Source organism: Phaseolus vulgaris, chromosome 11 (genome assembly GCF_000499845.2).
Source record: "Phaseolus vulgaris cultivar G19833 chromosome 11, P. vulgaris v2.0, whole genome shotgun sequence".
Classification (NCBI taxonomy): domain Eukaryota; kingdom Viridiplantae; phylum Streptophyta; class Magnoliopsida; order Fabales; family Fabaceae; genus Phaseolus; species Phaseolus vulgaris.
This window is the reverse complement of record NC_023749.2, coordinates 44756012-44828100: the sequence shown is the minus strand read 5'-3', so window position 1 is coordinate 44828100 and position 72089 is coordinate 44756012. Positions and strand designations below refer to the sequence as shown.

At 33.7% G+C, this 72089-nt stretch overlaps 2 protein-coding genes across 2 annotated transcripts; both read left to right on the top strand.

The window, feature by feature from the left end:
* Positions 1 to 28988: 28988 nt before the first annotated feature.
* LOC137808423 (uncharacterized) lies at positions 28989 to 29489 on the top strand. The gene has a single exon (XM_068609528.1). It carries the CDS (start codon positions 28989 to 28991, stop codon positions 29487 to 29489), a length of 501 nt encoding a protein of 166 aa, XP_068465629.1.
* Positions 29490 to 43599: 14110 nt separating this feature from the next.
* LOC137824634 (uncharacterized) lies at positions 43600 to 45822 on the top strand. Its single transcript, XM_068630303.1, has 5 exons — positions 43600 to 44372; positions 44483 to 44593; positions 44837 to 45000; positions 45079 to 45235; positions 45326 to 45822. The coding sequence occupies exons 1-5, from the start codon at positions 43827 to 43829 to the stop codon at positions 45512 to 45514; spliced, it is 1167 nt and encodes a 388-aa protein (XP_068486404.1). The 5' UTR covers positions 43600 to 43826; the 3' UTR covers positions 45515 to 45822.
* Positions 45823 to 72089: the final 26267 nt, after the last annotated feature.

Here is a 72089-nt window from a genome sequence, read left to right as displayed (position 1 = left end):
TAATAGAGGAAGAAAGGATATCCCTTTGGCTATAGTAGTAGAAAGTCTTTGTATTCCTGGGCAAACATTTGTTAGGAGAAGGATTGGCCATCCAAGAAATATATATAGATCAAGCATGAGAACATTAGCACAAGTTTAGGCAAGCTTAATGTTTGCCAACATCTCTCCTATGACTCATGTCTCACATATGACATTAGATAAGGCTAAACTAATTCATTACATCATTCAATAATTTATAGTGAATGCGGTTGAATTGATTTCAGAAGAAATTCACAAATCTGTGATATCGTAGATCACTACTAGAAGTACTGCAAAACCTTTAGGTTTTTCAAGTTTGATTTCTGAATTATGTAAAGAGTATGGAGTACAATTACTTAGTTACCCTATTTGCATGATCATACCTCCCATAAAGAAGTCCTACATTTCGACCCACTGTACCAATCCAAATGATCAACATCAAGTGCCATTTAGATTCACCAATAAGACCAAAATCTGCAACTGAGCAGATCACACTACAAACTATCCATCCTTAATCAAGATTTCAAGGGACATTGGAACACATATAGTAGCAATGGTTTGCAAATCATAGGTTAAATCATAGGGCTTATACCGTTATTTCTTATTCTCTCAGTATTAGCAACAACACCAAACGATGGTTCATTTCCCTTTAATGATATCATAATATATAATGATACATCTATAAATTAAAAATATGACATTATTATGAATTTATTATAAACTTAGAATACGTTAGGCAATCTCTAGTGATTTGTCAAATGTCATTTTCCCCTTGCTTTAGTTCTAGCTAACTTATATTTCTCATGTCGATTAGGAGCGGATGAAGGACAAAGAACTTATTCATCTGAAGATGATTCTTTTTGCCTCTTTAACTTCTCTTCCATTAGTTTTTTTCCCAACATGTCGTAGCCTCCTCGAGAAAATCTGTAGGGGGTAACATTCTTATGTTGGATGTCTTGAGCTTTGTTCTGTTTTTTCTTGTAAAAAAAATAAAGATAAATTGTGGATTTCATTATATGATTTAATAAATGTGATTTGAAATAGTAACAAACCTACCATGAGGAGTCTGTTGATTTTTCTCGGCAAATGTACCAAATCAACGGTAATATAGTACTCTTTAAAGTACGAATGTCGAACCCATAGGGAACAATTATAATTAAGATAATGTGTTATAAAACTCATTAAGTATAGAAAATAATGTTGAGAACTTGTTCATAAGCAAATTAAAGATTTCACAAGAAGTAACTCAAAGGTTTAGGGTTTGATTCAGGACGTAACAAAACTAAAATATCAAATATAGAGAAAGATACTTGGGACTGAATTGCGTCTATCTCAATCATCTATATTTTTTAATAATACAATATATAATACTCAAAACTACTTATTCCTGATGCTTAATTTAAAGTCATTCACCTTGATTCCTCACAAATGAAATTCATAAGATAATTTCTCACACACTGATTCCTCAAATATTTAACAAATCATCCAGCTTTAGGAACAAAATTATGATGCAATCAATAACCTGAAATCTATTCCTAGCATTACAAGTTATCAAGTATTTTCGTCTATTTCAGATCCTTAAAAGTACTTTCCAGTTAAATTTAAGTTTCAAAATCAAGACTCCATTGATAAGATAGAATCAAGCAATAAGCATGAAACGAAAATACCAAGAACAAGTAGAAAAGAAAATATTATATATATATATATATATATATATATATATATATCACCAAGAATACATTTGAACAAAGTAGATTACATTCAATCCCAAGTTGCATAAGAAGGGTTGATCTAAGCAATTTCTTCTCCTAGAATAGAGTTCTCCTCTTCTTCTCTCATTAATCTATCTCTATAAAAATCCAATCTTTTTCCACCGCCTCTTTTTTCACTTTGTTCCAAAATTTATATATTGAACTCTAGCTCAAGCAAGCCAATTTAGCTTAAGCTAGATCTTTCGATGCATTTTTATCTTGAGCTAGCAATTCTAGCCTACGCTAGATTAGTACTACACCTTTAATCAAATATGGACAGTTTTAGCATGAGCTAAATCCTCTAGCTTGAGCTAAATCTTCTAGCTTGAGCTAAATCTTCTTGTGATCCAATTAAGTTTTTGCTTTCTTTCTTTCAATGCTTCATATTCATCTGCAATTTACACAAAAATTGAGATTAAATTTCTTCATTTATTTCTTGATTCAAAATATATAATCAGGTTCAATAATTCTTAGATTAGGGTAATTTTCTTACATTAAGCAACAATTAAGTTCCAAAGTGTTCAATTTTCTCAATAATAAAAACTACACATTGGCACTTATCAGAGTCCTATTGAATGTGCAAATTGTTGTCATGTCTCTTCATCTATACCATATTTCTCACAAGGGACTTATCCTTGCATTTGTCATAGATTTACATCCTGTCAAATTTGTCTTGAATTGCCTCCATTTTGTAGCTACCGATGATAATATCTTGTTTCGAATAAAATCAGAAGTCTCAAACTCAAAGTTTATCTAAAAAATAAAATAAATTTAGTACATTATAATTCATTAAACATTCAACATTTTCAATACTAAAATTACTTAAACTTTAAATAAATAACTTACACAAATATCCTGCCAAATAAGATTTTTTTTCTGATTTTGTCACATGATCTCTGTCATGTACCAAAATAAACACCTTTAATTGAGTTAGGACACCCAAAAAACTAACATATTGAGCTTGATTAGTGCCTGATGACTTGCCAGTCCAATGGTCTATTTCAAATGGAACTATAACATTACCCAAATGCGTAATGACAAGATGTCGCAGCCATTTAACTTCTCTAGTCTTCTTCGATGACTCAGCCATGTCACTTGCAAAAAAGAAAAACACCTATAAGCTATATATTTAAATTACACAAAACCAATGTTAATATTAAAATGCAAAACTAATAAATAAACTATACTGGACTAGACTTCGGACATCGGCATTGACATCGACTTCAGACATTGGCACCTGTGAAGCAGGTCGGCTCGGTGGTCTGGTCAAGGTAGTGGGCCACGTAAGTGAGCCCCCAGAGATGCGTGTGTTGAAACCCGTATATATGAAAGGCCTAGTCAGCGAGAAAGTGCATGCATGTGGTGTGTATAGTACATTCGTGTCTAGCACAAGAAAATATCCCCTGAAGACGCCCAGGCCCAAGAGCACTAGGGTTTTTAGGGGAAAGCTGCATGCATGATACGTAAAGGACTAGGGCGCCTACAAAACTAATGGGCCTCGTAATGCTAGTACATGAGTCGGTACCCTGGCGGCCATGCTGTTAAGATTGTGCACTCCAAATAGGAAGATTATGTGCGGTTGTTGTGCTAAGATTGTGTAACAACGTAATAGAATGTCCTCCCAACAAACCTAATTTCGCTAGAGATAAGGCTCCGGTGAGAGAGGGGTTGTTACAATGAGATAACCTAAAAGTAGTGTATAAAAGGGAGTTGAGATCCCTGGTAAAGGTACACCGTTTCTAAGACTGAAACTGCTTATTTACTTATTGTTTCTATTAGCCCTGAACTGACTTGATCGTCAGAGTGCAATCAACAGGCAGGGCCCCCTCTGTTTCAACGAAGCCACCTTCCAACATCCAAGGGAAGCACATAATCCACCAGAAATAGGAGGAGCCACCGCTCGCCTTTGAAGTCAATCGACAACCAGGTCAATCGGCAAGAACATAAACATAACTTATTTCTATTAGAGAAATGTTAGAATGTTGTCCCATATTCCTTCATTGTGATCATTATGTGTAGTATGTACTCCATCAACATCATTTTCCTCATTCGTAGGAGGTATTTGTCTTGGAAATGAAGGATTGTCTATAAATTGATCTCTTGAGTCATCATGTTCAATTCTTCCCTGGAGGACAATTGACCACCTTTCATTAGAAGGATATTTCACATAAAAACCTTTTTTTCTTGGTAATCCATGGTGAATGATCTTCCTTATAAGCTACCTTTGTAAGATCAACCAAAGTAAAACTCAAGTCATCAACATGCACTCCCGTGTTACAATAAATCCATTTACACTTAAATACAAACACTCTAAATTTGATGTAGTCAACCTCCCAGATTTCTTCAATGACTCAAAAGTAACTTATAGTAGCCATCATAGGATTATTATCTTTTGAACTAGCAAAGTGCATAGACTCCGCCTCAAGGGTAAAACCACTATTTCGTATAGTACTTTTGACATCCAATCTTTGTATAAAAAGATAACATATTAATATCATATCCAGTCCATGTTTTGGCATCAAAGTTAGCTTCTTATGCTAACCATTTTAATTCCTCAACATCACAATCTTCTTGACCAATTTTATCTTTAAACCATTTCAAAAAGGTTTTGTTCTGCTCAGTTAACAACCATTTTTCATTTGCACGAGGATTAATTGACTTCAACAACATTTTGTGTGCATCTATCTGTAAGGAATAACATCACCAGTATTGTTCAATATATACAAATGTGCTTGGAGAACTTTATGTTGGTATTTTTAAACCACCTTTACGACTTGTGTGCCTTTTCCTTCATTCCTTTCTTCATACCGAGATGTTGGAACACCTACAACATTAACTTTTGACATATACATTGTGCAAGACTCAATTGCTTCCGCAAAAATGTATCTCTCAGTAATAAATGTTTCTAGAAAGTATGGATTCTTCACATACCCTTACAATATCTTCATGTATGGCTCAACTACATACATCCATCATAAAAACACATGACCACATATTCTAATTTCCCTCACTAAATGAGCTATTAGATGGACCATGATGTTAAAAAAGGAAGGAGAAAAATACATCTCTAGTTGACACAAGATAATGATAGCTTCATTTTCTAAGTCATCCAACTTATTAGATCAATTACTTTCCTACAAATAGCATGGAAGAATATACAAAAATGACAATGACTTGTCTTACATTTTTTGGTAAAATTCCATGAATAGCCACTAAAGAATGTCTTGTATGGGAACATGACAATCATGAGATTTTAAGCCCACAAGTTTCAAATCTTCCATTGACATAAGATTCTTAATTTTTAATGAGTATCCTTGTGGTACTTTAACTCCTTGCAACACCCATAAAAACTTATCTTTTCAAATTTTGACGAAGTATGACATGCTGGTGGCAAATATGTTCGTTTACCATAAGGTTGTTGTGTTGCAACTCTAAACGAACACCATATCAACCATATCTTTACAAGCATTTATACCATCATTCATTTTTCCTTTAATGTTTAGCAACGTGCTAATTATATTATCACAAATATTCTTTTCCACGTGTATTACATCTATGCAATGTCTAACATCTAACTTGGACCAATATGGAAGTTCAAAAAACATAAATTTCTTCTTCCATATGATTTTCACACTACTATTCTTCTATGTTTTCCCAAAATCACTTCAACATGACAGGCTCGATTGTACACTTGCTCACTAGTGAATGGTGGAGGTGTCATTTTTCCCTCCTAACATCCATTAAAAGCCTTTTTAACCTACGATAAGGACGATTATGCTTCAAAAATCTCTGATGCTCAATGTAAGATGTCTTTCTCGCATGTTTTAGTTGATGGTAACTTGTGTTTTCTTCACATATCGGGCAAGCGCTGCTTTAAAATTGTAACCACTCAAATTTCCATATGTCATAAAATCATTAATGGTGCAAAATAACAATGGACTTAGATAAATATCTATGTCATTTCTGGGTTGTCTTCGTTCTGATTATCATCATAGACAACATCATATATTTTCTCTTCATTCACAAACAGTACGACAAATTATAAATAATGACCAAAATGGATCATGCACTATGTTTGCTACTTAAGTTACCATAAGGATTCATTCCATCAATTGCAAGACCAAGTCTAAGATTTCTTGGATCATTCTCAAATCAAAATACAAATAATCAATTTTCTTCCATTGTTGTGAATCAACATGTCACAATAACCCATCACATTTTCTTCCATATGCAAGCCATGTAAGGTCCTTTGCATCATTAACATTGGAAAAAATGTTTAAATCGAGGTATAACTGGAAGATACCATAATATTTTTGCATGAGGACCCTTTCTCATGTAATCTTCATCATCATCATCATCTTTTACTTTGTATCGTCATATCCCGCATCTTCGACACTTGTTCAATGCTTTAAACTTTTTTTTGTATAATATACAATCATTGGGATATGCATGTATTTTTTGGTACTCCATTACCCATCAAACATAATATCTTTTTTTGCCTTATAGTGACGTGTCAACATTGTATTACCTTTTTGAAAGCATTTCATGCAACAACTTGAGTAATTCAATGAAACTTTTATCGAATCACCCATTTCTTGCCTTGATATTAATTAACCTTAATACTATTGACAGACGTATGAAACTTGTACAACCAAGATACAAAAATGTTTATGAATCTTTTTTCAATGAATCATACATGTGTGCATGTTGGAAACTATTTTCTCTAATATCACGAATCATATCTTTCATGCTATCATTTGATTCTATATTTGACTGTTGACATTGAGATATAGGTGGTAGGTCTACAAATTCACTATGCCAAGTCCAAGTTATATAGCTCTCAAGAAATCGTCACAAAGAACATATAGAAATCGTCACAAAGAACATATTCTCGTAGCAATTGAATTTCTAGACATCTCACATTCAAACAATTAACATAGAGAATAATATCTTCCATCCATACCTCTCCCATTTCGTTAAGCAGATTGTAGAGACTCTTCAACATCATTTTCATACATATAACTAATTCGACCTGTATTTATCCAACTTCGATCCATAACTACGTAATAAAAGAAACTAAGAATAATTTGAACAATATTTTCAAATTTTATATTGACTAAATCAACATAAGCACTTTATATAGGTAAAGAAATAAGTTAAATTGTCTGGAATGTGACTCTGCCTTGGTTTGTATTGCGTTTACTTCTATGACAAATGTTCCTTTGATGCTTCGTAATTGATGGAATACTTGTCTTAATTACTGTGCAAAAATCAGGTTTAGGGTTACTCAAATTTTTCGTGAAGGGAATGCGTGTGCTGATAAGTTGGCTAATTTAGGATTTATTCATAGAGAATCCTTTCATTGGTATAATAGGCTTCCATCTAGTTTATTCTTAAAAATATTTATTAATAGGTATAGTCTACCTATGTATCGTTTTGTTAACATATGAGTTTTGGTGTAGTCCCCCATATTTTTGTATTTTCTTTCTTTTCCTTTTTTTAATAATATTTTTTTTTCATGTGGTGACAAATGATTGTTGTTATTTGAGGTGTCAGTCTAATTGAGATGTCAAGTAGCATAATGATGCCTAACATTAAAACTTTTTATAAAAAAAAAAGAAATAAGTTAAATAAATGTTTAAAAGTAAAATTTAATCGGTATAAAATTGGTATTTTTTTCACGTGTTTTGTTTGTTTTGGACCTGCAATCAATTTTGGTGCACTTGTCACCTTGATATGGTTTTTATGAACAAGAACATTAAACTACTGAAAAAATAAGTGAAGTAGTGGAATATCTGTGACCAGCATTCAATCTTCGTCCACTTGTCACCTCCATATGGTTTGTAAGATATAAAAACACCAAAACAAAAAGTGAAATAAGCCAAACTTTTTTATTCGATAATATTCCTACATAAATATCTTATCTTCCATTGTAAAGTTTAATAATTAATATTGATTTTTTTTTGCCGTGAGTAAAAAAAATGTATGATTGGATCGTGAAGCATACGTATAAATTTAATCTCATTTAAAACATTAATTTTAATTTTAAGATTCAATTTTATATTTCCATTATAATTTTTCAATTAACATATGAAATGAAATTTAATTTTAAATTAATATGATAGTTTGTAGAAATGTACTAGGAAACTAACCTCTTGGTGCAAACAGAAGCACGGTCCAACAGGTTTGGGATTTTTATGTCAATACGACAATAACTAATTATGTATAGGCTTTTAGGGAAGGCAGTCTCATGAACATGGAAACTTTCTTACCGTTTTTGAAAAACCACAACTCTACATAAGTAAAAAATTTAAAAGAGGATTACAAATTATTAAGAAAAAAATTCAACAAACTAAATCTCATCCAAAATCTTACAAACTTGAATGGATTAAAAATGATGATCGCAAAGTACCTTAAAGAACAAGAAAGTGTACCCATTTTGATGTACAATTACGATGAAAATGTTTTATGTGATGTTATCCTTATAGAAACTAGACACATTATACTTGGAAGGGCATGACAATATGATCACAAATCTCTATACATGATGACTATACCAACAAAATATATTTCACTAATGAGAGGAATAAAATAATTTTGATACCTCTAATACCTCAACAAGTTAGAGATGATGAAATAAAAATGAAAAAAAAATTGAAGAAAAAAAAGAGTCCAAACAACCAAGAAAGGAAACTTCTAGAAAGGCATGCATGCTTCTGAACTCTTCTTTGGAAGGTAATAAATTATCTTTACAAAAATACCCAAAACAACAATTTGCCTAACTTGGACAATATGTAACACAAAATGAACAAAAATATTTTAAAAAAAGGCTTAACTTTTGCTCATAATTTTTTTTCTTTCAAACATACCGGGCTTTATTTTGATATTTTATTTAAATACCTTAGTATTTTTATATTGTTTGCTTATTTTAAGATGGATCTATGATTCTGGAGCAAATAATACAAAATTAACAAATAAAGGTGGTGGTTCTTGAGTATCATTCAGATTTGATGACAGATCCTTATCATGGGGAGAGTCTAATGGAGGGACATCAAACAGAGAACATATTGGACCCTTGACCGAGTTATGGCTAAAAGAATGGAAAAGGAAGAAGGACCTCAAATGACTCCTCTTTATGGAGTATAACTTCTTAATATTCCATTCTCATCTTCTTAATCTTGTAAAAAGGTAAATATTAGGAGTAGAAAAATGTATAAGATTAGGGTTTTCTACATGTAAACAAAGTATATGCATAGGAGAGGTTAATTTGGACCTAATAAGAGTTGACTTAGGAAGTTAAAGTCCAAGTAGAGGCTTCCAAGCATGTTTTGATGATAACAAATATATAAGCCTTGTTGAGCCCTGTGCGACCGCCTGCCGTGCCTTCCGATCGGGACCGCCGCTCCTTTTGAGGTTAGTGTATTTTTATTTATTATTAATTATCTATATTTTGAAAGTGTTTGTTTTTAGTTAGATATTGATTCTATATATTGAACGAACTGATTCCGAGTCCGAAGGTGTCTGACCTTCGACAGTTTTGATTTAATTTTCAATGATTATATAGTTTTTTGAGATATTGAACGCACTGGTTCTGAGTCCGGAGGTGTCCGACCTTCGACAAATTTGATTTATTTTTTAATGGTTATATATTGTTTTGACATATTGAACGCACTAGTTCTGAGTCCGGAGGTGTCCGACCTTCGACAATTTTGATTTATTTTTTAATGATTACACATTGAACGTATTGGTTCTGAGTTCACACTGATTCTTAGTTTGGCAGTTCTATGGATCAGAGTTGGATTAATACACCACGAATAAGTGATACTTACGAAAAAAGGGTGGAAGAATTCATACAATTCGCAGAACATAATGCCATTAGTTGTAAGAATGGAGTAAGGATAAGGTGTCCTTGTGTCAATTGTTTAAATGGAAGGATATTGAGTGTTTCCGAAATTAGAGAACATCTTTTATGTGATGGATTTTTGAAAAGTTATACAACATGGACGTGGCATGGTGAATTGTTAGACTTGCAAAGTGTGCCCGGAGCTTCGGAGGAAGTTCATTTCTCAATGGATGATAGATTAGAAGACATGATTCGTGATGTGGGAGCAGAATCTTTTGCTAATGCAGTTTTTGAAAATATGTCTAATGATGCAGAGACTCCTTTGTATCCTGGTTCAACTAACTTCACACGATTATCAATAGTGTTAAGGTTGATGAATTAGAAGGCAATGAATGGATGGACCGACAAAAGTTTTACAGAATTGCTTAAGGACATGCTTCCAGAAAGAAATACCTTGCCCAATCAAAATTATGAGGCAAAAAAAATACTTTGTCCAATGGGTATGGAGTATAGAAAAATACATTCATGTCCTAACGATTGTATTTTATACAGAAATGAGTATGAAGATTTAAGAAGATGTCCCAGGTGTGGTTTGTCACGTTATAAGGTTAAAGTAGGTCAGAATGATGAAATTAATGAATTGACAAAGGAAGGTCCTCCTGCTAAGGTTGTTTGGTATCTTCCTATAATTCCAAGGCTTAAGCGTTTGTTTGCAAATGCAGATGACGCTAAAAACCTTAGGTGGCATGCAGATAATAGAAAATATGATGGACTACTTCGTCATCCTGCTGATTCTTTGCAGTGGAAGAATATTGATAAAGAATTTCCTGAATTTGGAAAAGAATCAAGAAACTTAAGACTTGGATTGGCAACTGATGGAATGAATCCCTTTGGAAATTTAAGTAGTAATCATAGTTCATGGCCCGTTTTGTTAGTGATTTACAACTTACCTCCTGCTTTGTGTATGAAGCGCAAATACATGATGTTATCTATGATGATCTCTGGTCCAAAACAACCTGGAAATGACATAGATGTTTATCTTAATCCACTGATTGAAGATTTGAAGTTATTGTGGAATGAAGGGGTTGATGTGTTTGACGCGTTTAAGAATGAATCTTTCCGATTGCATGCGATGTTGTTTTGTACTATCAATGACTTCCCTGCATATGGCAACTTGTCAGGTTATAGTGTGAAAGGCCATAGAGCATGTCCAATATGTCAACACAAGACATCTTATGAACAGTTGAAACACGAAATAAAAATCGTGTATCTTGGGCATCGTAGATTTCTAAAGAAATATCATCCGTATCGTAGATTGAAAAAAGCTTTTAACGGATACCAAGAACATGACATTTTTCCCACTCCCTTAAGTGGTGTTGAAATTTATGAAAAAATAAAAAATGTTAATGTGACTTCTGGAAAAATGAAGAAGAAGCAAACTGTGAGTGAAATATGGAAGAAGAGATCAATATTTTTTGATCTTCCGTATTGGTGTAAGTTAGATGTCAGACACTGTCTAGATGTAATGCACGTAGAAAAGAATGTGTGTGACAGTCTAATAGGAACACTTCTGAACATTAAAGGCAAAACAAATGATGGTGTGAATGCACGTCTGGATTTGATTGAGATGAATATACGAGAGGAATTGGCATCGAGAGAAGTTGGTAAACGTACATACTTTCCTGCAGCGTGTTACACTTTGTCAAAGAAAGAGAAAACAAGTTTTTGTGAATGTCTTAAAGGTGTTAAGGTACCACAAGGCTATTCTTCAAATGTAAAGAGTCTTTCTTACATAATCAATCATCCTGTTAACTTTTCATGTATCATATTTTAACTACATTTGAATAGGGATTCAATCATATTTTCTTTTCTAACCTGTGTCTAATTCATCTCACTATTTAATATTTAAACACAAATTCTTTTTTCCACAATTCAAATTTAATATTCTAGTTCTTTTTTATTTGAAAAATAAATAAATAAATAAACTAGAAAACAAACAAATTAAAACTGAAATTTAGTCAAGAAAGATAATTCAAGACTTAAAATTACCAAACTAATAAGAAATTTATTCAAAATAAGCAATATAAACAAACTAAACAAATAAGAAAATAAACAAAACAAAATAACCGAAAAATAAAATAGATAAAATAAGACAAAATTCAAATAACTGAAAAGAAAAGAGAATTAGAAAGATAAAACCATATTTTTGCTCAATCCTCTCTTCTTAAGAAATCATCCAGCTTTTTGTTAAGATCTTTATCTACAGTCTTTGCTTCATTTGCTGGATCTGCCCCCTAAATAATAAAACCTGTCCCCAGGTCAAAATACATAACATAGGTTGGGTTTCCCTTGAAATTCTCCATGGTTTACCAGTTGGGCTTATTTGATAGAAGTGATTGGCTAGACAGAATTTCCTAGCACTTCATTATTAAAACCATATGTTCTCCCTCAACTGGTGATAGGTACCGTCATCATCATCTCTCAGTCTTTTCTAACTTCTCTCCTTGCTTCTTTTTTCTTTATTTTTAACTTCTATTCTTCTGGGTTGTCTTCTCAATTGTATAAAAACTTGTTTTCTTAATATCATAAGACAACTCAAGCAAAGATTAGTATAACAAGTAAATAGTTTTTTTTTTAAAAAAAATGAAATAAAGAAAAACAGAAAATTTAAAATAACAAGAGAAAGAGAAATAAATAGTAAATGAAAAACAGAAAAAAAACAAAAACTTACTTAAATAAAAACTAAAAAAATAAATAAAATAATAAAACTATAATTTTTAACAAAAAGAAAAATAAAATAAATAAAAACAAGAATAATATATTAAAACTAAAAATATACAAAATAAACAAAATTAAATAACTAACTAAGAAAACTAAAAAGGAATACATAGATAGAAAAACAACTTGCGTAAAATAAAAACTAAGAATGAAATCAAAGAAAATAATAAAACTAAAAATAAAAATAAAAATAAAATAAAATAAATAACTATTAAAAAAAATAAACAAAAATAAAACAGAAACTAATAGTAATAAATAATAAATAAATAAAAAACTACGTAAACTCTAAATAAACAACTTAAGCTAAACGTAAAAATAAAATATGATCAAACAAAATCCAAATCAAAATAAAATAAAAATATAATAAAAACAAAAATCAAAACAAAATAAAATAATTACAGTAAAAAAACTACGTAAACAATATAAAAACAAAAAAAATAAAGAATAAAATAAAATATAACAAAACAAAATACAAATAAAATAAATAAAGTAAACAAATAATAAAAAACTTAAAAGAAAAAATATTAACATAAAAATAACAGTTTTTAAAAAAAAAAAAACAAACATATTCACATTAAAAAAAAACTTTGTACGTATTCAAAACTAGAGAAAAAAAACAAAATCTTTACAAAATAATAAAAAAATCTAGAAAACAAAAAAAAACAAAATTATTCACATCTAAAAAGAAAAACAAAATATTTACAAAAATATTCAAATTAAAAAAAAATAAAAACTAAAAAAAAATTATTCACATAAAAAAAATAAAATAGTTAGTATATTCACAATATTTAAGAAATTATACTCAACAAATCAAACCTGTCCCCGGCAACGGCGCCAAAAACTTGATGACTTTTTACGGCAAGTGCACCGCGTTTGTCAGAAGTAATAATTGTCCCTAAGGACGGATATCGATTCCACAAAGAACAGTGAATCATCGAGTACAATATTTGCTAAATATAACAACAGAACAATAAAAAAGAGTGTGAAGTGATTATGTTGGCACTGATCAATAAGAAAACAAACAAAGAATTAGTTGCTTCAATTGGAAAAATTGGGATTAAGTTTCATCTCTCTCACTCTCATGTATTTTGATTAGCATGTTACTATTAAGTTCTTTAATTGAAATTGATGCCCGTATAAAAATCATTTATATCGATTCCTCGCATATAAAATCCTTAAGAATGTCCCCTAACTATCGATCCCTCGCATAATTATAAGAACAACTTAGAACGAAGCTCAGACGTTTAATAGCAATTAACATTTCAAGTCTATTCCTAGCACTCAAATATGTTAAGTATTGTTGTTTAGGTCCGAACCCTAAAAATACCTCCCGGTCAGATTTAAGATTCTTAATTTGTCACGGAGAATTAAAAGTAAAACAACAATACCAATAATCAATCAAGAACTAAATATTAATATATAAAATATCACCTCAATACATAAGAGTTTGAGCAGATTACTCCCAATCCCAAAGGGTAGAATTAGCCACGCATACTTCTATCACCTTCCATTCTCCCAATTGGGTTACAATTCACTCTATGGTGTTTTCCTCTCAATCTGGCACCCTAAGGTTGAGCCTCTAGCCCTCTATTTATCTTAGTTTTCTAGGGTTAGGTTGTTTCCTATGTCGCGCTAATGGGCTAAATGATAAAACATAAAAAAAGGCCCAATCTTTCTTTGCATCTTTTCCATTCTGGGACCTTCTATCTTTATCTTTTTAGCTCAAATCATTCATCTTTAATCCAAATCTCCAATCTTCCTTAGAAATCTGCAATTAACACCAAATTTGGGAATAAAATACTCTTATTCAAATAAAGATCATAAAAAATGTAAAAAGGTATAAATTCATAAATTAGGGATTATTTTATATGTAAATTAGCACTAAATCCTCATAAGTGCCTATATTTTAATATGAAATATTACTGAAATTAGACACTTATCAGTACCACAAGGCTACTCTTCAAATGTAAAGAGTCTTGTATCTATGAATGATTTGAAACTAATTGGCTTAAAGTCACATGATTGTCACGTTCTACTGCAACAATTACTACTGGTGGCTATTCGTGGAATCTTGCCAAAAAATGTTAGGCATACAATCACTCGACCTATGCTCATTTTTCAATTCCATATGTAGTAAAGAGATTGACTCTCAGAAGTTGGATGAACTTGAAGAAGAAATAATTGTTATCTTGTGTCAACTCGAGATGTTTTTTCCTCCATCTTTTTTTTATATTATGGTACACTTGGTTGTTCATCTTGTAAGAGAAATCAGATTGTGTGGGCCAGTTTATATGCGATGGATGTATCCAGTTGAACGATACATGAAGATTTTGAAGGGATATGTGAAGAATCAATGTCGTCCGGAAGCTTCCATTATTGAAAGATACATTTAAGAAGAATCTATTGAGTTTTGTTCTGAGTACATGTCAAAAGCCAAATGTATAGGAGTTCCTGAAAAAGGTTGGCACTCTCGTAGATTCATAAGTAGATCTTCAAAAGGTGTACATGTCATAAGCAAATCTAGAGAAGAGTTTCTGCAAGCACACTTGTATATCTTGAATAACACCGATGAGGTGTTACCATACTTAGATACACACAAAGACATTGTCAAATATAAAAATCCAAGACAATCAGAAAAATGGGTGTTAATGGAGCATAACAAAACTTTCATGTCATGGTTTAAGCAACAAATAATGAATGATCCATCAGCATCTGAAACATTAACATGGCTTGCAAATGGTCTCAAATTTGATGTTTTATGTCGTTCTGGCTATGAAGTAAATGGTTGTTTGTTTTACACAAAGTCTCGAGATGATAGGAGTACAATGCAAAATAGTGGAGTCACCTTAGAGGCAGAGTCTATGCAGTTTTCAATTGCAAAGGATCAAAATCCTGTTGTGGGATCAATGCCTTATTATGGTGTCATAGTAGAGATTTGGGAAGTTAATTATACCAAGTTTATTGTACCTATTTTCAAATGCAAGTGGGTTGACAATAAGACTGGTGTCAAAGTTGATGAATCAGGAATGACTTTGGGTGACTTTCGAAAGATAGGTTATCATGACGAACCATTCATAATGGCACATCAAGCTTCCCAAGTTTTCTATATCCAAGATCCTACGTCTGACCACTGGTTTGTTGTGCTACATGGAAAAAAACAACATAATGACCCAAAAGATACAAACAACGACATTTGTGAGATTGAATCACTTACAAGAACGACCATCAATAAAGAGTACGAGGATGTTGCTGATGTTGTACATGCAACTCGAAATGATCATGACGAAGGAATATATATTTGTATGTGCATGTGATTCATGTTTAGTTTTACAATATATAATTTTAATTATATTTCATATTCTTGATGCTTATCATATTCTTGATAACAGGAACATGGCAGATGATAAAGTTTCTCGTTCAAAAACTGGTAGAGGACCTACCAGATTAAATAATATGTTTAAAAAGATAAATAAAGATGACAAAATACCTTTGTCTATTGATATCCACACTGGTGTGGCCACTGGGCAACATGCAAAGAAATATAGGAGTTATCTCGGAGTACTGTCTCGTGAAAGGATCTCTATCTTAACTGAGTCCTGGGATCACGTGACTGACCACGAGAAAAACATGATTTGGCAAGATATTCTGATATGTAATTGTTTTTACTTCGTTCAATCTAAAGTTCTTTTATATTTTGTTCTTGTTTATGAACTAATTCTTTCAAATAATGTAGACTCATTACAAGATCCCGAATGTGGAAACCTTGAAAGCGAAGTTTCTTTCTGATGTGGGTGTCAAATTTCGTCAGTTCAAATCAAAATTGACAACAGATTATATATATAGTAAAAGGAATGAAGAAAATCCTTGTACAAAATATGCATCCCTTGATGAAGAAACTTGGCAGCAGTTTGTGAAGATTCGACAAACTGAAAAATGGCAGGTTAATATCACTTTTATATTTGAATATAGTTTATATTAACGTATTATTAAATTTTGAATGTTATGATAGGAGGTTCGGAACAAAGCAAAAGTCAGTCAGGCACATAATGATACCCCACACTTATTGTCCCGTGGTGGTTATAAGTTGTTAGAGCAAAAGATGCTTGAAGAAAAGATTAAAGCACGTTCTACTTCCATTGAGGAAATGAATATTGTAGATTCTTTGAGGCCTCCATCCCCACCACCCCGACATGAGATGTGGAAAGGTGCCCGTATAAACCCATTAGGGACATGGAGTTCTAAGTCTACAGAAGAAACATTTGAACGAATTGTAAGAAATATGTTTTTTATGTGTTATTTTAAATTCAATGTGTTGAAGTTTGACAATTTCTTTTCATTTGTTTTAGGATTCTCTTGCTGAGCAATCAACACAGGGGACTTTTAATCCATGTGGTCGCAATGATATTCTTAATGTTGCTCTTGGACGACCTGAGCACCCTGGACGTGTTCGTGTAGCTGGATATGGGGTTGGGATTCACTCATACTTTGGACCTTCATCACATAGCAAGGAACAACCGTTCAATCAACCTAGCCAAGAGTATTTACTAAAACTACGTGAGCAGTTAAAGGTTGAGGTAACTCAAGAGCTTAAAGAAAGCTTCAAGGAGGAGTTTAGTGCGCGAATGGAAATGGAGTTCAAAAAGCGGTGGGAGGGTTTAGGACTCTCACAACAACCACCTACTATGGTAGAAGATGAACCACCTCCACCTCCTATTAAGAAAGTCAGCACTAAAGGGAGTTGTTCAGCAGTTGATCTATCAGGGGATGACTTTGGCTCAACTAGCCAATGCGAATTATATGTTGAGTGTAATTCTTTGACCCGACTCGTTGCCTTGGGTAAGTGTTATGAAGGGGTCACAATGTTACACAATGTGCCTCTTCCTTCTAATTTCATGAAGGTCACGGTGGAGAAGGTCCTTTATGGTGATCTTGCAGTTCCTGTGCCGACATCAGAGGTCATAATTGTAGCAGAGGCATTACATACTTCCGTTGCCTGACCTACACATCTCGTCAGACGTATAAAGTCTATGGTATATCTTTGCACTAATACTAATAGAATTATATATCAGATATATTACATTCTAACTAATTTAAGTATTTGTTTGTTTTGATGAGTAGCAGGAACCTAAGACAAATCTGCCTCTAGGAAAGAAGAAAATAGTCTCCATTGATGATCCTCTGGCGGCATTGGTGGAAGTTGCTACAGCTTTAGATACAATCGTCTTAGAGGTTCCATGGGATGCCAATGTTTTTGGAAGGCATAGTAATCTACCGTTGTACGTTCACATGTCTGATTTGTTGGACCTTGCATCCGGAGATCAAGAGATTAACATAACAGTTCTGCAATTATGGATGATGTAAGTTCAAATTTTAAAATCTTTATATTTTTTATTTATTAAATATATTAGTACTAACTTATTGAAATTTAGGTATCTTTCTGGATTATGCTTTGATGAGGGGAAACATATATATGGGTTTTTAGACCCTCAAATCACTCAATCAATTGGAAACAAGAAGTCGGAAACACAAACATACATCACCACTGCCTTAAAGAATGGTGGAAAACACATTTATTTTGCTCCGTACATCCATGAGTAAGTTCTTATTTATTAAATAAGTTTTAATAAATTATTGAAATAAGAGAAACTAATTAACTGATTTGTTATACAGGCGTCATTGGCAACTATTGATCATATCTGTTCAAGATCATACCACTACATGGTTTTGCTCCTTGCATAAAAAACCTCCTACCTATTTTAAAAACATTATAGATAGGTACGACAATTTCATTTAACATTTATTATTACTGATATATTATATAATGTTATGTATTCTAACATGAAATCTTATTATTTTAGTGCTTACTCTGGATATAATATGTTGTGTGGGAGGAGAACTTCAAACGCACAAAAAATCACTTGGATGTACCTTAAGGTATTTAAAGTATATTTGTTCACTTAATTTAATGTGTTTCACTCATTCATTTAATACATTTATTTTCACATGCAGTCCAACAGGCAACCTGAAAATTATGAGTGCGGTTATTATGTTATGCAGTGGATGTTGACTATTTTGCAAGCTGAAATTAAGAAAGGTTGGGATAAGGTAATACCTCAATACAATAAACACTTTAAAATTTGAGATTTATTATTCATGCACTAATTCAAAAAATTTCAAATGTCACAGTTCTTCAACAACCAACACCCACTAGATTTAGAAGCATTGGAGTATGTGAGAACAACATGGTCAAAGTATTTTGTAACCATGTATAACACTCTAGTATAGATAAATCATTACAATGACAAATTTTTTCATATATTAGCAAAACTTTTTTGTATAATGTTATAATTTGTTGTATGTAATTTTTATATTTAAATTATGATTTGAAATGTTTTTATTTTCTGGTATTGAAAATTGTATACAGGTTTGAGATTTCTTAAAAAACAAATAATTTTTTTTAAGCACTACATATAACGTCGGTTCCACTTGGAACCGTCTTTAAAAGGCATATTTACAACGATGGTTCCTCTGGGAACCGTCTTTAAAAGCCCCTATAATTTAAAAAAAAATAAAAAATAACAAGTCGCCTTTAACGACGGTTGTGGAAACCGTCGTTATAAGTATGAGTTTTAACGACGGTTCCAAAACCGTCGTGAAAAACCCACACCTTTTAACGACGCCCGCAATAACGATGGTCCTGGAATCGTCTTTAAATGTTGATTTTAACCGTCGTTAATCTACCTTTTTGTACTGGTGTGACAAAACTCAATGGACCAAGCGTCATACTATTGATAAATGAAAGTTGACACATACATGCTCAAAGTTAAATGCGTCAGACTATGTTGTTGGATATGCTGGATGATACTATGAGATATCATATAAAGCATAACCATTACACACACTAGACAATGATCAAATGAATGTGGCACACGATGATCATGCGCTAAATGAATAAGTGTCAGGGAAGTTTCCAAACTTAATCATTTCATTTTATATATGCTTAAATATTTATCAAATGTTTTCTAAACTCGTTTTAATTAAGATAAATTATACAAATCCTCTTTGCATCAAAACACAGTGTCTTAATTAAGATTTAAAATGTTTTCAAATGAACTTTAAAAAATATATCATGTAACTAAATTGTCCAAATATTGAAAACATTCACTGAAACGCAGTGAGAAAAACAGATGTCTTAAATGTTTAATGAAAGACATTTTTGTACAAACATAGTTGTACTTAATTAGATATTAAATATTGAAATTTGGGTTTGAAAAGGATTTCGGAAAAATAGAGCACGTTTATGTCCTATTCATTTAAAGATTTTTCAAAATAGAATATATTCAAGAAAATATTTTATTATATTTATTTTGATTAAACTTGAATATATTAATTTAATTAAATATCCGATAATGGAAAAATATTGATAATTCATATGATATTCTAAGATATTAAGAGATTATTGTTCAATGATATGTTTGCCCTAACATATTGAAAATATTAATATCATTGGTAATCACAAAGGTTTCTAAATGTGATCTTAGGAACCATCAACACACAAAGGAAAACATGCACAAATTTTCTTATTGAGCATCCAACAAGTATAATGAAGTTATTACAGAGCGAAATTCATGGAAATTCGTTGAGAACATCCAAAATTGCTGCAAATAACAAAGAGAAAGAGAATTTAAGAGAAATACATTTAAGAAGAATTCAATTGAGAAAAAGCATTAAAGGCGCAAGCCAAACTTTTCATAATCGGCGTCAAATGCAACAAAGCTCGAGTGGAGAACGAGATTCAAGAAAATCCAAGATTACGGTCAACATTTAAATCCACAACAAAGTTAGAAAGAAATTCAGTGAGCATTTAAGCAAATTATAGATGACAAAGACACACAGTTAATGACAAAGAAATTATTTCCATAATCAGCATCCAAGAAATTTACAGTAAAGCAATCGTGATAGAGATATGATTGAAGAATCAATCATATACATTAAAGGGTTAACGTTAACATCATAAATCATAAAGGAAACAATTCAAAGTGATTCATATGCCTAAAGATGCACAAAATACAATTGAAGCAAAGTTGTCATATTCAACATCTGATGTGGAGAAGATGGTGAACAAGTGCACAAGAATGAAGGATACCCAAATATTACAAAATTAATGAATCAATATTCACATTAGGATTGAAAGAAGAAATAATTCAAATGCAATTGAAGTCCAAGACGCAAAAGAATCAATCAAGAGCAAAGATTTCTATATCCAGCGGCTAACAACTATGTGAACAAAACAAGAATAAAAACTTCAACGGTGACAATCTGAAGACTATATAAAAACCTTGAAGATGAAGAAGCTACACACAAGAATACAAGCATACAAGATTACTGCAAGCGATTAAGCATTTATTGATTTAATGTGTATAGTCTTTATGAGAGAATATTTCATATCTGTTGTTTAGAGCACTCATAGTTTGGGGAGTGAACCTTATTGTAAATTCGTCACTGTGTGAAGATTAACCTGTGAGGTTTCACTATTTGCTCTCTGTTCAAGAGTGTTTTTCTCACTTGTTGAGAGGTCTTGGTCTTAGGGGGAGATTAAGACTATTTTTTCGGAGAGGTGTTTAATATTTGTTACCTGGAGAGGTGGAGAATACTTGTTACTTGGAGAGGTGAAGAATACTTAATGTACTTGGAGAGGTAGAGAATACTTAGGCTGATAAAGGCAATTAAGTGGGTTTCCTAAGAGGATTAGACGTAGCCCAAGTTGTGGATAAACCAGTATAATTTATGTGCATACATTTTTCTCTTCAACCCACCCTTCTAGAGCCAACTATACCTTCAGTTGGTATTAGAGCTAACCTTAGGGGTTAGTTCTTAACAGAATGTGAGGAAACGATCCTAAAAAGAAGTCAATGGAATTCAAAGTTCAAGCCATCAATAGGGAATCCTTGTTCAAGGGAGAAAAGTATGATCTATGGAACCTGAAAATGACATCCTTTTTTTAGTACAACAATGTTGATCTTCTGACTATCGTAAAGAAAGGTATATATTATCTACTCGATTCCTCTAGAAAATTCATTGATCATGATTCATGGAATGAGGAAGATAAAACTTTGTATCAATTTAATGCAAAGCTAGGCATATCCTCTTATCTCTCTATCTGAAGAAGAAACCTGCAAAGTCCATGTCATGTACAACATAAAGGACATATGGGAAAAAATTACTCTATTTCATGAGGGATCCAAGGAGGTAAGAAGAAACATGCTTACCCTCTTAAAAACTCAATATGAAATGTTTAGGATGGAGGAGAACGAATCCATTCAATTAATGATAGCCAGACTACAAACCATAATAAACAATTTCAAATCTTTGGGAACAATCATAAGTCAGTATGACATAAATGAAAAAGTTCCAAGGACTCTCCCAACGAAATGGAGAATACAAGAAAGTGCTATTAGAGCCTCAAAGGATTTAAAAGTTGTGTCCTTGGAAGAACTGGTAGGAATTTTGATAATTCATGAACAAGTTCTTTAAGGTGTCGATAAAAAGACTAAGGGCAAGAACCTTTCCCTCAAAATATCCCATAAAGCCAAGAAGACATGACCCTTAAAAGTCTTCGAAGCAAATGAGGATACATCAGACAATTTAGAATTTGATGATGAGGATCTTGCATTCATCACCCATAAATTTAAAAAGATGTATAAAAGGAAAAGAATCTCTGCAAAGGACAGAAAACATAATAGAGAAACCAAAGGAAAGTCAATATGTTTTGGCTGCAACAAGTCTGGACACACTAAGTCTGAATGTCTAGAACAAGTAGTAGAAAATCTAAGAGAAAATTTGCCAAAAAGAAAAGTTTAATGTCAAACTAAGAAGATCTAGATCTATCAGACTCTGAATCCGAATAAGAATCACATATTGGCCTCATGGCAGTTGCAAAGTACATATCAAAAGATGAAGATTTTGACAAAGAAGTAGAGCTTTCTGACATTTACTCTGTTAGAGAAGCATACTTACAATTACCATCTTACACTAAATATATCATAACTGAATTTAAGGCCATAAATCATAGAGACAAGAACATTAGCTCTGACCTAGATAGTTTAACCAAGAGAAATCTAGAATTCTCTAAGTCCAATGATAAGCTAGAAGAAAATAAAAAATTGAGCCAAGCACTAAAAGATAAAAATGTTAAGGTAAAAGAGATTAAAAAGATTTCGTATTGTTAAAAGAAAAAATAGGAAAAAGGAATACAGAAGACATATAACAATGTTGTAGAAAGTATAGAAAAAAAAAACTCTACTCTAAGAAAAATAATTTTACAATCATACTGATGTGAAAATTCCCTAAATATCATCATAGGAAGCTCTAGGGCCCCACATGATAAAAACGTAAGTGATTTAAAGAAAAAAGAAAACCAAAGAAAATTATTAAGAAACACTCTGATAGAATTTTTGGATATAAGGACAATCCTACATTTCAGAAAACTACTCACAAAGGGTTCTTAAGGGAACCACGAAAAACTAACAAGAAAAGACCTAAGGCAATATGGGTACCTAAAAACAAAATAATACCTTTTGCAGATATTCTCAATGCAAAAAAAGACACCCTATCATGTTACCTGGACAATGACTGCTCACGTCATATGACCAAGTGATTGGTGATGGTCAAGTAAGTATGAAACCTTATTTGTGTATTAGCATCGTTCTACTAGTAAAAGATTTAGAACACAATTTACTTAGCATAAGTCAATTGTGTGACAATGGAAATAGTGTTATATTTGACAAGGACAGATGTACAGTCTATCAAAGTGATGAAACCAAAATGTTTGTTGCTAGTACATGCAACAATATTTATAAAATTGATATGGATGAGTTATCAAGTCAAAATGTGTCATGTCTCATGTTTGAATAATTTGAGATTAATCTCTAAGCTAGTAAATAATGATCTTGAACGAGGTTTGCCAAAAATTTCATTCAACGACATTCTTCTTTGTGAGACATGTGTCAAAGGAAAACAAGTTAAGAGCTTATTTAAAATTAAAAACGAAATTTCTACTCAAAGACCTCTTGAATTGATACAAACCTTTTTGGACCAATTAGAACTGAGTCTATTAGCGGGAAAAGATATGGTCTTGTCATTATGGATGACTTTACGAGATGGACATGGGTCAAGTTTCTATGACACAAGGACAATTCTTTTAAGGTTTTATGTAATTTTTTAAACAAATTCAAAATGAAAAGGGTTTGTCTATTGGCAAGTTTGACTCCAGAAGTGATGAAGGGATCTTAATAGGATATTTTGAAGCTTTTAAAGCTTATCAAGTATATAACTCTAGGACAGAAGTGGTAGAAGAAGCAATTCATGTAAGATCCAATGACTACATGCCTGATAAGAAAACATCAGAGTAATAAGATTCTTTCGCTTTCAATTTACAAGAACTAAAAGAGAGCATACCAAACAAAGAAGTCAAAAAGCTAGATGATTTCACTGTCCCCTTAGATGATCAAAAGGAAGAACCAGAAATGTCTGCAAACAATAAAACTGAAGAAATCATAGAACCAACAAGGAGACATTAAACCTTGATACAAAGCCATCCTATGAATGTCATCATTTAGAGACCCAAACAAAGGCGTATCAACTAGATCGAAGGAAAAGGAATCTGCAATGATCCTTACAACTAGAACCTAATAATGTCAAGGAAGCTCTAGAAGATGAACATTAGGTAAAATCTATGAAAGAAGAATTAGAGCAATTCCAAAAGAACAACGTTTGGATGCTAGTTGAACTTCCCTATCAGATTAAGACAGTTTTCCTGGAGAGGTGTTTAACTCAGTGGGAAGAGAAAATTCAGAAAGGTAGGGAAGACGATCGCCAACATCTGGCAGAGATGGAAGAACAACAGAATCAGAGGCTTGATAACCTTGCTACCTCTTTTTCTACCCAAATCCTAAATTCTCTTTTTAAAAGCCTAAACCAGTTGAGACAACCACCTTCTTAATAGCCACCTCAATACCCCTTTGCAACAATCATGATTTTTTTTTTTGTGAAATCTCTTTGATGATGTCTGATGACTATTTTACGACAAGTGTACCATGTCAGAAGTAATAATTTGTTCATAAGGACGAATATCGTACCCAAAAGGAACAGTTGAATTTCAAGTATAAGATTCACTAAATAAAAAACAAAAAGCAAAAGTTTATTGGCTGTTTCTTGTGTATGAGATTGCAAGAATGTCAATAAAACAAAGTAAAGAGTTATTAATTCAATTGCGAAAATTGGGATTGGGATTCATCCTTCTCACTCTTTTGTATTTTGAAAAGCATGATAATATTCTATCTTTGATTGATATTGATGTCCATATAAAATTCATTTATATTGATTCCTCGCATATTTATAAAAACTCCTTATCGTTACAAGCAGATGTTGATAGCAATTAACATTTCAAATTTATTCATAACATTCAAATATGTTAAGTACTTTTCAGTCAAATCTAAGGATCAAAATCATGATAAAACAAGTGTTAAGAATAAAATGACAATATCAATCATCAATCAAGAATAAAATATTATATTTAAATATCACCTCAATACATAAGAGTTTGAACAGATTACTCTTAATCCCAAGGGGTAGAATTAGCCACTCATGTTGGCCATTACAAACATGTAAAGAAAGAAAAGAAAATCCTGGATGTTTCTTCTTGATGGCTACCTCCTTTAGGGTTTAGGGTTATGTCTCACGCCTCATATTCAACCTAGTTGGGCTTGGGATAAATGCCTTTTCGCCTAAACATGATTGAGCTCGCTTGGGCGAGTTGAATGAGAAAAAGCCCAACTTTTCTGGAATGGTCTCGCCTGAGCGAGATTGGGCTCGCTTGAGTGAATTCCTCTGGAGTGATTCTAGCTTAGGCGAGCTTTTGGGCGACTTTTAAGCGTTCCAACCTTCCCTTTTCATCTTGTCTATTGTCTTTTAGCCCTTTCATCTCCATTTTTCCCTAAAATCCTGAAATTAACACAAATTTGAGAATAAATTGTTCTTATTCATATTATAATCACAAAATATGTAAAAAGGTTTAAATTTATAAATTAAAGGTTAAATTATAGTTATTTTATCAATAAATATCCATAAGTGTTTGTAATTATGACACTTATCAATGTAAAAAAATAAGGGTAAAATAGAAAATAGAAATCAAGAAGAAATAAGAGAAAATAATTTTTTGTTCTAATTCTTTGTTTATTACAATTTTTGTTTTCTTTGAATTCTTTGTATGAGCTTACTTATACAAATTCACATTAACATCAATACAAAGTGCTTATTTTTCCATTGTTGTGTAAAATATCCCCGTTATGCATGTTAATGCTTTTATGGTGTTATTAAAACTTATAGTTTTTATCATCATAAAAAAAAGGGAGATTGTTAAGACACTAAAGAGGTTAGTTTCCTTTAAAAGGTCCAATAATCCACTAGACGGTCTTTGGAGGATAAGTAAGTTTATGAGATTTTGATAATAAAAAAAACTGTAAGACGAGTAAAGGTTTCTAACAACGTTTATTTTCATTTTCAGTGTTAAGTTGAACATGTTAGATTGCCTATAATATTAACATGTTAGATGTTCTTATAATGTTAAACATGTTAGATGGTCTCACTATGCTAAACGCGTTAGAGGGTCTCACAAGTGTTAAATATGTTACACTATCTTACTATGTTAAACTTGTCAGACGGTCTCACAGTGTTTTAAGCATTAAGCACTCTTTCCTTTCTTCCCCTCTAGACGGTCTAATTTTTCTGATATTTCTTAACTTAATTATTTTTTCTGCAAAAATATTTATAATCTCTTAAATGGTTATTAATAATTAACAAAATTCGTAATAATCATAATTAATGATTTAAATCAAAGATATGATTCAACGATTTAAAGTTATACAAGTATTGAAAGTTTTTGAAAACATAAGGTTTTCAAATTCATGATTAAGAATTAATCAATTTTAATATGCCTTTATTACAGTATGTTTCAAATATTTTGATTTTTTCTATAAGCACATAAATGTTCAAGATGCATATAGAATTCATTAGAGCAAAAGTTTCCTTTCTGAGTGTCTACTGCTAAACCGATAAAGATATGCAAATCGAAACCTGTGCAACATCAAGTATTGTTGTTTCGAGCTTCAAATGGTCATCCTTGAAAAAGTTATATAAAGGTTTGCAAGATGTAGACGAAGATAAGAACAACTAGAGTAACTTTGTACATAAAGATTAACATACACGAGATTTCATATAAGCTTTTCTAAGCGTCCAGTTTATCGGGTTGTGCACTAAACTTTGTAAATTCTTCACATTGTGAAGTATAACCAATGAGATATGATTGTATTATCTCTGAGAGTGTTTTATTGTATCTTAAGAGGTCGTAGTCTCAGGGGGAGATTAAGACTGGTATAACTTATAGAGGTTTATGTACACTTTATAACCTAAAGAAGTTTGTGTACTCGTTATATCCTGGATAGACTTGTGCACTCACTGTAACCTGGAAAGGGTGATGTGCTTGTTGTAATGAGTTATTTATTAGTGGAACCTCTTAAGCAGTTTGCTTGAGAGAAAACTAGACATAGCCCAAGGTTTGGGGTGAACTAGTATAAAAATATTCTTCTTTATGGTCAATTGTTTGGCCTAAGGTTGGAAGGTGTTTGAGTATGAGAAGACGAGGGTAGCAAGAGTGCTTTGAGTGGTTCAAATGATGCATTGGAAGCTTATTGGATACTCAACAACTACAACATATTTTGGTGCATTTAGCATTTTCTTTGTTTTTGCCCATCATACTCATTAAAAATAGTTTGCACCATGTCAAGAGTTATAAATTAAATGTTGGGAACGACAATTATTGGATGTTGAAGATAGAGCATGGTCACTCAAAGATTGCTTTGAAGTTTGAAAGGACTCATAAGAGTTGACCTCTATTTCTATTAGAGTTTTAACTTTTACATTTGCACGAGCTTTAGCTTTCTCTTGCATGTTACATTCATTTTTTCTTTAACTTTGGTTTCAAATTTAGTTTGAAAGTGAGTATACATTTTTTTGCTCTATGTTTATGTCGCCCTATGTTTGTTTAATTTTGGAATACTAGAATGAACTTCAATTCCCCCATCATACTCATTTCAAACTGTATTTAATTGATTTTAACAAACTCCTCACACAGAGGTCTACTAATAATACAAAAATATAATATCATAAACCTATATTTGAACTATTAGGAAGTCAGACTTGAAATCCCTATTAGGAAGTCAGACTTGAAATCCCTGCAAAAAATATTAGTATCATCATTTGCTCTTGTGAAACCACTTTTCAAAAGAAGTGAATTGAGCTTCTCATGCCACGCTTTATTTTAAATTGTGGAGAGTTTTGTTCAATTTGAAAACATGACAAGGATAAAAGGTTTATGCCTTAACGATTACTAATTTTGACGCATTCTTTTTTTCAACTTTTAATTTGGCTTCTTCTTAAAATTCGCCTTCAACTCTTTCAAAGCCTTGATTCTTTTTTCTTAGTCTAGGTTTTGTTCTAAAGTGTGAATCCTTCTTAACTTGGTTTTTGTACTGGTATGGACCGATCGGACATTACCACAACTCGGTCTCCCTAACTGAGCTGATCGAGACCTGCACGGGCGTGTAGGTCGACCGACATACTTAAATCCATTTAATGCTCAAACCAAGGTCAGTGAAGCTAAACTACCATTAAGAATTAGGTAATATGCCCTTAAGTGTGATTCACTCCACTAATCTGGCCCAATAAAGTAAGTCCATTAAAATAATCTAAATAGCACATACTCCAAGAACAAAGGTACGTCATTACCACTGTACACCCCTAAGTGTCGAATTTCCTTTTCTTTCTGACTTGAGCGTCAGAGTGCCTTTTGCAGGTACCCCCCCTCCCATTTGGAATCCACCTAAGACTGAGAGACTGAAGCCTGAAGAAGTAGCATCGAGTCGAGAAGGATCACAATGAAGCTCTAGCAACCTACCCGAAGGAAGGAAGAAAACGAAGTCATTCAATACTTCTCTAGGTCCCATCTCTCTAGTAGGAACAAATGGCGCCCACCGTGGGGCCAAGAGAAACTAGTTGAAGAGGGAAGGTAGATGGTCTCAACCAGAAGCTTGGAAATGATGACTGAAGTCGATCAGGCAATGTTGTTGTTGTCTCTTCAGAGAGAGATGACTGAGATGAAGTGGAAGACATAAGAAGTTTCCCAGAAGAACGAGCAAGAGATGCAGGATCTCCGAAGGGAGAATGAAGAGATGAAGAAGAAAATGATGGAGGGAGGACCGTCTGCTGGGCTGACCAATGATGTCGGCAAGTCCTACACCTCTCCTCTCGATCCGAGACCGGTGGAGGAGACAAGGGACAAGGTCCCCACACACGAGATGGATGGTGAATCCTGTCTCAACAAGTCGGCCAGGATGACTGCCACGACGTATTCGGCCCGTCGACACCCCTTCACCAATGCTATCATTGAAGTTCCATTGCCGGACAAATGGAAAGGTTTCCACAGTGACTGATACGATAGATCTGCTGACCTGGACAAGCATATGGACGCCTACACTACCCACATGAGTCTCTACACCTCGGACGATGCATTGTTATGCCGAGTATTCCCTACATATCTAAAGGGAGCAACCCTTAGTTGGTTTACAATGCTTCCACCCAATTCCATTAACAGTTTCGCCACACTTGTGGTGAAGTTTGAGACTCAATTTTCCACTAGTGGGTCGCATCACTTAACCTCCATCGCCCTGGTAGGCATCCGCCAGGAGAAGGGAGAGTCACTCAAAGCTTTCGTTGACAGATTCAACAAGGTAGCCATGACCATCCGAAATCTCATCCCGGACGTGGCTATGCATCATATGCTGACAACCCTGCAACCCGAACCATTTGCTGATAATTTGTGTATGCAGCCAGCCACCAGCTTGGATGAACTTAGGAAGAGAGTTGCTAAGTTCATGCAGCTGGAGGAACTTAGGGAGTTTCGCAATCAGGTCCGAGCCGAGGCTAGTGGGGAGAAAAGCAAGGATGAAAAAAGACCGCCAAGGTCGAACTGGCCAACGTGGTGATAGACGCAGAGATAACCAGGGAGACTGAGGAAGCCGGTTCTCGAGATATACCCCCCTAACTGCAAAGAGGGGGAGAATCCTAGGCGAGGCACTCAATGCCGAGTTGATTCCTCCTCCTAGGAAGGTGGCAAACCCCAACAACGTCGACCGAAGGAAGCAGTGCTGGTACCACCAAACAACGGACATTCCACTGAGGAATGTCAGGCTTTGAAAGAGAAAATTGAAGAGCTCATTCAAGCCGGACACCTTCGTCGGTTCTTCAGGGACGACCAAGATTCGAGACGCTCCCCTCGTAGGGACGAGCCCGCCAAAAGAAGACGGTCACCCCCACGAACCATAAACGACCGAGACCGCAAGTCTCGAAGAGATGATCCTCATCGGGACGTCGAAAGAAGGGGCAACCGAGAGGTCATTAATACCATAGCTGGCGGCTTCATTGGTGGAGGGAGTACAAACAGCGCCCGAAAGAAGCACCTTCGGGCGATGCACCAAGTGAATGCGGTGACATTCTAATAATAGGGGGATATTTTCAAGGTCCACGTCGACCATAAGGAGGCAAGAGAATGCTATGTCGAAAGCCTCATAGTAGAACCACTGAGGAACGACCTCTCCCCCAAGAGAAAATCCTCTCAGAAGGATCATTCATCCAGGGAGACCAGGCCGATGTCGGTGGAACCAACCAGAGTGTTGGTGGATCTCGACCCTCGGGCGACCGAAGATAGGCTAGAGGCTAGAGAAGAGCTGAGGCGAGTATCCCTCCTGGACGAGGAACACAATACCGCTGTTGGAACAGCCATGGTAGCAGCCGAAGCCGAGATAATGCATGCCACGTTAAAGAAGAATGTGGATTTGTTTGCATGGACACCGTCTGATATGCCAGGTGTAAGCCTGGATATCATCACACACAGGTTGTCAGTGTTCAAAGAAGCACGGTCGATCACCCAAAAGAAGAGGGATTACGATGATAAGAAGTGCCTAGCAGCAAAAGTAGAATCCGAGAAGCTTCTATCGGCCGAGTTTATACGGGAAGCTCAGTATACGACCTGACTTGCTAATGTCGTTATGGAGACTAAACCGAACGGCAGCTGGAGAATGTGTGTCAATTATAGGAACCTCAACAGCGCCTGCCCGAAAGAATCCTACCCCTTACTGAATATCGATCGGTTAGTGGATGGGGCGGCCGACCATAAGATCCTAAGCTTCCTGGACGCTTATTCAGACTATAACTAGATAAGTATGCACTCCAAGGACAAGGACAAGACGACCTTCATGATGACCAATGCCAACGACTAGTATGAGGTCATGTCGTTCGGCCTCAAAAACGTCAGGACGACCTATCAACGCCTTATGGACAAAATCTTTCAAGGCTTGATCGATCGGTGTGTGGAGTTGTACATGGATGACATCGTCGTGAAATCCAACTCTTTCTACCAACATGTAGAGAACCTCGAGGAGGTATTCAAAGCCCTCAAGGGGGGCTAATATGAAGCTCAACCCCGAAAAGTGTACATTCGGGGTTGAGGGAGGGAAATTCCTAGGTTTTATGTTGACCCATAGGGGATAGAGGCCAACCCCGTCAAATGTCGAGTCATCACCGACATGAGGAGTTCGAAGAACATCAAGGAGGTGCAACAACTCCTAAGGTACCTGACAACCCTCTCCAGGTTCGTCCCTCGACTAGTCGAGTGAACAAAACCGATGGTGCAACTACTTCAGAAAGCATCCAAGTTCAGCTGGGATGACAGATGCGAGGAAATCTTCAAGCAACTGAAGGATTTTCTAATATCTCCATCGATCATACAAAAGCCGAGACCCGACCACTCCATCCTGGTATATTTGGCGATCTCGGAAGAGGCAATCAGTGTTGCGTTGGTGTAGGAGGTCGAAGACAAGGAACGACCGATATACTTTGTTAGCCGGATGCTTCATGCGGCAAAGACGAAGTACCAGATGATTGAAAAGGTAGCGCTCGCCCTAGTCCTCAAGGCGAGACAAATGCACCCTTATTTCCAAAACCATTCAATCACGGTAAGAACCGACTACCCCATCTTTAAAATATTATCTAAACCCGACCTTGCAGGACGAATGATAGGATGGTCGGTCGAGCTCTTCGAATTCGACATCCAGTATCAACCAAAAGGGGCTATCAAGTCCCAGTGCTTGGCCAACTTCTCGGCTGAGATCACACCGCTACCACTTATGTCGGCCGGATGGACACTCTATGTGGATGGCTCGTCCAACAAGATAGCCTGTGGAGCAGGAGTCGTCCTAGAAGGATCGACGACCTCCTCCTAGAGCAAGCGCTCCAATTTGGATTCAAGGCAACCAACAATCAAGCCGAGTACGAGGCCTTACTCGATGGGTTAAACTTAGCCTACGACATTGATATGAACTCAAGAACATGATATGAACATGTTATGAATTCAATATGAGTTGGAACATGAATAGGCATCTTTAGAATTGGATCAAGATTCTTTACCCATTCAAGAACTTAATCAAGAACACAAGAACCAAGCCAAAATCACATAGAAATCCATTTTTCAACATGTGAACCGAATGAAATAAGGAAAGAAAACTAATGCATCGATTAAAACTTCAACAAACACATTTAGAACCACAAGAACAGCAAACCCATGCAAACTATCGAACATAATCACAAACTAAACAAGTTCTACTGATTGAAATAACAAGAAACAACAAAGACATGTTTTAGAATTTGATTTGGAATGGGTATGGAAGAAGAAGATGAAAAGCACAAGGAAACTTATGTGGTTGGAGCTCTTGGAATTGTGCATGCCACTTGAAGGATGGTTGGCTTCAAGATGAGTGTTGTTGCCGCCACTTGAGAATTCAAGAGATCTCCCAAGATAAGACTAAACGAGGAGAAGACATAAGCCTTTCACACTCACTCACCAATTTGGTAGAGATTCCTTTCTAAAAAGTCAATTTCAAACTTGTTATTTCAAAGACCCAAGCACCCCTTTTATAATAGAGAGGGTCGGTCACAAATGTACAAAAGAGAAGGAGCTTGAAAGGTTACTTTCTAGTTCCTTCTAAACTAGTGCCTAAGCCATAAAGGAATAGAAAGAATCATTTCTTCTATCCTTTTCCTAAACTAGCGCCTAAGGTGTTATACAAATGGAGGTGTCTTTTTGGTTTCCATCTTAGCACATCCTAAAACTATTTCTATATTATTTAAAAATTTATACAAAAGAAATTACAAAGAGAGATATTAATTGGAGCCCATTCTTGAATGCTTGTAGTCTTCTTGTTATTTTTGGGCTTGGTCCTCTCTTTATTTAATTCTTCTTTATTTTTTAGAAGACTAGAAGGAAGAACTTTAAATGCTTGGGTGGATGGCCTCTTCCTCCATTAGTGAAATCCTCTTCTACTTGATCTCCATCATGCTCCCCGAGTTGGAGAGAATTCGTCCACAAATTCAGATCCCTGCATATAACAAAGTCAGTTTACTATCAAAACTAACAGTTGAATAAGAGAAAGGCAAACATGACTTAGAATTTGTAAGCAGTGGGAGTTCAAAAAGGAGGTCCTATAGACAGACCAAGTTGGAAAGCATTGTTTGGGAATGATGATATTTTTTGGAAAAAATCCTCTTAAAAGGTGAAAACCATTAGGAGGTATGTAAAAATCATCCCTAACATTTTGTAACCAAGTTGGTGTTGAAATAGGAACCTTGGGTAACGAAAAAGATAAAGAAGGGGAGGTCGTGTGCAAAAGCGACTCCCAGGTTATGGTCGGCCAGATCAAGGGAGAGTTCGAAGTGAAGGAACCCCTACTGCAGCGCTACTACAATGCTACCCTAAACAACATCGCTCGGTTCCACAAGGAACCTGTGGAGCACATATCGAGGCAAGAAAACAAAAAGGCTTACGCCTTGTCTAGGCTATCAGTCACAAAGAAGAAAAGCCACCAACGATCAGTCATACAAATATGTCTAAGCCACCGCAGTGTGTCAGAAACCGAATGCCTTGAAATAGCCAAGACCAAAAATGATAACTGGATGACCCCCATCATCCAGTACCTCGAGCACGGCACATGCAGGCCAGAAGAAGAAAAAATGATGAAAGAACAGTGTGCTCAGTACACAATGATAAATGAAGATCTATACTAAATAGGTTACTCGCCCCCTACTAAAGTGCATCACGGACGAGCAGGTCGAGTATGTACTTACCGAGACACACGAAGGGGTTTGCGGCAATCATTCGAGGGCACGAATGATGGACGCTAAAGTGCTAAGAGCCAGTTATTATAGGCCGAGCGTGCAAGGGGATTGCATCGAATACGTGAAGAAATGCGCCAAGTGCCAAGAATTCGACCCCTTCCACCATGTTAAACCAAAAATGTTGCACAACCTCATGTCACCTTGGCCATTCGCCATCTGAGGAATGGATATTATTGGCCCCTTCGCACCAGGAAAGGGGCAAACCAAGTTTCTCCTTGTTGGAGTGGACTACTTTACCAAATCGATTAAGGCCAGACCACTCGCATCCATCTCGGCAAAAAATGTTCAAAATTTCGTGTGGAGAAGCATCGTGTGTCGGTTTGGCATACCGAACACGATAATAATCGACAACGGTCGGCAGTTCATCGACCAGGGGTTGTAGTCCTTCTATGTCGACCTCGACATTGAATCAATCACAACCTCGGTCGAGCACCCACAAACCAACGGTCAAGCCGAGGCCGCGAATAAAGTCATTCTAAACGAATTGAAGAAGCGCCTCGACAAGGCGAAGTGTCGATGGTAGAGGAGCTAATAGAAGTCTTATGGGCATACAGATGCACCCCCGAGATAACTGCACCCGAAACACCATACAACATAACGTATGGGACCGAGGCAATGATCCCAGTCGAGGTGGGCGAGCCCACTATTCGAAAGCAAATGTTCGACCTTACCTTAAATGAGGAAAGCCTAGCGGTGAACCTCGATTTGGTAAGCAAGCTTCGTGACAAAAGCAAGATCAGGGAGACCGCGTGCAAGCTTCAGGCGTCAAGGCGCTACAACACGTAAGTCCGGTCGAGGAGCTTCCAGAAGGGAGAAACTGTACCAAGGACGTGGAATGTCACGCACCTTAAGTTTTATTACAGCTGAAAGAAATAAAATCACACACTCTTTCCTCGCCCTCTCGGGAAGGTTTTAACGAGGCGTTTTTCTCAAGTATTAACACCGCTCACCTTCAAACACTCGATTCAGTCTGGATGAAGCCTTTACCGGCATACCCTGCCGACATCGATCAACTCGGTTTGGTCTGGACATAACCTTAACTGGCATACCCTGCCAACACCTCCCACTCGGTTCGGTCTGGATGAAGCCTTAACTAGCATACCCTGCGGACACTGCTCAACTTAGTTTGGTCTGGACATAGCCTTAATCGGCATACCCTACCAACACTTCCCACTCGGTTCGGTCTGGATGAAGCCTTAACCGGCATACCCTGCCAACACCGCTCAACTTAGTTTGGTCTAGAAGTAGCCTTAATCGGCATACCCTGCCAACTTCTCACTCGGTTCGGTCTAGATATAGCCTTAACCGGCATATCCTGCCGAAACCAAGAAACCCCTAACGATGTTCATTACATAAACAAACCTAAAGGATTGCATATAAGAAGTCGATTGCCCATTCAACTTGTTCAGTTAGAAGATTCGCATTAATGACCGACATTTTAACTTGTGAAAAAAAAATCATTTAAATGCGTTTAAACCGAATATACAAAGTAATAAAAGAAAAGATTGGTATATTAATTAAAAGCATAAAGGGGGAGGCCACACCCCAGCCTCGGGGGGAGAGAAATTTAAAGCAAAAAGGCCACAACCCGGCCGAAGAGAAAGAATTAGCAAAACTAATTTTGATGGTCTTTGTCTTCCTTCCCTTCGGTCGGCCCAGACTGCTGCCTCGCCAAGGCCTTCATCTCAGTAATCGGCATGATCCGACCCTGGTACACCTTGTTCTTGAGGTCGAAGGTACCAGATGTCGGCGGCCCCCATAAAGAACACGGGCCTGGTGGAATGCTTGAAGGAAGCTCTCTTTGAACAACTCTTCGGTCTGGTCATAGTTGCGGTCCAGCTCCGCCTCGACCTCGTCCCTAGCAGCTAGCAAACGGGCCAGCTCGGTCGCCATGGACGAGAGCTTCTCATCTCTCTCCTCCACCATCCCTTTAGTCGGGTGCTTTCAGCCATCACCCTTGCCACCTCGGCCTCCATCTCCACCAAGCGGTGCTCAACTCAGCAACTCCTTGTTGAGCTATCTCCTTCTCGACCACCTCCCGAGCCAATCTCTCCGAGAACTCGAAGGTAGCAACTAAAGACAGCTTCAGATGGCCAGACGCCTCAGCCAGTTCATGCTCCAGCTAGGATATCTTCTCGGCATGACGGTCTCAGTCTTAAGATCCCAGCTGGATCATGACCACCGACCGACAGAACATTTCCAGGCCTTCCTTTAGCAAATTCGATGAGGGGACGACCCAAATAACCTCTCGAGTGGCTTCAAGGAGTGCAAGGCGCAACCCCCGAGAGAACTGCATGTCACCCCCCAGAATGGCCAAGGGTGACATTGAAACCGTCGTCGATCGCCCGGCCTCTGGAGGGGCGATCGCCTTCTCAGCTTGCTTGGGCGAGAGCGAGTCCACCTCAATCGCTTCCCGAAGAGGTGGAGGTGGCGGTAGCGACCCAGGGGAGCGGGTCGTGGTGGCAATGTTACCCCCCTCCCTTGACTGCTTATTCGACTTGCTGGAAGGGCCGGTCGAGCCCTTGCCAGAACGGGCACCCGGGCTCCTCACAGTGTCCAGTGCATTAATACTCGGGCGCCCCTTTCTCTCGGCATCCCGTTTTATGAAGCCCTCCAACACAGTAGCACCAGTCGGGCACTCTTGATCCATAATTTCTGCAAAAAAGAACAAGTGTTAGAAAGCGATTACAAATCCGACTGATAGCAAAAGTAAATTCTCATACCCTTAACGGTCGCCCAGCGCGCCGATTCGATATAGGCTCCGATCAACTTTCTTATGGGAAGCTTCCTCGGGAGCGCATCGAAGAGTGAGAGAATATCCAACTCATCGGCACTCCCGGTCGGCCTCGGCCACTCCTTAAAATCACGAGGTTGGTTAGTCTAGTAGAGGGGAAACCTCGACTGTCCGGTCTCATCAAAGAAATAGGTTGTCGCCTTCGGTCGAACTTAAACCTTAACAAACCTCTCTTTAAATCTTTTATAAGAGATGGCGAAAGAATTGAAAAGAACACTCCCTGACCGACCGATCAGTGAGTGCCAGGAAACAGGGTGGGCTGGATGGGTGAAGGAGATGGACGTCACATATTAGGCGAAAGGCTTGAATGGACGCCCAGGTGTTTGGATGAACCTAGGCGGGAGCCACATTAAGCGCCCAAAGGACGCCCATTGTAAACTTATCAAAAGGGAGAGAAACATGTAAGTCCAAGAAAAGAAAGGAATACATGTAGAAGAAGGGGGGACCGGTACTTGGTCTCCCCAAACAAACACTCTCGGTTGACAAGCACGACTCAATGCTAAAGAAGCTAGAACGCCCGCCCTCCTTCAAAACCGGGCACTTATCCAAAAATTTGGAAACAAAAGCCTCGGTCGAAAAGGTAGACGAGATCCCAACAACCTTACGATTGACCCATCTAAGATCTATCAGAGGGATGCTCTGCAAAGGAGAGCCCGACCGGTCAACAGCGTTGGCCGGGTCATCTCCCCTAACAACCTCTACCTGGAGTGGCACGTTGGCCACCTCGACCGACAAAGAATAGGTTGTAGAGGACTCAGAAGAGAGGACGGAGAAGAGGGACGAGCAAGAGGAGGAGAAGGGGGAGAAGAAGAAAAAGAGGTAGGCCGAGACAAGGTAGACATAACTAACCTTATACAAAGCTGAAGACCGGGAGACAGCAAGAGTACGAGAAAACACTCGGTTATCAGAGTAGGAAGACGAGGAAACACTCGATTATCAGAACACTCAGCAGAGAGGTAGCTCAGTACCTCGACACTATTGGGACCACTATTTATAAGCGCCAAGGACCTCAGAAGATGAAGCGTCACAACGATCTCAACCATTAGATCTCCCAAATCCAATGGTTCACGTCCGAAAAAACCCTCATTAATGCGGATCACTTTACGCCGCCTGAGGTCATGTCATACCTCGGGAAGCCCAATAGTCACTCACCTAATGAGAACCGACCGACACCTATCATTAAAGACTCATCAGATACATTCATCCTTGAGCCTGGGGGCAAGTGTACTATTATGGACCGACTGGACATTACCACGACTCGGTCTCCCTGACCGAGCTGACCAAGACCTGCACAGACCTGCAGGCCGACCGACACACTTAAATCCATTTAATGCTCAAATCAAGGTCAGTGAAGCTAAACTACCATTAAGAATTAGGTACTACGCCCTTAAGTGTGATCCACTCTACTAATCCGCCCCAATAAGGTAAGCCCATTAAACTAATATAAATAGCACACACTCCAAGAACAAAGGTGCGTTATTATCACTGTACACCCCGAGTGTCGAATACCTTTTTTGCTGACTTGAGTGTTGGAGTGCCTTCTGCAGGTACCCCCCATTCGGCATTTACCTAAGACTGAGAGACCGAGGCCAGAAGAAGTAGCATCGAGTCGAGAAGGATCACAACAAAGTCCTAGAAACCTGCCTGAAGGAGAAGAAGTCATTCAATAGTTCTCTATGTCTCATCTCCCTAATAGAAACAATTTTTATTTATCCATAATAACACCAATATACTTATGTTTTCTATTATTGTAATGGTTTAAATTTATTTATTTTTGTAAAACATTGAAAATCAATACTATTTTCAAAAAGACCAAATATATTTTTTAATAAAAGACTATGTTACAAGCATCACTTTGAGTTCTAGCATCCTATTTAGACTGACATTCTAGAATTCATCTATGTGTCATCTGATGAACAAATCCAATATATAAAAAAAAAAGCAAGATAGAAGTTCATGCAGAGGGGCAAAACAAAACCTGTATAGAAAAAAAAAAAAACTAACACCTTAACTACAAAATCCTATACATAAGAATTGAAACTTATTATAACAAAATGAAATTAAAATCACTCAAACTAATAATGAATTGTCATTATTTTATTCATATAAATTTAAAAGGAAATTATTTTGTAGTGGCTAATAATTATGCTAAATTTATTAATTATATTAATTTTAAATTAATAGAAAATCTTCTTTAACTTATTTAAAACCAAATGACTTGAATAAATAAATAAAACTAAAAATAAGATATATTACTGAATTTAATTTTGATGTTTTATAATTAAAATAAAATCATAAAATAAATAACTATTTACTCAAAAGAAACAGTCCTTAAGGTTGAAGAAATATTTATTAGAATTCAAAATGTTAAGAACTACGAATTTCTTTTCTGGATACAACCAATAGATTACATTCCGTTAATACACCAAATAATATATCTTATTAAATACTTAATTGAAAGCAAATAAGTTGACATATGATGTAAAATATTAAATATACTTTCAGGGTTTTTTTTCTATAATTAAGAAAGGAAATTACCTTAAAATAATATTTTTTTAGTAACTTAGTTTATTAAAATATTATTAGTCTCTCTGCTAATTTCTACAAATAATTATTAGTTATTCTTTAAAAATATTATTTATTAAAAAAATAGTATTTTACTAATATCTAGGAATAATCAATCAATATATATAAATTATTTTAATACTAATATTATTAAATTTAGGATGAAGAATTTTTTTTTATAACTTTTTAATCATGGATTTATACACAAGAAACAGTAGTTTATTCATGTTCTTTATTTCAGGAATTACTAAAAATTGAAACCCATTTAGCCGTTTAAGGAACATAAGTTGTTTACAATTCTGTAAAAAATGTTGGTGAAATATTTTTTAATAATGTAAGTAATGCAATTTTAGATTTATTTACTCTGTGTCATACACACACTTTACATTACTTTTAAAACAAACATTAATTTTTTTACAATCTTTATTTCGTATTCAATATAATAAGAAAATAAATTCAATTAACAAAGGTCAAATCAAAAGAAGGTTGCATAGCACATTCTAGAAATAACACAATTTATTAAATACTTGTTATGAGTACACAAAAATAATTTCTGCCCATTATTAAATGGATAATTTAGTGATAAATAATTTTAAATATTCCTTCTAATTCTTCTATACTTATTAAATGAATAAAATATTCAATGTTTTTTTAATATTCAAACCATTAAATATTTTCAAAAAATTAAATGTATTTATCTTTTCATTTAATACTTTTGCTATTAGTAATTAAAGTATTAAATAAATTATAAAGTAATTAAAAATACTTAATGTTACTATTTAATAGTTTTATAGTTTCTTGCATTAATTGAATTTATCTTTTCATTTAATATTTTATTTATAATGTATTAAAAATATTTTGAGAAAAAACAAAATTACTCTTTAATTATATATTAATTTCATGCGTTCTTGATTCAAAATATTTATTATTTTAAAATATAGAGAAAATGCTATTTATTTCTTCAGCTATATTAGGATTTGACTCTCTTTTTTTTATTAAATGTACTTTTATATAAAAATCTTATTTGCGATAGTAATATATCCAATTAATATTTTTTTAAGAGTAATATATTATCGTTAAACATTAATAAACTAAATGAGAAACTAGACATGTATTAAAAAATTGTTTTTGAAATATAGTATTAATTTATTGTAACCATACCAATATATATAAATGCGATTTTCTCCTTTATGTAGACGTCTTATATTTTTATTTTACCTTCAATTATTTTTTGAAATTAAAGAAAAAGATAAAAAACAGAAATTATCAAAATATTAAAGTTAAATGCATGGATATTTACTAACACATAGGGATGGTAAAGCGAGGCGGGCCGTGCGGGCTGGCCCGCGGCCCGCTGGTAAAAAACGCAGGGCGGGATGACCTTTTCAACCCGCTAACCCACATTAGCCCGCCCCGCATTAGCCCGCAATTCGCAACCCGCGCGGGCCAGTAGCGGGGCGGGGCGGGCTGGCCCGCTAACCCGCAAGAAAAAAAATTGGCACTTAGTAGCAGCATGGCCACGTACAAAAAAATCTACCACTAAAAAAACCCGTACAAACCTGTAAAAACTCAAAACAAACCCAATACAAACTCACTGCAACCATAACAAGGGGTAAAAAGAACAACAACTCTTATCCACCAACCCAACATCCCACAAAAACCAACAACCATCGAAATAGAGATACCTATCACCCTAAACTGGGTCATGTTAATTAAATCGATTTCAAACAGGATAAAGGAGCAAGACACCAGTGAGAAAAGGAGAAGCAATTTTAGAAGTTACCCATGACCAAGCCTTCAATTGAGTCAAAAGTTATCTTATTTTTATTGTATTATTTTTATGAAAAATGAATTAATTAATTGTCATTGTTTTAATATATGCAGATGATGGGGAAGATTATAATTATGAAAGAATGGATGAAAGTTATTCTAAGGTGGCATCCAATGTTATTGAAATGGAAGAATGTCAATAATGTTTATGTTTAATGTTTTTGAATTAATGTTTATGTTTAATGTTTTGGAATTAGGTATTTTTAATGTTTTGGAAGTGGAAGAATAGTGATATTTGATATTTATCTTAATGCTTAATGTTTTGATGTTTGACTATATTTGAAAAGGAAGAAAAAAAAATTAGGTTGGATAATAACAAATATATAGGATTAATTTGACAATTTTTTAATAACAAAATGTAAAAAAAATAAATATTTAATTATAAAAAAAAAGAATGCGGGTTGGCCCGCAAATCCGCGGGCCAGCTCTTATGCGGGACGGGTTGGGAATTCTAGCCCGCAATAACTTTGCGGGGCGGGCCAACCCGTCCCGCATCTTTGCGGGCCAAGCGGGGGGCGGGCTAGCCCGCTTTGCCATCCCTACTAACACATCATAACACATTACAAATCGCCTACAATTTTGTGTGTGTAATTATCCATTATTCTTTATATAACCAACACTATTAATGTTTTTTTTTAAAAATATATAGAGTTAAAAAATAACTCTTTTTTACTAACTTTTTATAAAATGAAGGGTTAATTATGTTTTTCCGTCCCAAGATTATAATATATTATAATTGTTTTTCATTTCTGGTCCAAACTTTATACCATGCAAGTGTTTATAGATGAAAATAATTAGAATAAGTTCTTCTACATGTGGAATTGATTTAATTTGAATTTTCACCTCATCAACTTATTGGAAATAATTATAGTGGACATATTCTGCAATAAAAACAACAACAAATATTGAAAAAACTAACAATCATTTCACATACAGAAAGACTTATTCTAATCATTTTCATACTAAATGTATTATCTGGATGGTTTAAAGTTTGAACTAGAGATGAATATCAATTTGGTATTATAATACATGCACAAAAAACATATTTAACCCTAAAATGAAATAATTATAGTGGACATAGTGTGCAATCAAAACAACAACAAATCTTAAAAAAAAACTAACAAGCATTTCACATACAGAATGACTCATTCTAATCATTTTCATCATATAGGTATTACCTGGATGGTCAAAAGTTTGAACTAGAGATGAAAATCAATATCGTATTATAATACATAAAAAAAACATATTTAACCTTAAAATGAGTTAATTTCTTTCATATTATTTATTAGGAATGAATAAATATTTTAAATTATCTTAAAAAAATATTATTTTATTGTGTTCGATATAAAATTATTTTATATTATTCTTTTATTTATTTTCATTACTAAACGAAGATTAGAAAACCATTTTTAATATATATATATACACAAATAAATAAAAGTGCTCTTGACTGTTAGAAAGTGTTTTTTATTTAAATATTCCTTATAAAATACATAAAAATAGTTTCACATTTTGAAAATACTGAGTATGAGGAAAGAAATACAAAAAAACAATGAAATTATTCAATCATCATTTTAAATAAAATAATATTAAGTATTGTCTTGGGCATTATGAAGAAAAAAAATAAAAATATATTTATTTTAATGAAAACATAAAATAACGTTTAACATAAATTATTAAAACAATTAAAAGTATTTAATATATTAAATATTTCTTATTTAGTAATGTGTTTAAAATATTCATTAACAAATAACCTTCAAATAGTTTAAATATTTACTATAATATATTGAATGCGCTTATGACCATGAGAAAATATATTAAATATTCTGTAATTAGTATTTTTCTAAACATTTCTTAATACGTTTGTCACTTTTTAGAATAAGAATAAATAAAATAAAGTGCTGTTATATTAAAAAAAAATAGGGACTGTTTAATTTTATCCTATTAAATAATTCACATATACAATTAATAAAAGAAATAAACAGTCATGAAAAATTCTTAAATTTTTGCTCTAACAATATTTTTTATTGACTTTTTTACTTTTATTAATGACACTCATTACTACTATCCATAAATACTCCTTACTGCACAATTGTCCATTTCCTTTGCTTCTTCCATGAGTTACTATGAAGGCTCTTTGGTGGGTAGTAAAAACCATAAGTGGGACTCACACATTTGAGACAAGAAAGTTATAAAAGACAACAAAGGTATTGTGGTCCTCCCATGATATATATGAAACAAACAACAACCTAAGATGACACTCTCTTCCCAAAGTGGCTCCTAGATAGTTTTAGAGTTCATAATGATTTAGAGAGAAAGAAAAAAAGAAAAATTACTGATACAGGTATATCTATCTGAACCATATGATTGAGTGAGGTGTGAATCTATGATCTTTCTTTCAGTGTAATTTAGACAAACACATTTAATAAAAAGGGTGTGTGATTTTTCTGGTATATGCAAATTATAGTAGAGATCACTGAAATCTTTTGAATCAGATTTTAAACCACTGAGGAGTGTGTTGTTGGCGAATATAATATTTAGTTGCCATACATTTGCTTGGTTTTTGTTTTGAATATGCATTCCATTTTTCTTGTTTAGGCTATTTTGAGTTTCGATTTTTGTATCTATATAAGATATGATGATGATGCATGTCTATGTCAAACAAATCTAGATTTTAGAAAAATCCGAAATCTTTCAGATACTTTATGTCTTTACCACCCTATTGACTCTACTTTTTCTCTCTTTTTCTTCTACATTTGCTCACAGGACCATTCAAGGTTTGCATAAAACCACTGGGGTGGTGGTGACACTGACACCTTGTTTTATTCTGAACTTGGTTTTATTTGCCTTGGAGTTACTTGGACCATTGCTATAGTGCGTGTGTGGTGCTTGAAATATAGCAGCAATGGGTGAAGATGATGAAAGCTCTAAGAGTAAGAACGATGGTGCTGGTGCTGGTGGCAGTAGAAAAGGTGCTGGTAGACCTTGCAAAAAGCCAAAGCCAAAGAAGGTGCCACAGAGGGGACTTGGTGTGGCACAACTTGAAAAAATTAGACTTGAAGAAGAGGAAAAGGAGAAAGCAGCAGCAGCCGCAGCAACAAGTGCAATTGGATCATCAAACAATTCCCCCTGTGATCTGCGTCTTCAATTTGCAAACTTTCCCCACACCAATCATCCATCTTCTCCAAATTCATTGCCTTCAAGCACTGTTTCATTAGCAAACAGTGGTGGCTCTGAGGCTTGTTTGCATGGTGTTCCACCTCAAGGGCGTGTGGGTGGGCCCCACCTGTGGACCCCCCATAATTTTGAAAATGAGAACAAGAACTTAAGGATGGACCCTAAATTGACTCTTGCATCAACTTTGCCTTCTGAGTCCAACCCTATTAGCCCATCATTCAATTGGGTGCAAAGAACCCAACAACAACAACATCATCATCCTTCTTCATCAATGGTAAGATGTTTTAAAGTTTAATCTCTCTCTCTTCAATTTTCATAATGGTTTCCATCTTTTACACCATTCTCTTCCTGTGGAATAACACAGATTTGGTTTTGATTTTTCAGGTGAGTGCCTCCTCAGGGACTTCATCAACAAATGTGCCTAATCCTCTAATAGAGATCCCTTCAAACCAAAACTACAGTGGATGCTATGTTTCTAAGAGGCAGGAGGAGAGGGTATTCACAATTTCAACTCTTCCAACCATTGAATTTTTTCAAGATAGTGTTTCACATGAATTTTGTTCATGTATCTGAACACATCTTTTCATTTAATTGTTCATATATATCCTTTCTTTTAATTTTTATATTGATATTTTTGATGAATTCAATGTTTGTGATCGGATTATTTTCCTTGGATTTTGTTTATAAAATTTGGAATAGATGACATTGTAGAATCTTAATACAGTGATGTTGGTGCAGATGACAGGGATTAAAAGACCAAGCTCCTTCTCTCTTGAAAACCCACCTTTATCGTCTTCCAATTTTAAATCTTTATCTTTTCCTTCTCCTATGAAAGTAAGTGAAACAATTTCATGTCGTCGTGGAAGAGAATTCAATTTGGATTTTAGCAATTCAACTATAAGGTTGGTTCAACTTTTGATCTTTTGAGTTAATAATTTCTTTGTAGTTACAAATTGTGCTTAATCAATTTTCATTTGCAGGGAAATTCCTTCCCTTGAACCATCCAACTCAGACCTGAACTCAAAGAAAAAGAAGAAAGAGAATAATAATTTTGGTGGAGATTTTCTGAGACTAGCTCCTCCTATTCCATGCTCAAATTTCAAGTCTACTTCAGCTTTCCAACCATTTCACAACCTGGTATATATATGTTTGTCAGATTTGGTAAAACTCAGTAACCATTTTCTAATTTTATTGTTCGTTCTTAACTTCCATTGTTTTTAATCAAAGGGAATCATAAAGAATCAAGTTCCTCCCCCATCAGGGTACAAACAATTTAATCAACAACAACAACATTGGTATAATTTCATCCCTCCATCATCAAATGCAGCACTAATTGGACATCAGCAATCAGATAGGTTTCAAAATTGTAATATGGTGGGAAGAAGTGCTAATCTGGATCTCAGTTTGAAGCTTTGAACATCTTCTGCACATTTCTTGTGGCGTCACTCTTAGAGCCGTGGGACTTGTTTGGTCATCTTGAATTTAGTTTTGAGTTGGTATGTAGTGCTTCAAAGGGACTAGAAATCACTAGCCTTGAGAAGCAAGAGTGGAAAACAAAACATAGGTGCTGATTAATTTCTTTCTTTAATGACTATGTTGTTATTAGGCTTAATCTTGGTGGCAGTGCTGCCTTTGGAGATTTTTGTTAACATTTGTTATGTTTGTTATTTTTTTCCTTTGTTAACATTTGTTGTGTTTGGATTTATGTATGAGCCAGTTTAGACCATAAACTTTTCATAGTGTGTTTAATTACTCTTAAAAATATGTTGGTACATTTATATTTTCTTTGAAATCAAGTTTTCATGAAAGTAAGACTTGAATTTCTTTTGCAAAGACAATTTTTAAAATGAAAACTACTCCAAAATTACTCTACCAAACATGTTGCTGATTCAACTAACATGTATGCTTCCTTTTACATTAGAAGAAGGTGAATTTTGGACATTGAATAAAATAAAATCGCATGCTTAGTTGTTTTATGTTATTCATACTTTTGCACAAATTGTGCTTAGTCTTCTCACTTCTCACTGCAGTAAAAAAACAATTACTTTACAACTTTTTTTTTTTAATAAAATATTATATTATAATAAAATAATAATTTTTTAGGTATCAAGTGGAACTTATGTCAAGTATCATTACTTAACTTGGTTCTAAACTGTGAATCCTTCTTAACTTGGTTTTTATTTATCCACAATAACACCAATATACTTATGTTTTCTATTATTGTAATGGTTTAATTTTTTATTTTTTTTTAAACATTGAAATTCAAAACTTTTTTCAAAAAAGCCAAATTATTTTTTTAATAGAAGACTATGTTATAAGCATCACTGAACAAATCCAATATAGAAAAAAACAAGATAGAAGATCATGAGGAGGGGGCAAAACAAAACCTATATAGAAAAAAACACTAACACCTTAACTACAAAATCCTATACATAAGAATTGAAACCATAACAAAATGAAATTAAAATCACTCAAACTAATAATGAATTGTTAGTAAAATTGTCAATATTTTATTCATACATTTATAAAATTTAAAAGGAAATTATTTTGTAGTGGCAAATAATTATGCTAAATTTATTAATTATATTAATTTTAAATTAATAGAAAATGTTCTTTAACTTATTTAAAACAAAATGACTTGAATAAATAAATAAAACTAAAAATAAGATAAATTACTGAATTTAATTTTGTTGTTTTAAATTAAAATAAAATCATAAAATAAATAATTATTTACCCAAAAGAAACAGTCCTTAAGGTTGAAGAAATATTTATTAGAATTCAAAATGTTAACAACTACGAATTTCTTTTCTGGATACAACCAATAGATTACATTCCGTTAATACACCAAATAATATATCTTATTAAGTAGTTAATTGAAAGCAAATAAGTTGACATATAATGTAAAATATTAAATATACTTTCAGGGTTTTTTTCTATAATTAATAAAGGAAATTACCTTAAAATAATATTTTTTTTACTAACTTAGTTTATTAAAATATTATTAGTCTCTGTGCTAATTTCTACAAATAATTATTAGTTATTCTTAAAAAATAGTATTTTACTAATATCTAGAATAATCAATCAATATATATAAATTATTTTAATACTAAAATTATTAAATTTTGGATGAAGGAATTTTTTTTATGAATTTTTAATCATGGATTTATACACAAGAAACAGTAGTTTATACCTTGAGAAACTTTGACTATATGTACAAGTATTCATATTCTTTATTTCAGGAATTACTAAAAATTGAAACCCATTTAGCCGTTTAAGGAACATAAGTTGTTTACAATTCTTTCAAAAATGTTGGTGAAATATTTTTTAATAATGTAAGTAATGCAATTTTAGATTTATTTACTGTGTGTCATACACACACTTTACATTACTTTTAAAACAAACATTAATTTTTTTTACAATATTTATTTCGTATTCAATATAATAAGAAAATAAATTCAATTAACAAAGGTCAAATTAAAAGAAGGTTGCATAGCACATTCTAGAAGTAACACAATTTATTAAATACTTGTTATTAGTACACAAAAATAAATTCAGCTCATTATTAAATGGATAATTTAGTGATAAATAATTTTAAATATTCCTTCTAATTCTTCTATACTTATTAAATGAAGAAAATATTCAATATTTTTTTAATATTCAAACAATTAAATATTTTCAAAAAATTAAATGTATTTATCTTTTCATTTAATACTTTTGCTATTAGTAATTAAAGTATTAAATAAATTATAAAGTAATTAAAAATACTTAATGTTACTATTTAATAGTTTTATAGTTTCTTGCATTAATTGAATTTATCTTTTCATTTAATATTTTATTTATAATGTATTAAAAATATTTTGAGAAAAAACAACATTACTCTTTAATTATATATTAATTTCATGCGTTCTTGATTCAAAATATTTATTATTTTAAAATATAGAGAAAATGCTATTTATTTCTTCAGCTATATTAGGATTTGACTCTTTTTTTTATTAAATGTACTTTTATATAAAAATCTTATTTGTGATGGTAATATATCCAATTAATATTTTTTAAGAGTAATATATTATCGTTAAACATTAATAAACTAAATGAGAAACTAGACATGTATTAAAAACTTGAAATTTTTTTTGAAATATAGTATTAATTTATTGTATCTATAAAATATATATATATATAAATGGGATTTTCTCCTTTATGTAGACATCTTATATTTTTATTTTACCTTCAATTATTTTTTGAAATTATCAAAAAGATAAAAAACAGAAATTATCAAAATATTAAAGTTAAATGCATGGATATTTACTAACATCATAACACATTACAAATCACCTACATTTTTTTTTGTGTGTAATTATCCATTATTCTTTATATAATCAACACTATTAATGTTATTTTTTTAAAAAATATATAGAGTTAAAAAATAACTTTTTTTTACTAACTTTTTATAAAATGATAGATTAATTATGTTTTTCCGTATCTGGACTATAATATGAAATTGTTTTTCATTTCTGGTCCAAACTTTATACCTTTCAGGTGTTTATAAATAAAAATAATTAATTAGAATAAGTTCTTCTACATCCTAAAATGAAATAGTTATAGTGAACATAGTGTGCAATCAAAACAACAACAAATCTTAAAAAAAATTAACAATCATTTCACATACAGAATGACTCATTCTAATCATTTTCATCCTATAGGTATTACTCGGATGGTCTAAAGTTTAAACTAGAGATGAAAATCAATATCATATTATAATACATAAAAAAAACATACTTAACCTTAAAATGTGTTAATGTCTTTCATATTATTTATTAGGAATGAATAAATATTTTAAATTATCTTAAAAAAATATTATTTTATTGTGTTCAATATAAAATTATTTGACATTTTTTTTTATTATTTTCATTACTAAGAAAACATTTTTAATATATATATATGTATATATATATATATGTGCTCTTGACTGTTACAAAAAACTGCTAAAGAGGAGTTCAAAGTGTTTTTTTTTAAATATTCGTTATAAAATACATAAAAATAGTTTCACATTTTGAAAATACTTAGTATGATTAGTATGAGTAAAGAAATACAAAAAAAAAAAGAAATTATTCAATCATCATTTTAAATAAAATAATATTAGGTATATTGTCTTGTATTATGAAGAAACAAAATAAAAAATATATTTATTTTAATGGAAACATAAAATAACGTTTAACTCAAATTATTAAAACAATTAAAAGTATTTAATATATTAAATATTTTTTATTTAATAATGTGTTTAAAATATTCATTAACAAATAACCTTCAAATAATTAAAACATTTACTAAAATATATTGAATGCGCTTATGACCATGAGAAAATATATTAAATATTCTGTAAGTATTTTCCTAGACATTTCTTAATACGTTTGTCACTTTTTAGAATAAGAATAAATAAAATAAAGTGCTGTTATATTAAAAAAAAATCAGGGACTCTTTAATTTATCTTATTAAATATTCAATTAATAAAAGAATTAAACAGTCATGAAAAATTCTTAAATTTTTATTCTAACAATATTTTTTATTGACATTTTTGCTTTTATTAATGACACTCGTTACTACTACTGTAACACCCCATAATTTACATGTAACTATTATAATAAAAGTTCTACCAGTTTTTATACAAACTTGGAGTTTTTAAAAATATTCTTAATACATTATTAGGATTTATAGAAATACAAATATTTACATATTCATAGCTCAAAATAAAACTCTAAAACCTTTAAGACTCTCCTGCACCTGTATGGTCATCTACTCATGTACATCGACAGTCATCGCAGTTCAAACACAACAAGAGAGGGTAAGCTAGTGAAAATAGAATTTTATAATATAGACACTTAAATCAAAAGAGAAAACCAAATTACATGATCAATTTCTCAAATTATTCAATTTTCTTCAAATCTCAACAATAAAACAATCACATAGATCTCACATGGATCTACACATTCAAAATATTCAACAAACAACGTGTTCCGGAAGACCCATATTAAGTAAGTCCTACCAGAGACTAACACCTGATCCAAAGATTACCAGCGAATCCAACAAAAAGGATCAGGGTAAGTTCAATACAACCCAAGTCGTGCATCTCATATGTCACGGTGTGCATGAACTCCCCCGTTAGCTTCTCACCACCTGATGTCTTAGTCTATGTGACTTAGATCATCAGTGAAGCTCGGAGATCTCTGTTACCACATAGGCATCAATACTTAATACACAACAAACAGCAGTCCATACATTATCTCAAATGTATGAATTCAATTCCACACCATTTCATCATCCAGTATCATTCCAAACACGATCCACAACATTCAAAAGTGTAATTAACATAAAAAAACAACACTTAAATATTAAACCATCAAAATCTAATATTTTTACAAATTTAAATAATATATAAACAAACAACACAATATATAAACACACAACATCCCTGCAAGAGAAATTGAATATTGGGACCACGTCCCTTCCGCATTCAGATCTTCTATCCTAGGGTGCTATTAAAAATTAAATTTAGCTTCCCTTACCTTAATTGCTTGCTTTCTTAGAAACTTCTAGAATTTTATTCCCCACAGTCTGGATAAGCTTCAAGATTTACTGGCCTAATGCAAATTATCCAAAGAGAACAAAAATTCAGTATATAATAGAATAAGTTGAGAGGATTAAACTTCTCAACTGACCCCTACCAAGATTGATGACTACATCCTAAGGAAAAACAGAGAACAAGGGATATTTAGAGTAAAAATGAACTTACTTTGTTTGAAAATTTGATCGGGTTGAAATGTTCCTTAACTCCTCAGCTACGTGGTATGATCAAATTCTAAAATAGATGAGGTATGGAGTGAGAAATTAAGAGAGAAGATAGAAGGGAGAGATGGAGGGAGAAAGAAGAAAGAAAAAGAATGGTGCGTGACAGGGGGCAAGGGTTCTGTTGGTATTTTAAAAAAACACGTTGTTACATTATCTCCAACTACAAAAATTTTCGTCCTCGAAAATGAACTTACCAATATAGAGATTAGGGTATGATGCTCATATCTCCTCTTCAATTTCCCAAGTGGAGTCTCTAGATATGAGATCCCACAATACTTTCACCATGGGAATACTTCTTCCACGAAGTTGTTTCACTTGTAAATCTAAAATTCTGATTGACTTCACTTCAAATGACAGATTTTCTTTCACCTGGATGGAATCAGACTCTAGAATGTGGCTAGGATCAAGTACATACTTTCTTAGCTAGGATACATGGAAAATATTGTGAATGTTAGCTAAAGGAAGAGGCAAAGCAATTTCATAAGCCACATGGCCTATTCTCCTGAGAATTTGATAAGGTCCTATGAACTTAGGAGTCAATTTCTTGGATTTGAGTGCTCTTCCTACACCAGTGAACGGTGTAACTCTCAAAAAGACATGCTCACCCGCAGAGAATTCTAAAGGTCTTCTTCTTTGATCTGCATAAGATTTTTGCCTGTTGAGAGATGTTTTCAATCTTTCTTGAATCATTTTGATTTTCTCATTGGTTTCTTGTATTAATTTTGGTCCAATTAACACACTCTCACCATCCTGAAACTAGCACAAAGGTGTCCTGCACTTTCTTTCGTACAATGCCTCGAAAGGAGCCATTCCTATGCTTGCTTGGTAACTGTTATTGTAAGTGAACTCCACCAAAGGTAGAATTTCATCCCAACTGCCCAAATGATCTAACACGCAAGTCATAAGCAAATCCTCTAAGGGCTGGATAGTTCTCTTTGATTGTCCATCAGTCTGAGGATGATATGCTGAACTAAGTTTGAGTTTAGTCCCCAAGGCTTCTTGAAGTGTTTGCCAGAATCTAGAGCTGAATCTGGGATCTCTATTTGAAACTATGCTGGAGGGTACACCATGCAATATGACTATTTCATCGATGTAAACCTGGGCCGACTTCCGCTTAGAGATTCTCAAGTCTATAGGTAGGAAGTGTGTCGTCTTTGTCAACCTGTCCACTATGACCCAAACAGAGTCATGCTTCCTCAAAGTACATGGTAAGTGGGTAACAAAATCCATTAAGATATTGTCCCACTTCCACACTGGAATGTCTAATTGAGTTAACATGCCTCCAGGTCGTTGATGTTCAATTTTTTATTTCTGACAATTCAAGCAAGCAACTACAAACTTAGCTACATCATTCTTCATGCCATGCCACCAATAAGACTTCTTGAGATCTTGATACATTTTGGTCATTCTTGGATGTAAACTAAGTTTGCTTTTATGACCTTCAGATACCACTGTTTGCTTTAGTTTATTATCCTCTGGTATGCATATTCTATTTTTGAATCTCAAAATACCATTCACTCCTAAAGAGAAGTCTTTAGCTTTGTCAGTATTTAATAAACCCATGAAGTTCTTCAATTTTGAATCTTCCAACTGCTTCTCCTTCACATTCTCTAGAAATTCATTAGTTATAACAAGTATATTACAACTAATGCAATTTGAAGACATCGAAACCTCCAAATTCATACTCCTGAAATCTTCAATCAATGCTAGCTCTCTAATCATAAACAACGACATTTGTATTTTTTTACGACTCAACGCATTTACAACAACATTTGCCTTCCCAGGATGGTATATTAGCTGGAAATCATAGTCCTTTAAAATTTCGATTCGCCTCCTTTGCCTCATATTAAGCTCATTCTGATCAAACAAATACCTCAAGCTTTTATGATCACTAAACACATCAAAACTAACTCCATAAAGAAAATGTCTCCATAATTTTAAAGCAAAGACAACTGCTGCCAATTCTAGATCATGAGTTAGATAATTTCTTTCATGCACCTTTAACTGACGAGAAGCGTAGGCAACAACTTTCTTATTCTGCATCAGAACACAACCCAATCCCTGATAGGAAGCATCACAGAAAACTTCAAAAGACTGATTGGTATAAGAGATTTTCAATACAGGAGCATTAGTCAACCTTCTTTTCAACTCTTCAAAGCTTCTCTCACATTGTTCAGTCCATGCAAAAGGATGATCCTTTCTAGTCAATTGGGTCAAAGGAGCCACTATTTTAGAAAAGCCTTCTACTGATATTCCCTGTGCAGAGATGACATGTCCTAAAAATTGTATTTATGAGATCTAGAAGTCACATTTTGAAACTTTAGCATATAACTGTTTTTCTCTCAAAATGTTCAGGACGGTTCTAAGATGTTCTGCATGTTCTTCCCTTGTACGAGAATAGATCAAGATATCATCTATGAACACTACCACAAACTTATCAAGAAAAGGTCTGAATATCCGATTCATATAATCCATGAAGATAGCTGGAGCATTGGTCACACCAAATGGCATAACCAGAAATTCATAGTGACCATACCTTGATCTAAAAGCAGTCTTCTGAACATCTTCTGCTTTCACTAAAATTTGGTGATAATCTGAGCACACATCTATCTTAGAAAAGACAACTGTCCCATGCAACTGATCCATCAGGTCATCAATTCTAGGAAGAGGATATTTATTCTTTATTGTTAACTTGTTTAATTGTCTATAATTTATGCATAGACGTGGCGAACCATCCTTCTTCTTCAATAATAGCACTAGAGCTCCCCATGGAGAAACACTAGGTCGAATGAATTGCTTCTCTAATAAGTCTTCTAGTTGTTTCTTCAATTCAGCTAACTCAGATGGTGCCATTCGGTATGGAGAAATTGACACAGGGCTTGCTCCAGGAATCAAGTCTATTGCAAACTCTATCTCTCTTTTAGGTGGAAGTCCAGGAATCTCATCAGGAAATACATCTATAAACTCCTGAACTACAAACATATCTTTTTGTACTTTTTCAATAACTATAGAACAAGCCAAGAGCATAAAACATTATGCACCTTCTTGTATCTCTCTCTCAAACTGATGAGTTGAGATAACCTGCATTCATTCTAATGTAGGGAAAATTAACTTCTCCCGACCACAATCTATAAGGATATGATTAGTAGACAACCAATCCATTCCCAATATAACCTCCAAATCTTTTAGAGGTATACAAATCATGTTGATCTTGTATCTCTGCCCATCTATAATTACTGGACACTCAGCACACATGGAAGAAGTTACTATAATACCTTTTGTTGGTGTAGATACCACCAACTCAAATTCTAATTCTCGGGCTGGCAACTTAAGTTTCTTAGCAAAATCAAAAGATATAAAAGAATGGGTTTCCCCAGAATCAAACAATACAGATAACTGTGTTGCAAGGATAGAACAAATACCCCTAACAAGGCTATCAGACTATGAAGCTTTAGCTCCACTAATAGCAAAAACTCTGCCATCAGTTTTGGGTTTTTTATTACTATTTTGTTGTATTTGCTGCACTCTACCAGAATTTGGAGCTCCCAATTGGACACGACAGTCTTTTGTTGCATGACCATACTTGTGACATCTATCACATGTCACATTTGACACTGAATGAGGGCAAATCTAACAACATGTGACCCACCGTATCTAAAACATTTGAAACTAGGTGGTGATTGAGAACTGGGTCTTCCACTCCTATAAGATTGAGGTCTGAAATAAGGTTTCTTTTTATCTTCATATTTAAGCATGCTTTTAAAAGGTCCTCCCACTTGAGGCTTAGCAAGTCTGCTACTATTTATCAAACTCTCCACTACTTTTGCTTTCTCCAGTAGAGCAGGGAAATCTCTAATGGACATAGGAATCACCACTTCTTTAAGTTCTTGCTTCAACCCAAACTCAAATTTTCTACATCTCCAAGCCTCAGTCATGGTCTGGGTATAAAATCTAGCTAGGTGTTTGAACCTAGTAGCATATTCAATGACTGAAAGATTTCCTTGTTCCAGCTGCATGAATTCAATATCTTTTGCATACCTGACACTATCAGGAAAATACTCCTCTAGGAATCTTACTTTGAAGTTCTCCCAACTGGCATCTTCTCCTTTGTCTTTCATCATTTGCTTCATGTCTATCCACCAGAATTCAGCTTCTTCGGTTAGTACATAAATGGCATAGGATAACTTTCTCTCTTCAGGGCATTGAGTAGCTTCAAAGATTCTTTCTATGTCTTTCACCCACTGGTCTGCTCCATCTCAATTTACCTTGCCATTAAATCTAGGTGGATTATGTTTTATAAAATCCTCCAAACTAAAGGTATGGGGTTGTTGATGAAGCTGAGATGCTTCTGCTGCTAATCTAGTTGTTTCTAATTGATGAAGGGCGGTCTGATGCTGTTGTGCCATAGTAGCACTTTGTTGTTGCAAGGTTGTTGCCATCATCTCTATTTCCCGAGCTAAGTTGGGCATATCTACTAGTGGAGGTGGAGTAGGTGGTCTACGTGCCATTTTCTAAGCACATAAAGAAATGGATTAGAAATTACTATAAATTTCTAACTACATCTTTATGACAAATTAACTTTAAGGAATTAATCATACAAAACAGGTAAAAACCAATCAAAACTTATCTCTAAAATGTACTCTAGTTACTTAGAATTAAGATAGAAAATAATCTTGGTCTAGTCATGAGTGTGCACCCTCACCACTCTATCAAGATTCTTTTCATTCTTAATACTTTCATCTTTATTCATAACAATTAACTTGACTCGAACACAAACAAGATTTCAAGAAAAACAACTTTGTCAAACATCTTATTAGAAACTTTTAACAAAGTCTTGAGGCTAGACTTAAAAAAAAATCTACACGTAGGAGAAACAAAATAAACCCACTACCCTCAGGTTATCCTAAGGATGAACTGATCTGATACCATTAAATGTAACACCCATAATATACATATAACTATTACAATAAAAGTTCTACCAGTTTCTATACAAACTTGGAGTTTTTCAAAACATTCCTAATACATGATTAGGATTTATAGAAATACAAATATTTACATATCCATAGCTCAAAATAAAACTCTGAAACCTCTAAGGCTCTCCTGCACCTGTATGGTCATTTGCTCGTGTACATAGTACAATCATCGCAGTTCAAACACAACAAGAAAAGCAAGGGTAAGCTAGTGAAAATAGAATTTTATAATATACATACTTAAATCCAAAGAGAAAACCAAATTACATGATCAATTTCTCAAATTATTCAATTTTCTTCGAATCTCAACAATAAAACAATCACATAGATCTCACATGGATCTACACATCCAGAATATTCAAGAAACAACATCTTCCAGAAGACCCGTATTAAGTAAGTCCTACTAGAGACTAACACATGATCCAACGATTACCAGCGAATCCAATAGAAAGGATCAGGGTAAGTTCAATACAACCCAAGCCATGCATCTCATATGTCACGGTGTGCATGAACTCCTCCATCAGCTTCTCACCACCTGATATCTTAGTCTATGTGACTTAGATCATCAGTGAAGCTCAGAGATCTTTGTTACCACATAGACATCAATACTTAATACACAACAAACATCAATCCATACATTATCCCAAATGTATGAATTCAATTCCACACCATTTCACCATCCAATATCATTACAAACATGATCCATAACATTCAAAAGTGCAATTAACATAAAAAAAAACAACACTTAAATATTAAACCATCAAAATCTAATATTTTTACAAATTTAAATAATATATAAACAAACAACACAATATATAAACACACAACATCCCTGCAAGAGAAATTGAATATTGGGACCACGTCCCTTCCGCATTCAAATCTTCTATCCTAGGATGCTATTAAAAATTAAATTTAGCTTCCCTTATCTTAATTGCTTGCTTTCCAAGAAACTTCTAGAATTTTATTCCCCACAGTCTGGATAAGTTTCAAGATTTACTGGCCTAATGCAAATTATCCAAAGAGAACAAAAATTCAGTATATAATAGAATAAGTTGAGAGGATTAAACTTCTCAATTCAACCCACCAAGATTGATGACTAAATCCTAAGAAAAAATAGAGAACAAAGGATATTTAGAGTAAAAATGAACTTACTCTGTTTGAAAATCTGATCGGGTAGAATTGTTCCTTAACTCCTCAGCTACAGCGTGGTATGATCCTATTCTAAAATAGATGAGAAATTAAGAGAAAAATAGAAGGGAGAGATGGAGGGAGAAAGAAGAAAGAAAAAGAATGGTGCGTGATAGGGGGCAAGGGTTCTGTTGGTTTAAAAAAAAACACGTTGTTACAACTACTATCCATAAATACTCCTTACTGCACAATTATCCATTTCCTTCGCTTCTTCCATGAGTTACTATGAAGGCTCTTTGGTGGGTAGTAAAAACCATAAGTGGGACCCACACATTTGAGACCAGAAAGTTATAAAAGACAACAAAGGTATTGTGGTCATCCCATGATATATATGAAACAAACAACAACCTAAGATGACACTGTCTTCCCTAAGTGGCTCCTAGATACTTTTAGAGTTCATGATGATTTAGAGAGAAAGAAAAAAAGAAAAATTATTGATACATGTGTATGTATCTGAACCATCTGATTGCTTTAGGTGTGAAGCTATGATCTTTCTTTCAGTGTAATTTAGATAAACACATTTAATAAACAGGGCGTGTGATTTTTTTGGTAAACGCAAATCATAGTAGAGATCCCTGAAATCTTTTGAATCAGATTTTAAACTACTGAGGAGTGTGTTGTTTGTGAATATAATATTTAGTTGCCACACATTTGCTTGGTTTTTGTTTTGAATATGCATTCCATTTTTCTTGTTTAGGCTATTTTGAGTTTTGATTTTTGTATCCATATAGGATATGATGATGATACATGTTTGTGTCAAACAAATCTAGATTTTAGAAAAATCCGAAATCTTTCAGATACTTTATGTCTTTACACCCTATTGAATCTACTTTCTCTCTCTTTTTCTTCTACATTTACTCACAGGAGCATTCAAGGTTTGCATAAAACCACTGGGGTGCTGGTGACACTCTGACACCTTGTTTTATTCTGAACTTGGTTTTATTTGCCTTGGAGATACTTATAGCATTGCTATAGTGTTTGCGTGGTGCTTGAAATATAACAACAATGAGTGAAGATGATGAAAGCTCTAAGAGTAAGAACGATGGTGGTGGTGCTGGCAGACCTTGCAAAAAGCAAAAGCCAAAAAAGGTGCCACAGAGGGGACTTGGTGTGGCACAACTTGAAAATATTAGACTTGAAGAAGAGGAAAAGGAGAAAGCAGCAGCAGTCGCAGCAGCAGGTGCAATTGGATCATCAAACAATCCCCCCTGTGATCTGCGTCTTCAATTTTGCAAACTTTCCCCATACCAATCATCCATCTTCTCCAAATTCATTGCCTTCAAGCACTGTTTCATTAGCCAACAGTGATGGCTCTGAGGCTTGCTGGCATGGTATTCCACCTCAGGGATGTGTGGGTGGGCCCCACCTATTGACCCCTGTTAACATTAAACTCAAAGCCTTCAGCCGTCATCAGTTTTATTTTAGCATCTGAATAGCCAATAATTATTATCTTTAATTCTAGTTTTGAATGTCATTTATACTATGATTTAAATGTAAATTATAGTATAGGTTTTATGAGAGAGAAGGTAGAATTTGAGAAGTCTATTGTAAGACTATTTAGAGAGATTGTATTCTTATTTGAAAAATAGCAGTGAAATAAAATATATATTTTCTGTTCACAAATATCTTGCTCTGTTTTATTCCCTCAACACCAACAATTGGTATCAGAACTATTTTCTTGAGGGATCTGTGAGGTTAGTAGAGTGCACCAATGGAAGGAGGATCAAATTTTTCAGCAATGGCACCACCTGTCTTTGATGGAGACAATTATCAAATGTGGGTTGTTCGTATGGAGACCTACCTAGAAGCATTGGATTTATGGGAAGCTGTAGAAGAGGACTATGAAATTCAGTCCCTTCCAGAAAACCCTACGGTGGCACAAATAAAATCACAGAAGGAAAAAAAGATAAAGAAATCAAAGGCAAAAGCATGTTTATTTGCATCTGTATCTCCTATGGTATTCACAAGGATAATGTCCTTGAAGTTAGCAAAAGAAATCTGGGATTACCTCAAGGCAGAATATGAAGGTGATTAGAGGATTCGTGGAATGCAAACTCTGAATCTAATTGAGAGTTTGAATTGCAGAGAATGAAGGAGTCGAAATCCGTAAAAGAGTACTCGGACAGACTTCTAAGCATTGCCAACAAAGTGAGGTTGCTTGGATCTGTGTTCAAAGATTCAAGAATTGTGGAAAAACTGCTTGTAACAGTTCCAGAGAGGTTTGAAGCCACCATAACAACCCTGGAGAACACAAAGAACCTATCAAAGATTTCTCTTGCAGAGCTCTTAAATGATTTACAAGCACAAGAACAAAGGAGAGCCATGAGACAAGATGGAGCAATAGAAGGAGCCTTACTAGTCAAACATGAAGGTGGTTGGAGAAACAAAGGTAGAAATTATCCTCCTTGTAAGCATTGCAACAAGTTAGGTCATCCACCGTTTAAGTGTTGGAGAAGACCTGATGCTAAGTGCAACAAGTGCAATCAACTTGGGCATGAAGCAATCATTTGTAGAAACCAAAGTGAGTAAGAAGATGTAGATGCTCAAATTGCAAATGAGGAGGAGGATGTACTTTTCGTTGCAATTGGTTTTTGCAGCAATATTTCAAGTGCATCTTGGTTAATTGACAGTGGCTGCACCAACCACATGACACATGACAAGGAACTCTTCAAGGAATTGAGAACTACTGATATTAAAAGGGTGAGGATTGGAAATGGTGAACACCTTGCAGTAAAAGGAAAAGGCACAATAGCTATCACAAGCTATAAAGGTATAAAAATCATTACAGATGTTCTTTTTGTGCCAGAGATTGATCAAAATCTGAGTGTTGGTCAATTGTTGAAAAAAGGCTATAAGGTGATGTTTGAAAATAAACATTGTTTAATCAAAGATGTTGATGGCAGAGATTTGTTTAAAGTTGAAATGAAGGGAAAAAGTTTTGCTCTCAATCCAATGGAGGAGGAGCACATTGCCTTTAAATCCAAAGAAAATGTCACAAAAATTTATGTACCTGACTTGAAGAATAATATTCTCAGTATGGGAAAATTATCGGAGAGTGTTGAAGCAAAATTTAATAACCTGGAAAAAAAGGTTTACAAAATTGGAAGAAAAATATGTTGATATGGAGAAAGACAAGGAAAGTAGAGTCAATCAAGTTGAAGAACTCCATTTGTTGCTTTTGGCACAAAAAGAAAAGGTGAATGAATTACAATTCAAATTAAAAGCCCCTTTTGGTTCATGTGTTTTACTTGAAAATAATGGTTTTGACTTAGGAGAAGACCATAAATGGAATGGTGTTGAGACATCATCTGAAAGGGAAATATGGTATAATCATTATCTTCGAAGCTCATTGAAGTCAAAGTCTTTCTTAAATCCTTTTAATTCAAAGGGTGAAAGTGGAGAAGATTTTGTGTGGAAAATTAAAAGTAATTCAATTCAAAATTCTGCACGGATTGATGCAGTGAAGAAAAATATTGGAGGCAGTGTGAGCGATGACAATCAGAAAAGCAACAATCTGAATGAATAATATGAAAGGTTTGAGTTTAAGGGGGAATTTGTTAGCATTAAACTCAAAACTTTCAGCCGTCATCAGTTTTATTTTAGCATCTGAATAACCAATAATTATTATCTTTAATTCTAGTTTTGAATGTCATTTATACTATGATTTAAATTTAAATTATAGTATAGATTTTATGAGAGAGAAGGTAGAATTTGAGAAGTCTATTGTAAGACTATTTAGAGAGATTGTATTCTTATTTGAAAAATAGCAGTGAAATAAAATATATATTTTCTGTTCACAAATATCTTGCTCTGTTTTATTCCCTCAACACCAACAACCCCTATAATTTTGAAATTGAGAACAAGAACTTAAATTGACTCTTGCATCAACTTTTCCTTCTAAGTCCAACCCTATTAGCCCCTCCTTCAATTGGGTGCAGAGGACCCAACAACAACATCATCATCCTTCTTCATCAATGGTAAGATGTTTTAAAGTTTAATCTCTCTCTCTCTTCAATTTTCATAATGGTTTCCATCTTTTACACCATTCTCTTCCTGTGGAATAACAAAAATTTGGTTTGGATTTTTCAGGTGAGTGCCTCCTCAGGAACTTCATCAACAAATGTGCCTAATCCTCTAATAGAGATTCCTTCAAACCAAAACTACAGTGGATGCTATGTTTCTAAGAGGCAGGAAGAGAGGTTATTCACAATTTCAACTCTTCCAACCATTGAATTTTTTCAAGATGGTGTTTCACATGAATTTTGTTCATGTATCTGAACACATCTTTTCATTTAATTGTTTATATATCCTTTCTTTTAATTTTTTTATTGATATTTTTTGATGAATTCAATGTTTGTGAGCAGATTATTTTCCTTGGATTTTGTTTATAAAATTTGGAATAGATGACATTGTAGAATCTTAATACAGTGATGTTGGTGGAGATGACAGGGATTAAAAGACTAAGCTCATTCTCTCTTGAAAACCCACCTCTATCCTCATCCAATTTAAATCTTTATCTTTTCCTTCTCATATGAAAGTAAGTGAAATAATTTCATGTCGTCGTTGAAGAGAATTCAACTTGGATTTTAGCAATTCAACTATAAGGTTGGTTCAACTTTTGATCTTGTGGTGTCACTCTTAGAGTCGTGAGACTTGTTTGGTCATCTTGAATTTAGTTGGTATGTAGTTCTTCAAAGGGACTAGAAATCACTAGCCTTGAGAAGCAAGGGTGGAAAACAAAACATAGGTGTTGATTAATTTCTTTGTTTAATGACTATGTTGTTATTAGGCTTAATTTTGGTGGCAGTGTTGCCTTTGGAGATTTTTGTTATTTCGGTTCCTTTGTTAACTTTTGTTATGTTTGTTATTTTTGTTCCTTTATTAAGTTTTCTTATGTTTGTTATTTCTGTTCCTTTGTTAACATTTGTGGTCTTTGGATTTATGTATGAGCTAGTTTAGACCATAAACTTAGTTTCATACTATGTTTAATTACTCTTAAAAATATGTTGGTACATTTATATTTACTTTGAAATGACGTTTTCTTGAAAGTAAGACTTGAATTTCTTTTGCAAAGTCAATTTGTAAAATGAAAACCACTCCAAAATTACTCTACCAAACATGTTGCTGATTCAACTAACATGTATGTTTCCTTTTACATTAGAAGAAGGTGAATTTTTGGACATTAAATAAAATAAAATCGCATGCTTAGTTGTGTTATGTCATTCATACTTTTGCACAAATTGTGCTTAGTCTTCTCACTGTCAATCATGCCTTTTTAATATTGATTATAGGTTTTTTATAACACTTTATATTTATGCTTGGTATTTTGAAGTTATAATTAGAATATGTGGCTTGATATAAGAGGAGGATGAATTTTTTTTTGTAAAATTTTCGTAAATATTGGTGTTAGATTGAAAACTGAATTAAATAAGCTAATTGACTAAGATGTTCAACTGATTGTAGGAAGTGTAACAAATATATTACCAAAATATGAACCAGTTGTTTCGAGAATTCAATTGATTAATTTACACGCAAAAGACTTAAAACAAATTATTTAATAGATATTAGAGTAAGAGATAGATAACACAAGAGAATTATAATGATTCATTCTTAACCAAGAGCAACATCCACTCTCCAACACACCACTGAGAATTCACTGAAGCAATCAAATAAGATTACAAGAACAACAAGAAAAAAAAATTATATACGAAAATACAGAATAATTCCATATAATATATGCCCACATCCGCTCTGGTGGAAGAACTCCTTTAGTATTATTTTCAATTATTATTCACAAATATTATATATGCTATTATAATTATTATAAATGTTAGAAATAAACTGCACCGGGTGGGACTCAAAACCAAGTCCCTTGAATGAACAAAGAAGCTTAAACTATTACACCAATCAAGTTTTGTTGTTATGTTATAATATTGTTATACTTATTGGTATGATTATCAATATTAATATATATATATATATAAATTATTAATAATATTCATATATTTAATATCATTTATATTATTAATTTCATTAATTTTATTATTATTCAGATTAAATATCTCACGAAAACAACTGCTTCAGTTTTAGATATTCACAAACATACAAACCTGAGTTGTTGAGTAATATTGAGGAGAGGTGTAATCTTAGGGTTACATATGTGATGAATCCTTCTAAGAAGTACAAAATAACAGTAGTTTATCTTTAAGTTTACTTTAAAAAAATATGTCCTTTTTTATAATTCAATTTAAAAAATATAATTATCTCATTATAAATCATTTTACATGTTACTCAAAAATTTTATATTCTTAAATTTCTTTTTTCATAATCTTTTAATAAAAATATATATTTTAATTTTTTTAAACAAATTTATAATTTTTGTTTTAATAAATGAGATTACATTTTTATATATTTTTAATAAAGTAATACTTAATTATCTTTTTTTTTAACAGTAAGCATTGATTATATATTAACTTAAATATAATTATATTTATATTTTATTATTTATTTAAATATATTATAAGGTCCACAATAAAATAATAATTACAATTAAATAATTGTATATTGTATATTATGATGTTAATGACAAACTTCACTGTATGTATCTTTAAGACAACATTGATAAACCTAATTTCAAAGAGAATAATTGTATTTTTCTCATAATAAGCCTAAATACTAACATCTTATTCGTATCTTAACTCTGAGATATTTGAAGATATACCTTCTTTCAACATATGTGGAGAACAATACATGATAACTGATTTAGTTATAACTGCCTAAATTATAAGTTTCAAACTTATTTTTGAATATTTTAACTAGTTATAATTAAAAGCCTACAAATAGAGATTGATTCATTATCCTCTATATTTATGCATTTATACAGAATAACAAACTTTGTACTTAATCATTTATATTTTATAATTATATTTATTTTTAGAAAGAGATAAAATTTAATAAATAGTACAAGTCTATATCATTTATAAAATATGGAGAAAAAAGAACATAATCAAATAAAAATAGTGTTAAATTGAAAAGAAAAGATAAAAAAAATTGTTGACCGATGAATTATGTACTTGTAATTATTTATTTTATATTTTCATGAATTCTGATTATATGTTTTCTTTTTCACTTTAACACATTAGTTGTATAATTTCTTAAATTGTTAATGTATGAGTTGGTACTAGACGAGTCAGTCATTCGGTCTAGTATCAAAATAAGTATTGTAATTGTAAAGTGACACAATAAAAGTAAAATTGTCTCTTTAATAAAAGATTATGGGTTCAAATTTAAAATAGAATTTTTTTTTCACAATTACTAGTGGTATAGTAATAATGAAATTAGTATTATATAATATTTTATAATAAATAATCATTATTAATTTATAAAAATTCAATAAATTTTTTTATTATTATATTTTTATTGAAAGAAAAATAAATTTATCATATGGTAGTTTACATTAATAAATAATTATTTATAACATGTATATTTTTTATTTTTAATAAAAATTTAGTGACAACTTAAAAATAGTCACAAGTAATATATAAATAGTGACAACTTCAAATATAGTCACAAGTAATATACAAATAGTGACAACTTAAAATATAGTAACAACTAATATACAAATAGTGACAACTTAAAATATAGTCACAACTAATATACAAATAGTGACAACTTAAAATATAGTCACAACTAATATACAAATAGTAACAAATTTTATATATAACACTAATAATTGCATTATCACAACATAAAAATAATATTGACTTATGAAAAATAAGATCATACATTTAAATATAAAATAACATAAATTTAATAGTTTTTTCGTAAGAATGAATTTATTACATATTATTATTGATACAAACATTGTGATAATTCTAAAGTGGTATAGTGGAAATAATGATTTTTTTTTCATTAAAGGGTTTTGAATTCAAATCATTATTAAATAATTTATGTATTGAATTTACATTTTAATGATTTATTTAGAAAAAAATTGAGTTTGAGACTTCGGATTTGGTTCAGAGCAAGATAATTTCTTCAATAGCAAACAAATGGAGGCAATTTAAGACAATTTTGACAGACCATTACATCTTTGACAAATACTGTTGATCAAGAGTGATCAAGTACTTTGAAAAATCCAAATCCTATGTGTTTGATGCAAGACTGGTGTTGTTGCTGTGTTTTGGGAGGGATCTGGGTATAATAGAATGTGATCCACTCCTTTGTTGAATCTAAAACTGATGTGATTTAAAACCTTTTAGAAAATAAAGTGTTTTTTTCCAACTAAGTGAAAAACAACTTGTTGTTTTGTTGAATCAACCAGTTGTTTTACTCTTAAGAGTTTTTGAAAATGGTTAAAATTGTTTTAGTTTGGTTGACTTAACTCCCAAACCAAACAATCGGTTGTTTTGTGGTTTCAACCGATTGTTTCTTTGAAAATCCTAACAGAATTTTGTTTTGGTTGTTGAATGTGCTTTAAATGATTTCCAACTGAATACGCTCCTTCATTAATTGCTTTGACCAATCTTTAGAAAATATAAATGGTTTGTTTATGTTTTCAAACAAGCAAGAGAAACATATTTGAGTTTTTCAGTTGTGACAAAAGTTGATTTCAAGATTTGAACATTCACATCAAGCTTTGGGTTTTCAAAGAGAGTGGAATAGGATTGCAATTGTCTTGATTTCAGTTTGTTTTGTAAACAAGTGTAATCCCTTTTCAACCTTCTGTATTTTCGGTGTTGTGTTGCCAAGGAGTGTTGTGTGCTCTTGAGGTGGTCAAGATCAATACTCTTGGTGTGTGTCTTGTCAAAGGGAGTGTGTTTCTTGAAGGGTTCAAGGTCACTACTTTGGTGGTTTGTGTGTTGTAATCTGGTTTGATTACTTAGTAGATTACCCAGTAGTTTTTTGGGGACCAGTATAAATTGTTGGTGTATCAACCAGTATAAACTGTTGGTGTATCTCTCTCTCTTACCCTAAACTCATTTAAATTCTGTTTGAAGCTTTTCTGGTATAAACAACCAATTGTTTTTCTGTTACTTTGCTGTTTGAGTGCTTATATTCTTGGATAACCTGATTTTTGTTCTAGATTCACACAAAGAATTTGTTACACATTGAAAAAGTTTTCAAAAACCTCTCTTAAACAATTCACCCCCCCCCCCCCAAGGCCATATATTCTAACAAATACAGGGACAAGTCTCCTTGTGAGAAATATTTAGAATTAAAGGCCTAAACAAGAGGGGGAGAATTTTTTTTGAAGGATTTTCTCAAAGGTTGAAGGTAGAGTGAAAAGTTCTTAAAAATCAACCAATTGAATTTTTGTTCAGCTCAATAAATTTTTTGTTTTAAGTTTAATTCTGGAAAATCAATCTGTTGTTTTCACAAAACAATCGGTTGTTTATACTAGCAGAAATACCTTTCTGAAATTGTCGTACACTCCAATACAAAAATACAATGTTTAGAGAAGAAGAGGAATAAAATACACTTGGGTAAAACAAAGCTTAAAGTTCAGAAGTACAAAACTCAATCCTATTCCACACATTTGAGATGATCCAAAGCTTTTGATATCTTGAAAAATGTTTTTGATAATCTCTCTTTTTTAGTTTTTTTTACAAAAGAGTGTTTAACAACCTTTATATAACCTTAATCAAGTGGTCAAAGCCATTAAATCAAAAACCTAAAGCAGTTGGAATTATTTAAAATAATTTAAAACAGTTAACAAAATTCTATTATGAAAACAACTCCATCAATTGAAATAACTTTTCTGTTAAGGTTTTCATAAAATTAACCAGTTGATTTATCGATACAACTAGTTGATTCTATTTTAAAGCAAAGACAAAACAAAGCTAAGCTTTTCCAAACCATTTTAAAAATCACTAAGTGTCAAACAACAGGTTGATTCTACATTTCAACAAGTTGAAATTTCACAGCCTTTTACAAAACCCATCTTTTCAAAAAGATAAAAATTCAAATGAACTTGGATCGTCTTAAGGAGTGAATTAACAAGTTAAAAACTATTAAATAACACACACAGCCAGAAGGAAAGTCTTCAAGTTTTCCTCATGGATTTGGAGACATCAAAGTCTCTTGTTCACAAAGACATGGTCTCAATTTGTGAAGATGCATCCCTCATGGGAGGTTTGTGAACATTTCATTATATATGTTATTAAATCTTATACTGAAATTCATAATTTATGTGTATGATGTACTTATAAGAAAAGAAAGGAGAAAGATCAAATAATTTGACAAAGGAATCTTACCCCTACAAACTGTCTCAGGGAGGTTAAGATTTGTTAGAAAAAAGAATTTGGAAGAAAAGTTAAAGAGGCAGCAGATAGAATCTGGTTTCGCTGAACTTGTTTGTCCTCCACCCCTCCTAGTCGACATGAGAAGTAGAAGTTGGCTAGAACTAAAGTAAGGGGTCAAATGCATCAGATAAATCATTAGAGATTTCCTAGCGTATCGTAAATTCATAATTACATGTCATATTTTTAGTGTTACACACTTATCATTACATATTATATTAACATATATTATTATTCTTTACATGATTCACTAGTGGAGCAAAGCGCACATGGAAGTATTGTTCCTAAAGGTTGAGATGACATCTTGACCATGGCCATTAGGACTGAAGAACACCCAGGTCGTGTACGAACGACTGGTTTTGGTGTTGGGGTCAGACAATACTTTGGATTAGCTTCTCGACCCAACATTTCTACTGCAAATGTCATTTAGGAGATGATTGAGCACTTAACTGCACAATTGATAGAGACTGACTTCACAACTAACTCAGAACATAAAATAACAAGTTACTAAATAGTTAAGAGTTGAATTCAAGCAAAGATATAATCCATCTAAACCAGTAGTTGTAATTTATGCTCGTGGTGGAGCTAGCACCAAAGGTAGTTGTGATGTGGAGGACTTAGAAGATGATGACATTGAATCCTCCTACCAGTGCAATTTGTTTGTTGGTGGAAATCCTCCTCATGTAATGGCCATTGGGATAATGTATCCAGGAGGTTCAACCATGTACATCGTGTCCATGTAGAGTGATTTCTCTAGAATGGTGGTTGAAAAAGTTAGACATGCATCTGCCATAGTTCTAGTGCCCACAACAGAGGTTAATACAGTGGGAGAGGCATTTGAAACATTTATTGCATGGCCTACACATCAAATTAAGATCATTTAAAAAAAATCATCAAGTATATTTCATTCAGGGATATTAATGTTAGATTATTTGTTAGATTTATACTTTATATGTGTTATTATTTTTACAAATCTCTGGTACGAGAAAAAAAATCCCCAATTGGTGGTGATTTTAAGCACTCAAGTCTAACCACAAGTCGAACCATATGTGAATCCAATCCAGGAGTTGGTTAGGATTTCACATCAAATGTTTAAGGATTCTTGTGTGATTCCTTGGGGTGCAACATTATTTGGTGTTGACAATGGTGGTATACCATTTTGCATAAGCATACAAGATGTCTTTGAAATCATCCAGGGTAATCAATCGTTGAACCTCGCAGTTATTCAATTATGGATGATGTAAGTACCCTTAATAATTACATGCTATTTAATCAAATGATGTTTCATGAATCATGTCATTGATATTTATATTAACAATATAGGTATATAAATCATATAATTATTAACATGAGCAATGTTGATATTTATGGTTTCATTGAGCCGCAATCCATACAAAAGTTTGGGAATAAAAAAATTGATTGTTAGACTTACATTCAATGATGCATTCAGACATTCAGAAATAGGATTTTTATGGCTCCTTTTATAAATGGGTAATTAAAACTTGTTACATTTAGAGTCTACGTAATTATAAAAATGACTAATAATACTAGGTCTCATTAGCAATTAATGCTTCTTTGCCCCATAGAAAATATTATTGTCTTGTTTTATTCACTGCATAGGAGCCAAGTCAAGATATGAAGACCGTAGTATAAAGGTATGTTATTGTAAATTATATAATTTATTGTAAATTACTAATGACTTTCTCTTTTTAGTGCAATTAATGAATATAGTGTCTTAGGCGATAAATCCACTTCATCGTCACAATCTACGTTGGATTTATCCTAAGGAGGTATATATTTACCTCTTCATTATAAGTTTTACATTTTTTCATTCAAATTAAATTAATTGTTACTTATATTTCATAATAGTGCAATTTTGGAGTCTCTGTAAAAACTTTATGTTTGAGAGATCTTTTGTGACATGAAGGAAACTGGACGATGGAGAAGGAAGGAGGAAGAAGGTCTTTAGAGCAGAAAGGTAGATTCTAAGGTAGTTGTTTCGACAAAGAACCCATGGGTAGAACACTCCTCAACGTTCTTTTTCTCAAATTTTCCAGACGGTCACGGGGAGTATGATATGTTTAGGATCTTCCATAAATGGTCAAGAGTGAAAAAGGTCTTCATATCCAGGCGTTTGAATAGGTGGGGAAGGAGGTTTGGTTTCGTAAGATTTTTTCCAGTCTCGAATGAAGCTAGATTGGAGAAGCAGTTAGACCAGATTTACATTGGTAGTCTTAAACTACATGTCAACCTTCCAAAATATAGGAGAGCAGAGGCTGAAAGGAAGTATGAGAAGACAACTTATGCTCGTAAGGATTACAGACGTGCAAGTAGCCCAAGGGGTAATAAGGTTTTGTATGACAAGGCGGTATGGCGAGAAACTCCTAGTAGATCTTATCGAAGGGGCAACAATTTTAAACCAAAAATCTCTTATGCAGAAGTGGTTCGCAAATCTCCCCAGGATCTATGGAAGGGTCTCGTCATTGAAATGACGCCAAACACCCCGTCTTGGTTACTTATCAGTGCAGTTGGAAGGATGTTACCAAAAGTCTCTTTTGAATCCTTGAAGGAAGAGTTTGTTAAAGGGGATATGAGCAGGGTCAAACTAAGATTTATGGGAGATAATCTAGTTCTTTTAACACCAAAGTACGGCGAACAGTTGGAAGAAACCATTCAGCTTAATAGTGAATGGTTTGGCTCTCTGTTTGAATCTGTTGAACCTTGGTCCGAATTGTATGTTGTTGGTCATAAAGTTGTCTGGGTCAGGTGTTATGGACTACCACTTCCACTGTGGAATAAAGACTGTTTTTCAAAAGTTGTTAGAGAAGTAGCATCCTTGATAGAAGTAGATGAAGCAACCCTGTCGTGGGAAAATCTGGAATATGCTCGTCTGCAAGTGAGGTTGCTCATTTCTGGCAAAGCAGAAATGATGAAAAGTATAAGGATTAATGGTAAAGTCTATAACATAACCATTTTAGAGGAGGTATGCATCCAAGAGAGTGGAGTGTGTGCATGCATGCAAGATGACTTTGCATCGTCTGATAGTATTTCTTCTTCGGAAACTGTAGTGGAGGAAACCTCCTTCTCTGGGAGGCCAATCGAGGATGGAGTTGACTTTAGGCACGGTGGCTTGCAGCGGAACGTGGTATCCGAGGTGGAAGAGCAGGCCCAGTCCCTGGTGGAGAATAAGTGGAAGTTTTTGGATAAAAAGGCTCTTAGTGATAATGGGTGTCAGACCAAAGGTGCTTTCTCATTCATAAATGAGGTAAAACGTGTGCAAGGTGTATTTGAAGGAGGGGCAGCTTTATGTGCGGCAAACCAAGTCAAAGATGCCTGTAAGGTGATCCAACAATCCTTGGTTAACCTAATGGAAGGGGTTCAGGTGTGTAATTCATATTCTATTGGGCCTAAGCAAGGTGCGGCCCAAGTCGAAAACAAAGGTGTGTTTAGTAAAGAAACAAACGGGGGGGGGGGGGGTGGGCAAGTATGGGAGGTAACGGGAAAGCAGTTGAACAACCTTGTGTAACGGAAAGGTCTAAAGCCATGTCGTCGTCCCCTTCAACTGGCCTACGATCAAGGGAGGTTGGTATGGTGAGCAACTAGGAGCGAGGAAGCCGCTTGAATACGACTCAGGTGAGCATCCGTGACTTGCAATCCATCATTGCAGTGAGGAAGAGGGCTCGTCATCAGGTAGTTCATACCCTCAATCCAGTGGTATATCTCGACGGAGTAAGGAGATGAACGCAAAAGGGTCATTTGACGCACCAACGGTACCAACTCAGATGGACATGGCCAGGAAAACCTCACCGGAAATTCGTAGGCTGCGGGATCATGGACTACCAATTGCCCAATCGAAATGGAGATCAAATGGGAGTGATGGATCCATTCACCAAGGGGTTAACTCTTCTTCCAGGTTAAGTCAATGTTCCTTTGCAGAATCGTCTACTGACATTAACCTGTGTAATAATCGCATTAAGAATGAAGAAATGGTTGTTGAATCTGTCAGAGTCTGGGAATTGGGGCGTAACCTGGGCATGCAATGTTCAGGGGATGAGGGGAGCGTGGTTGGGGAACTGGACTGTATGGAGGAGAGGGACAATGAGGTCAAAAAGGGGCCTCAGGTGGGAAAACCAATGGAGTTACCATGATTATTGTCAACCTCAACATTAGAGGGTTGGGAGGGGGGGTGAAAGCAAGGTATCTGAACCATATTGTGTAAAAGGAGGGTGCTGAATTTCTGTGTCTGCAGGAAACAAAAATTTCATCGTTCACAGAAGCCAGATGTTACTCGTTATGGGGAGTTAATAACATTGGCTGGGTGTTTAATGAAGGTATTAATGGGGCAGGGAGCATAGTGACAATGTGGCATAAGGAAGCTTTTTCTTATGAAAACCACGTAGTAGGAACCGGGTTTATAGCAATTGTGGGGTATCATCTTAAAGAAAAATGTCAGTGTATGGTGATGAATGTCTATGCATCGTGTAACTTCAAAGATAAGGTAGAACAATGTGCAGCGTTGACAGTACTTAAGCAATCATACGGTAACTTGGCTTGGGTTGTGTGTGGTGATTTCAATGCTGTAAGGAAGGAAGAAGAGAGGAAAGGGATTAGAGGTTGCTCAAGCCAAAAGAAGGAGATTGACGGTTTTAACAGGTTCATTGAAAATAATGGTCTGCTAGATATCCCCTATGT

What these genes read in the sequence shown, in the direction of transcription:
- LOC137808423 (XM_068609528.1), top strand. Translation starts at nt 28,989, where the DNA reads ATGAGTCTCTACACCTCGGACGATGCATTGTTATGCCGAGTATTCCCT.
- LOC137824634 (XM_068630303.1), top strand. Translation starts at nt 43,827, where the DNA reads ATGGGTGAAGATGATGAAAGCTCTAAGAGTAAGAACGATGGTGCTGGT. An exon ending in ATCATCCTTCTTCATCAATG is followed by an intron (nt 44,373 to 44,482) that starts GTAAGATGTTTT and finishes TTGATTTTTCAG; the next exon opens with GTGAGTGCCTCCTCAGGGAC. An exon ending in CTAAGAGGCAGGAGGAGAGG is followed by an intron (nt 44,594 to 44,836) that starts GTATTCACAATT and finishes ATGTTGGTGCAG; the next exon opens with ATGACAGGGATTAAAAGACC.